The following is a 72,089-nucleotide window of genomic DNA, read 5'->3' as shown; positions in this document are numbered from 1 at the left end:
TTGTGTATTCTGGGTGCTCTACCTTCAGTGCTTCTGCTTGCCTGATAACAGCTCTCCTTGTGCAGATCTTGTCTCAACTTCCAGGCATGTTTAGGAATTGTGCTAGAGGTTACCCTCATCATCTATGGCTCTTCATAAGGCAGATGACAGGTGAGAAGTTAGAACCCTTGTCAGGTCTGTTGATGCCTGTGTGCCCATTATTCAACCTCCTTGTTTGTCCTGGTGACCAAAAGAGAGACAATTCCAATTATTAATTGTCACTAGAACAGAAAAAGAGGGGACATCTTCCAATGGGGACACCTGTTATAGTGACAACTGTCTAAGGAGTAATTTCCCCTCATGTTAGGCAATTTTCTATCACTTCCTGTTGTATTTACAGGTCAATAAGAGAAAAAAAAAATCTCCCCTATGGGATACAGATGCAAAAAGGAACCTGATATGGGTTTTAAAGTGTATATATACCATTTTTTATTTGGGATATAGTAGGGTAACCTTACAGTCTATTGTTAGACAGGACAATTCGGTTGGTTTGAGACTGGTTGGTAAGCAGGGCCGTCTTTAATATTGATTGGACCCCGGGCAAAACATTTTTTGGGGGCCCCCTCCCATGCAATTTCACTCTCCACCTGCTCTGAGACATACAATAAATAGAAGCTGGACTTAAAATAAGTTTACTGTATCAGGTCAGGCAGCAATTGTGATTGGTTGCCAGAGATTACAGAATATCATTACTGCTTACTGACTGGTTGCTAGAAGTTACAGCACACATTACGGCTCACTGATTAGTTGCTAGAGGTTACAGCAAATGATTTCTGCTTGTTAATTAGTTGCTAGAGATTACTGCACAGTATTACTGCTCACTGATTGCTAGAGGTTACAGCACATCATCTTCTCACTACAGGGAAGCATGATATACATATGAATGCCACCTTTATTTACATATCAATGCAGATGGCCACAGCTATTTGCTTAGTAATGCCGCTGATATTTACATATGAATGCCAGTTATTTACATGTAAACACAGGGTCTGCAGGTGAGTCATCTGTACACAACAACAGGGCTAAAACTTCAAGGGACAAGGAAATTTAAACTGGGATAGTTGGAAAGTATGAGGCAGCTGCAACAATGACAGGGCCCAGGGCAGCTTCCCCTTTTGCCCTGCCTTAAAGACGGCCCTGTTGGTAAGTTGAGCTGGGAATTTTCTTTGGTTTTGTTTGCCATCCTTCCATGTGTTACTTACTGTTACTTACCCGTTATAGGTGGGGGCAGTGGCCAATTGTTTGTACTGTTGTAGTGCTTGTGAAAGGATGCACTGGACACCATTGCTGCCAATGTGCTATGTGCTGGGTGCCCAGTGTCTCCTCTGTGCCTTTAAGGAGGGGTGGGCTCCCTCTAGGCTCATCTGCCCTCTATATATCTATTATAACGCATGTGCTTCTGTGTGCAAACTAAACCCCTGTTTTTAACGCGTACTGTTGGACAGGACAATTTGGTTGGTTTGAGGCTGGTTGGTAAGTTGAGCTGGGAGTTTTCTTTGCTTTTGTTTGAAATGCGTCGCCTCTTCCATGAGCTCCTTACTGTGATGGTCAGTTATAGGTGGGGCAGTAGCAAATTGTTTGTTCTATCAGGTTATTGTATGTTATCTATCTGTGTCCTAATGCTGACATTTTTCTTTACTTTCCTTCCTGGAGGTGCACCAGGAAATGAGAGGAAAGTGAGGGAATTCCCGTCTTAGGCAGTTGACACCAGAACAATTGCCCCATTGGAAGAATCTCCTTCATCTCTTGTGACAGCTCTAAGATTTTTGAAGTTCAAGGAAAGAAGATAAAATATATACGGTAAATGTGTCTGATTGCTGCAACTATTTGTAAACGGATGAATTATATGTAAAATGATGTCATAGACCTTTCCTTCTGGATTATAAACTGACACAATACTGTGGAGTCCAAAGAGCATGCTCTTCATATAATAAAAATTAATAGCTTTTTTTTTTTCAAAGTGTTCAACCTGTAAAGATAGATTTCTACCAAATAAGAATCCATTTGATCACAGCTTAATAGAAAAACGATCATTCTTACTCGACATACACAGGCCATCAAATATAAATAGTAATACAAGATCAAACAAAACCTACCCAAGAGTGAGGTTGTATGAGCATAAGCAACTTAAGTATGTGGACGGTTAGCCATAAGTAAATAATCACTGAATTATTACGTGACTAAGGTGGCAACCCATACCAACTTCAGATAATCAAAGGAGAAATAGAAGAGGGATGGAGGAACCCTTAACCCCATGGGTTTGGGGATGGGGATAAGGATTCCAAGAGTCTACCAAAAATTATGCATAAGATGGGTGTACTGCCAGTAAGCAAAATGGAGTCAGCTCAGTAGCAGGTATGTGGTGTCAAAGTGTGGAGTAATATAGTGGACCACCCACAGTTGCCAGATCTTAGTATATTTGGTGATCCTATCATGTAGTATAGCTTCAAGCCTAACATGGATCATTGCTTGAGTGACTGTTCCTAGTCTTAACCAAATTAAGCAGGGGAGATTTCCATGATTTTGCTACGGTTTGCATGGCCGCTGTAGTTATTTGCTATAGTACTTTGAATTGAGACTTCCTAATGTCTGGTGGCTGCTGATCTAACAATGATATAGGTGGATCAGGTGTGAGCATTTTCGAGGACAGGGTTGAAAGGACCTGAAAAATGTCAGTCTGAAATTGGCTTACCATGGAGAAAGACCACCATGCGTGAAAGTGGGTGCCTATTAGACTTGTGCACAACGGAAAATTTTGTTTAGTTTCGGTTCGTTGTCATTCGTAAAATACATCATTTCGTTCTGTTATATTCGTTATGTTACGTTAATATGTTTTCGGATAATTCGTTATTATTCGTAGAGTGTCGAATTCATTCGTTCGTATTCGTTGAAATTCGCTATTTATGTATATATAGACATTCGTGATAATGATTCGTAGTTTGGAAAGTCGTTTGTTTATTGAATCTTTTAACACACACAATGACAACGTCTCTTCTCCTCGGCTCAAATACAATACAACACCCTTCTAACTCAGTTCTCAGGAATGCACTTTGCCAGTAATCCAACCTCCGGCACAAAATTAATTAGCTGATTGGACTATAAGATTTACTTTGAGCTGACCTTTTGTTTCATTAGATCTTTAAATAATTACCAAATTCATTTGAATTAATTCGTTATATTTCTTTCGTATTCGTTGTTATTCGTTATTTTTTTATTCAGATGCATTCGAATGTCCGAAAGATGCAAAATTCGGCCGAATTTCGATTCGTTACGAAACTAATTGCACAAGCCTAGTGCCTATTTAAACGCAGAAAGTGGGGAGTAGAAGGGGACATATTTAGATTCTCTGGCTAGAACAATATACTATATGGAACAAGACCTTATAATTTGCCTCTTGAGCAATTTTTGTATTGGCCCAAATTCTATTCCAATCTTCAGACGGCAAGGTCCGCTTTCCATTTATGTGTGTAAGCAGGAAGAGAGCAACCAGGTTTGTCTAAGCCCTTGTACACACGGTCGGAAAATCTGATGGAAAATGTCCGATCGGACCATGTTGTCAGATAATCCGACAGTGTGTGGGCTCCATCGGACTGTTTCCATCGGAATATCCGACGGATAAAGTTTTAGAGCTTAAAATTTTCTGACAACATGATCCGATCGGACCTTGTCCAATCGTTTGTAGAGAATTCAGATCGGACAAAGTGCCACGCATGCTCGGATCAAAGTACAAGACCAAAGCTATTGGCTACTAGCCTGAACATAGTCCCGTCGTAATGAATGAACGTTATCACGTTCTGAACGATTGGACAACTTTGTCCTACCGTGTGTATGCAACACCAGTTTTGGACAAAATCCGGCGGAAAAAATCCAGCGGATTTTGTTGTCGGAATGTCCGACCGTGTGTACAAGGGCTAAGAGTTATAAATATAGTTTGGAGATTAAGCCGAAACATGTTTAATTTGAAGATAGTTTCAGATTTTGGTAGGCCATAAGTTTCTTGTACAACTGGGAGGGATTTAAAGGCTATAGCAGTAGTTAGCCGGCAAAGTCTAATTAGCTGTGCATTCACCCAAAGCTGGAAAGCTGATGGGGCTAGTAGGCTGGGAAAAGGGTGGGTTTTTGAGATAAGAGAGCAGGGGTACATGGGGAGATATAAGGTTACAGAGATATTTGAGTCTATTCCATAAGGCAAAAGAGTGTTTCATTATTGGATTAGTAAGGTATTGTCTGTCTTTGCATTTCAACCATAGTAGATTAGCCACTGAGAGTGGGTCACACTCAACTGCTTCAATATGTACCCAAAGTAAAGTTCCATGTACTGTGTGGTACTTCTTATGTTGGGCTAGTTGATAATATTTAGCAAAATTGGGTAGACCCAATCCTCCTTGGGGTTTGGAGAATTCCAGCACATGAAATGAAAGGTGAGGTCTAAGCCCTTGTACACACGGTCGGACATTCCGACAACCAAATCCGTGGGATTTTGTCCGAAACTGTTGCATACACACGGTCTGACAAAGTTGTCGGAAAATCCGATTGTTCAGAACGTGATGGCGTTATTTCGTTACGACGGGACTATGTTCATGCTAGTAGCCAATAGCTTTGGTGTAGGAATTTGATCTGAGCATGCGTGGCACTTTGTCCGATTGGAATTCTCTACACATGATTGGAGTATGTCCGATCGGAGCATTTTGTCGGAAAATTTTACCAACAAGTTGGAAAACTTGGTCCGCCAGATACTCCCATGGAAACTGTCCGATGGAGACCACACACAGTCGGAATATCCGTCAAAACGGTCCAATCGGACACATTCCGTCGGAATCTCTGACCATGTGTACAAGGGCTAAGAATTCCTCAAATAATTTGAGTGACATTGCAATATTCGTACATAGCAAGCCTGAATAATGATGGTTAACACTCTAAAGAGGTAAAGAAATTTGGGTAAAATAGACATTTTAACTGCAGTGATTCTTCCGAGCCAAGAAATTGGTAGGGTAGACCATGAAGAGAGAAGGGTAGATGGATGAAACAGCATGGATTAGTAGTTGGCCATAAACAGATCTTCTACTCTGGCAGTTTGATTCCTAAATATCGGAGGTTCCTGGAAGCCCAAGGGAATGGGAATGGAAGCTGTAACTGAGAAATGATGGAGAGGGGCAACAAGATATTTAGGGCTTGAGGTTTTTGAGGGTTGACCCTAAAACCTGAGACTAGGGCGAATCTCTTTAATACACAGAGCAAATTGTGTAGGGAAGTGAGGGGAGGTCATAAAAAGAAGCACATAATCTGCAAATAAACATCATTTGCAGTGCTGCCCTCCAAATTCCACTCCTTAAATGTTGGGGTTGGGGCCGATCAACTGCATTAGGTTCTGTGATGCGGGCAAAGAGGAGAGGGGCCAAACCTGCCTAGTTCCTCTGCATATAGGGAACTCATCTGATCTGTGTCCAGCTTATTTAAAGTAAGCTTTTGGGTTTCTATATAAAGAGGTTTTCTATTGAAGGAAATGGGGGTCCAAAACCCAAAGACACAGAATGTGATAGAGATACGACCAGGATACTAATCTAAAGCCCTTTAATATTTTGAGAGAAAATAGACAGGTGTGTACTGCATGGATAATAAGGGAGGCCCTAGGGATATTATCACTAGCTTGACGTATCTGAATGAAGCCTACTAGGTCTTTATGAATTAGAGAATCAATAATAGGTTTGAGGCGAGTAGCCAGGATTTTGTCAAGTAATTTAACAGCTTATCTATACATTAGGTGTCAACATTTCCACCAGAGAAGGGTTATCCAATGCACAAAGAGGTTGATTTACTAAAGGCAAATAGACTCTTCACTTTACAAGGGAATGTTCCCTAGAGCTTAGTGAATGATGTGAAGCAGTGCAAACTTCCATCATCCAATCAAATTCTTTTTGTAGTTTCTAAATTGTGATTGGACAGTCTTTGCCATTAAGTTCTGGGGCAAATTCCCTTGCAAAGTGAATGGCCTATTTGCTTCTTGTAAATCAGTGGAAAGAATACTCAATACACTTGTGGTCATTGGGAAGAGCTAAAAAGAACAGTGATGTCAGTGGGTACTAATCCGAGAGGCAGAAATTGTTCATTGCTCAAAGAACCCCTATCAACCTTTGGAGGAACCTTAAGGTTCCATGGAACCTCGGTTGGGAAATTCTGGTCTAAGTGGTAATTTCTCCACATTTTGATGGATTTCCTCTGACTTCCTATTGTCTGCAGGCCAGGAAGACAAAACAAATCTACATGTATGGGATACAGATGTAAAAAAAATCTGATGTGGGTTTTAACCACTTCAGGCCTGTAAGGATTTACCCCCTTCCTGACCAAGCCCTCTTTTGCGATACGGCACTGCGTCACTTTAATTGACAATTGCGCGGTCGTGCGCCATTGTACTCAAACAAAATTGACGTCCTTTTTTTCCCCCACAAATAGAGCTTTCTTTTGGTGGTAGTAGATCAACTCTGCAGTGTTAATTTTTTCACTATAAACAAAAAAAGAGCAACAACTTTGAAAAAAAAGCTACATTTTTAACTTTTTGCTATAATAAATATCCCCCAAAAATATATAAAAAAACGAATTTCTTCCACAGTTTAGGCTAATATGTATTCTTCTACATATTTTTGGTAAAAAAAATGCAATAAGCGCATATTGACTGGTTTGCGCAAAAGTTATCGCATCTACAAAAAAAGGGATAGATTTATGGCATTTTTATTATAATTTTTTTTTTTTTTACTAGTAATGGCGTCGATCTGCAATTTTTATCATGACTGCCACATTGCGGCTGACAGATCGGACACTTTTGACACTTTTTTTGGCACCATTAGCATTTATACAGCGATCAGTGCTATAAGAATGCACTGATTACTGTGTAAATGTCAGTGGCAGGGAAGGGGTTAAACACTAGGGACCGAGGAAGGGGTTAAGTCTATTCCTTCAGCGTGTTCTAACTGTAGGGGGGTGGGCTCACTAGAACATGACAGAGATCTCTGCTCCTGATCACTGGGAGCAGTAGATCCCTGTCATGTTGCTAGGCAGAACAGGGAAATGCCTTGTTTACATAGGCATCTCCCCGTTCTGCTTCTCCGTGCCACGATTGTGGACCACCAGAGGACAAACGACCTCCCGCGACAGGTATGTCGTTTTGCTCACCCGTGCCACTTTGCCGACGTATATCGGTGTGAGCCAGTCGGCACGTGTTTAAAGTGTGTGTTTAACCATTTTTTTTAATGTTTGGAATACAGTAGGGTAACCTTACAGTCTCTATCAGGTTATTGTTTGCTATCTGTGTCTCACTGATAACATTTTACTTTACTATCCATTCTGGAGCTGCAACAGGAAATGAGAGGAAAGTGAGGGGAATTCCCGCCTTAGGCAGCTGTCACCAGAGCAATTGCCCCCATTGGATGGCTTACTGTCTTCTTCTCTTGTGACATCTTTAAAGTTCAAGGAAGTAAAATAATAATATATAATAGCTCTGATTTATGCAAATGCAAATAGTTGTTAACGGAAGACTTATATGTAAAATATTGTAATAAAAAAAGTATACTGTACGGCAGCCTTTCTCAACTTTTTCAACACAGAGGAACCCTTGAAATAGTTCTCCGGTCTCGGGGGAACCCCTGCTAAAAATTAGAAATCTACAACTCAGATTATATTAGTGTGATGGTCAGTGAGAGGAATGGTCCTTACACTTGTGGTCATTGGGAAGAATTACCTCCTTAGCCCTTGTACACACGGTCAGAGATTCCGACGGAATGTGTCCGATCCGACCGTTTTGTCGGATATTCCGACTGTGTGTGGTCTACATGGGACTGTTTCCGTCGGAGTATCCGGCGGACCAAGTTTTCCAACTTGTTGGTAAAATTTTCCTACAAAATGCTCCGATCGGACATACTCCGATCATGTGTAGAGAATTCCGATCGGACAAAGTGCCACGCATGCTCAGATCAAATTCCTACACCAAAGCTATTGGCTACTAGCGTGAACGTAGTCCCGTCGTAACGAAATAACGTCATCACGTCGGATTTTCCGACAACTTTGTCCGACCGTGTGTATACAACAGTTTCGGACAAAATCCATCGGACAAAATCTGACGGACAAAATCCGACGGATTTGGTTGTCGGAATCTCCGACCGTGTGTACAAGGGCTTAGAGATAGCTATAAAGGTCAATGGTGTCAGTGGGGACTTATCTGAGAGGCAGAAATTGTCCAATGCTGAAGGAACCCCTAGAAACCTCTGGAGGAACCCAAGGTTTCCACAAATCGCTGCTGTATGGTAAAGCTTTTTACAATACACATTCTATCCTGATTAGAAACAGACACAACACTGTGGAGTTCAAAGAACATTCTCTTTACATAATAAAGACTAATGCTAGCCGTACACTATACAAAAATAAATAAATGTTCAAACTCATTTTTGAGTAACGAACACTTGGTCATGAGAGCAAATTAGAGTGCCATCATATAATGACCAAATTTCGAACAATCAATTGTTCAATGGACAATTTTTGTCTGTTTTGTCACATATGGGCAGTGTGAATAGTTACATTTTTAACAGATGAAAAATACATTAACCTTTCAATCTATTGTTCGTTCGGCAGAAGTTTTCAAACCTGTTCCTTTGATTTTTTTTGGCACTGAAAAGTAAAAAAAAAAGATTTCCTATATGTGTCCATTAACTGGTCAAAAAAGAAACAAATGGTCCAAATGACAGATCTTTTAACACATGTTTTTGTCTCTAGTGCATGGGGACCAATACACTATTCACTTTAACCACTTAAGGACCGAGCCTCTTTCTGAGATTTGTTGTTTACAAGTTAAAAATTGTTGTTTTTTTGCTAGAAAATTAGTTTCTGTCACACCGTATTTGCGCACTTTTTTAGAAAAATACTTTTTTGAATAAAAAAATAAGACAACAGTAAAGTTAGCCCAATTTTTTTTCTATATTGTCAAAGATAATGTTACGCTGAGTAAATTGATAACCAACATGTCACGCTTCAAAATTGCACCCCCGCTTGTGGAATGGCGACAAACTTTTTTCCTTAAAAACCTCCATAGGCGACGTTTAAATAATTCTACAGGTTGCATGTTTTTGAGTTACAGAGGAGGCCTAGGGCTAGAATTATTGCTCTCATTCTACCGATCATGGCAATACCTCACATGTGTGGTCTGAACGCCGTTTTCATATGCGGGTGCTACTCACGTATGCATTCAATTCGGTTCGCATTGTGCGCTATACAAGTATTTCATTCATTCATTCATTCATTCGCTTATTTCTTATTTATTTTACCATTTATTTTTTTATTTTTACACAGTTTTTTAAAAAAATAATAAAAATTGTCACTTGTATTCCTATTACAAGGAATGTAAACATTCCTTGTAATAGAATAAAGCATGACAGGACCTCTTTAATATGAGACCTGGGGTCAAAAAGACCTTACACTAAAATGCAATAAAAAAAAAAAAATTGTCATTTAAAAAAATTATTAAAAAAAAATAAATAAAAAAGAATTGTCATTTAAAAATAAATAAAAAATGGCCTATTTTGACGTCCACCCTGTAATGGTATGGCGATGGGTGGGGGCCATCTTCCCCTCACTCATCTCCATACCCAGCTAGCGACAGCATCTGATCACCTTAAAAAAAAAAAAAAGGGGGGAACAAGGGGAACAAGGGGGACTTTGGGACTTTACATGACGTATGTGGTAGCAAGAGAGTACAAGGTGAACTAATAGGACTTTTATTAATCGTTGCAGTTGGATTTACAAGAGATAAATGCAATGATAAACAAAGTAATAAACAATACATGATAATAGTAATAGTAATAATAATAGTACAACATGATAATAACATGAATATCACAAAGTATCATAATAAAACTCCAAAGTTCGCCGCAGCATCTGATCGCCTCCGCTGCTGCTGACGGCTCTGGTAAGCGGCGGAGGGCACAGGAACACGGCAGGAAGGGGGGGGCCCTCTCCCGCCGCCGATAAAAGTGATCTTGCGGTGAATCTGCCACAGATACCCCTTTTAACTTGTAGCGGACCGCCCGCTGAAGAAGAGGATACCTGGGTTATGGCAGCTAGCTGCTGCCATAACAACGATATCCTCATTCAAATAGCCGGCGTAAAACTGCGGCGGGAGGTCCGTAAGTGGTTAAAAAATGACAAAACGCCCTATAGTCTAAAAACCATGTTAAGAAAAATAGCAGCGGCTAGACTGTGAGATACATACAAAAAATAATAATAAGGGTTTGAAAGAGCTGCGTTAATAAACACGAAACACCAAAAATTGAACTAACACGTGGGACACTCTTAAAAGTACGTGAATTACTATTTCAGGGTGCTAATAAACGAAGTGATAATATAAAGGACTAAACGTGACCACAAACAGTCAATCAAACTAAATGTACAAATTAGATGAATTGATGAATTGAACCAAAGTTTAAAAAAATATATAAAATTTTATCATTTGTGACTCACTTGGGTTTGAGAGTTAATAAGTGAAAGTCTTTGCAAAAATCAACACAATGAAGGTGCAGAAGTAGACTGTGTAAATCACTCATTAAAAGTCAACACAATAAAGGCGCAAGGTGAACTGTATAATATATCTTGATAACAACAAAAAAATAAAGTTTTTGTTAAGATTTTGCACAAGGCTGGTGCACTACTTTAAAGTGCACAACTTTATTGACAGTACCATTGGAGTATTTGAAGTGAATTGGAAGACTTGGATAAGTGAGATTATATTCTTTCAGCACTTGAGCACGTGGTATTTTTTTTTTTTTTAATAATATAATTTATTTTGAAAAGATTTTATTGAGTTTTGACATGCAACAATTGTAAGCGGAAGCATTCATAAAAGGACTGGAACAAAAGTGTAAGGTCGGGGCAACAAAGCCTCTCAGTAACAAAGCAGAAAATGAGCAATCCGTTAGGGCTCATGTATGCTTATGTTATGTAGCTACACAAAAGAGAACGTATGGAAGTAAAACTGCATTCTTCTGTTCCTAGGGTTACAGTAACATAACAGATGAAGGTAAACAGGGTGAACATACCAGAAGAAAATCTAGAGAACCAGACACCAGACATTGTAGACCAGTAAAGGACCTGAGAGTGAATGGCTCATAGTAATGGATCCTCATATTGAGAGTGTCTGAGAAAAGAAAGGGACAATACGGGAGAGAAATAAGACGAGAGAAAAATACTGGAGGAAAGGGTAAGGGGAGAAGGAGAAAGGGAGGTTGAGGGGGGGGAAGGGGGATGGGAAGGCAAAGATGCCCCTCCCCCTCTTCTGGGACTGAAATACGAGAGAGTAGCCATGATCAGGGCAGGACTTACCATTGGGCTTGACTGGGCTCAAGCCCATGGGCCCCACCAAATAGGGGGCCCGGCTGAGATACATAGCTGAGTGTACTCGGCTCCGCTCCACTCACAGCCACACCCAGTCCCGCCCTATGATGGACATAACACAGGGACTGGGCGTGAACGTGAGCCAAGCCGAGTACACTCAGATACTCTCTGCTCCACTCGGGGACTGTGACAGGACCCGAGAGCCACCAAGAGGACCCGAGAGCCACCGAGAGGACCCGAGAGGCACCATTTTTAAACTTGAAGACTGCAATGACAAGGCTGCAAATGACAAGGCTACTCTGACAAGGCTGCAATGAGACTGGACAAGGCTGCAGATGGATGGGCAAGGCTGCCGATGGACACTGATAAGGCTGCATTGATGGGCATTTAAATGTAAGTTTTTTTCCTTAAACTTCCCTCCTAAAAGTTTTTTTCCTTAAAATCCCATCCTAAACTTCGGGTGCATGTTATACGCCGATAAATCCTATAATGTATAGAAGGTAGGGCCCGAAAGTGACTCAAGCCCAGGGGCCCCCACCACCCTAACTCCTGCCCTGGCCATGATAGTTGACAGGAAGGAAGAAAGAGACTCTACTTTAGGTATACAGGTCCAATATGATGTTCAGAATTAGGGAGGATTTTCCATCAGTCTGGTGTATTCCGTAGACTCTTTGAAATGCAACCAGAAGGCCCGTGTGTGTGAATTTGTACGGGGCACCGTGAGCTATGCTAATGAGATCTTCCATCTATGTGGTTTTGGCTGTACATTAAAAGCAGTCTATGCCCCTGTACACACGGTCGGACATTCTGCCAACCAAATCCGTCGGATTTTGTCCGTCGGATTTTGTCCGTCGGATCTTGTCCGAAACTGTTGCATACACACGGTCGGACTAAGTTGTCGAAAAATCCGATCATTCAGAACGTGATGACGTAATTTAGTTACGATGGGACTACATTCAGGCTAGTAGCCAATAGCTTTGATGTAGGAATTTGATCTGAGCATGCGTGGCACTTGGTCCGATCAAAATTCTCTACACATGATTGGAGTATGTCCGATCGAACCAGTTGGTTGGAAAATATTTCCAACATGTTGGAAAATTGGGTCCGACGGAGATTCGGACGGAATCAGTCCGATGCATACCACACACAGTCGGATTATCCGACAACACGGTCTGATAGGACACATTCCGACGGATTCTCCAACCGTGTGTACAAGGGCTTAGAGCACCTGTGCAAGATAAAGGAAAACCCGCGGCTCTGGCTAATCACAGCCCCGGAGCAGCAATACCCGGAAGTAACCTCCCCCCCAAGGAGAGATGTCGGCCGCCGGAGCGGTGAACAAGGACTGATGCGGGGCTTCGATCTAAGGTAAGTTATTCATAATGAGCTAGTATGCTATGCTAGGAAGAATGGTCAAACATTCCCATAGACACCCTCCTAAACCTTGTGGATGGCCTTCCCAGAAGAGTTGAAGCTGTTATAGCTGCAAAGGGCGGGCCAACTCAATATTGAACCATTGTACCCTACGTACTAAGACTGGGATGCCATTAAAGTTCATGTGCGTGTAAAGGCAGGTGTCCCAATACTTCTGGTAATATAGTGTGTCTATATATTGCTACATGTTACCTCATGTACTATGTGATTAAGCTGTAATCCCTTTGATTAATTTCATTTAATAAAGAATAATTGAACAATATTTTTTTTTTTTTAAATGCTTTTATTAAATTTTTAAGTAACACATGCAAACGTTTATACATAGTATTCAATATAATAACATGTATATGTAAATGTATATAATAAAAAGCAAAACAAATAATAAAATTGTTTATAGTCGTTCAAATAAATAACAAAGTTATAAACCTTCAATCAAAGGTGGAGGGAAATAAATAGTAAACAGAGATGGATATCAGGGTAGCAATAATATTGAAACATACAAATATAGAGTTAGGCTCGGTTCACACGGGGGCGGCTTCAAAGTCGCCCTTCTCGGAAGCCTGTGGCTTGCTAACGACTTCTGTAATAGAAATCAATGCAAGCCGCTGCGAACTTGCCTCCAAGTAGTACAGGAACCTTTTTCTAAGTATGGGGGGCGACTTGAGTCACCGTGTGAACGTGTTATCATGTGAACAATAAGAAAATAATAAATTGTCTCTTTGGTTCCAATGTTCCAAATCCGGTGAACTCACACCATGGGTGTTGGCACGGGGTAAGAGCCTGTCCTGGCTCTGAATATGTGCAACTGAAGAGGATAAATCTCAGTCGCCGCACTACTAAGAACACCCAATAGTCAGACGAGTGGAAGCAGCCTCAGTCAAGCTCTGTCCAAGCCACTCACCCCCAGCACGTTTCGTCCAGCAGAGCAGAGCTTGAATAAGGCTTCTTCCACTTGTCTGACTATCGGATGTGCAGAACCCGGGATTCCTCCTCTTCAGTTGCACATATTCAGAGTCCTCACCCCACACCAGCATCCATGGTGTGAGTAGATTTGGAGCACTAGATCTGGAGCAGCAATCCCATATTTTTCCACACTGAGATTGGTGCCCACAGTGGTCACATGACTGGGAGCACAGAGACCGAGTGAGGACATAACAGGGGCTAAAATAAGATACGTAATGAAAGTCTAACCTACACAGCACTACATATGAAAATATTACAATTCAAAGAACAAAAGTAACACAACTTTTACATTAAAACAATTCAAAAAATTATATTTTACACTATATACAGTACAACATTTTTTTTTTTATAAGAATAAATAAGAAGAACAAAACAAACAATTTTCAGTGGGAGTACTGTGATCTCTGGACCTGGAAGCGTTGTACTGACACATTACTTAGCATACATACACTAATATACTGATACATACTATATATCTGATTCTAGGTCCTCTTTTGCAGTTAAAGCGGAGGTCCACCCAATTTGAATTTTCTTTAAAGTCAGCAGCTACAAATACTGCAGCTGCTGACTTTTAAAATAAGGACTCTTACCTGTCCAGGGCGCCCGCATTGTCGGCACCCGAGGCCGAACCATCCCTCAGTCCTCGGATGCTGCCGCCGCCAGCTTTGGTAGGGGTACCAGGAAGTGAAGCCTTTTCGGCTTCACTTCCTGGTTCCCTACTGCGCATGCTCAAGTTGCGTTGCGCAATCTGAATGGTCCTTGCTGTCTCTGGGACCCATGTGTCTCCAAGCAGACAGCGGGGGGTGGGAAGTGGCATAGGTCACTTCAATTACCACGGTGATCTATGCCTGGAAGTGGGTGCAGATACCTGTAGTATACAGGTATCTGCACCCCCTTCCCCCTGAAAGGTGCCAAATGTGACACCGGAGGGGGGGGTTCCGAAAAGCGGAAGTTCAATTTTTGTGTGGACCTCCGCTTTAACTTTACCTACAATACCACACTGTTAGCATTGCACTGACTCCCTCTCTCGTTATTATTATCTCTTTCATTATATTCTATTTTTGACTTGTAATATTGATTGTGGTCAGGGGGGGGGCACCGGGGGGTACTTGGGTATGTTGAAGTACCCCAAAAAATTATTTCATCACCCCCATAGCACCTCCAAAGTCAATCCAAAAAAAATCACTGTGGTTTGTGTAAGGCGGGGGGACTTCTTTTTTTTTATCTTCTGAGGTATACGTTTTGTGTGATGCTGGGGGGTTAATTATTGTACCATGTCTGGGGTTAATTATTGTTCCATGCTGAGGGTTAAATATTGTACCATGTAAGGGTTATTTACTGTGCAGAGCTGGGGGTTAATTACTGTGCAGAGCTGGGGGTTAATTACTGTGCAGAACTGGGGGTTAATTACTGTGTTATGCTGGGAGTTAATTATTGTGACATTTCACTAGCTCTGACATATGCTGTGGGTTATCTTTGCTGGCCCTTTAACTTACTGGGGGGTTTTGCTGGCCCCAACACTTACTGAGGGTTATCATTGTTGGTCCCAACTGGGCTTATTAATAATCTCTTCAGTGCACCTCAAGGCCCTATTTTTCTATTCAAAGAGGGGAAATGTTGCACGCTAAAATCAAAGACCATGAAGAAACACTCTTGTTTGGCCACTTTATGCCACACCCACTTTTGTGTTCACCCAAAAGTGTGCAGAGCAATGTGCTGGCTGCATTAGCTCCCCCTCTTGTACTTACAGCACCACAAAAATTTTTATCTGGAGCCACCCCTGGTTGTGGTGCTTTAAACATGTGTGTAAGGAGTAACTGCTGAATGTCTCTTTAACAACAGAAGAATGATTACCATTACCAGAAGTAAGCCACCTAATATTGGGGCGTAGACAACCACAGGATAAAATTTTTGTTGACCTGTGAGCAAAAAAAGATAAACAAAATTATAATTATTACAGGTATGACCTCTGAATTCATAAAGCTAAATCCAGGCAAACAGCTACCTCTACAGGTACAAATACATATAAGGAATATGCTCTACCTGCAAAGGATTTGTATTTCTGTCCATCTAGTCCTGAGAATTACACAGCTCTGCCAGAGGGCACAGCTAGGTGGGTAAGACTACTTACAGTTTAGGAATACAGTGATTCCTCCAACCCCAGCAGTTTGGCTTGACATTAAAAGAGCAGCGATAAACTGAATGGATCATCTCTCTGCTCTCTGCGTCACTCTGCTCTCTCCTTCAATCAGAGTGTTCATTTGTCAACACAAATTTATGCAAGGTAATCCCTTCAAGGGGACACACAAAAAAAATAAAAACCTGACAAAATGCCTAATGTTTCCACTGTCCACCCAAAAAAGTTTTGCTGCCAAATAAGCCAAAAAATTAGATCAGTAGATCAAACAACAAGAAAGTTCCGTGCCTTTTAACCTTTTCCCACCGAGCGTAGACATATATGCAGGTTTGAAGGAGGGGGTTGTATGAGTTTGTACTGAAAGCATGCTGCTTAGCATGCTCCCAGCACAGAGATCTCACTGAGAGCTCCAGGCCTCCTACTAACAATCAGGAAAAAGGAAGCCTGGTTCCCAATCACCTGATTGCAGTGACAGCCTCTGTTTAGTTATCATAGTGATCAGTCACTTTACAGACCTCCCCTTTGTTTTTCTCCTCTTTGATAGAGAAAAAGATACATAGTATTAATTACATACTAGATACATTATATAATACATTGTATGTATACAAGGTCCATTATATAATACATCATCTATATACAGGATACATTATATAATACAATCTATACATACAGGATACACTATAAAATATATTGTTTACATACAGGATATATTATATAATATATTGTTTACATACAGGATACATTATATAATACATTCTATACATACAGGATACATTATAAAATATATTGTTTACATACAGGATATATTATAGAATATATTGTTTACATACAGGATACATTATATAATACATTCTATACATACAGGATACACTATATAATATATTGTTTACATACAGGATACATTATATAATACTTTGTATACATACAGGATACAATATATAAAACAAATTGTGTCTTTTTCTCCTTACTAGAGGAGAAATGTGTAAAAAAAATGGTATTGTTAAAAAAGAGTTATGCTGCGTACACACGGTCGGAATTTCTGACAAAAAAATTTGGATGTGAGCTTGTAGTCGGAAAATCCGACTGTGTGTATGCTCCATTGGACATTTGCTGTCAGAATTTACGAAAACAAACGTTTGAGAGCTGGTTCTCAAATTTTCCGACAAACAAAAATTCCGAGCTTGTGTACGCAATTCCGGCGCACAAAATTCCACGCAAGCTCGGAATCAAGCAGAAGAGCGCACACTGGCTATCGAAGTTTATTTTTCCCGGCTCGTCGTACGTCTTGTACATCACCACGTCCTTGGCGTTCGGAATTTCCGACAAGATTTGTGCGACCGTGTGTATGCAAGGCAAGTTCGAGGCGACGTCCGTCGGAAATAAATCCGCGGTTTTGCTGTCGGAATGTCCGAGCGTGTGTACGCGGCATTAGAGTTAGGGTCAAGGTTAGAGTCAAGGGTCAAGGTTAGAGTCAAAGGTCAAGGTTAGAGGCAAGGTTAGAGTCAAGGGTCATGATCAGAGTCAAAGGTCAGGATAACATTTTGGGGTGAAAGGTCATGGCCAGTTAATTTTAGCTTGGATTAAAAAAAATATATTTTTTAATTTAGTTTCATTTAATAGGGTCAACGTCAGTAGGGTGGATTTACTAAAGGAAAATAGACGGTGTACTTTGGAAGTGCAGTTGCACTCCGCAAGGGCAGTTGTTCCAGAGTTTAGTAAATGAGTGTAAATGACTTCCATCATCCAATCATGCGCAAGCAAAATGCTGTGTTTTTTCATTATCCTTGCACATGATTGGGTATCCTTTACAAAGTGAAGCCTAACCTCATTTATTAGGCTCTGGAGCAACTGTACTTGCAAAGTGTAACTGCACTTGTTAACTACACAGTCTATTTGCCTTTAGTAAATCTACCCCAGTGGGTTTTAGGTAGGATAAAAAAAAAAAAAGCTAAATGTGCCCTATTGTTTCTGGGCCCTACTATGGGGAGCAGACAACAAATAACATAATGAATATCATAATATCACTGCATTTATTTTGGTTGTCCTTTGGTGGTAAGAGCCGGTTCACACACGGGCGACTCGTCAGGCGACTTAGTCAAGTCTAGTCGGGTCTGTCAAGTCGCGTCCAGTTCTGTGCAATGGAACTGTTCTAATCGGAGCGACTCAAGTCGCTTCGACTTAGAAAAAGGTTCCTGTACGACTTTTGGGGCAACTTGCATTGACTTCTATACAGAAGTTGTTTTGCAAGCCGCCGCTAAAGTCGGATCCCGGTCGCCTGAGGCAGTCGTGCTGCAAGTCGTGCTGCCTCAGTGTGAGCCGGGTTCTAAGTCATGATAATAGCAAAAAAAATATACAGTTACATTAAATATAAATATTTTGCAAGTTTTCCTTGATAATAAAAAAAAACAAGAGATGTTCATTACTATTTACCACCAAATGAAAGCCAAATTTGTTCTAAACCCCCCCCCCCCCCAAAAAAAAAAAAAAAAACAGGTATAATTCACCTGGACACACTTAGTAGCTGCAATATATACCGTTTTATTAGCACATGCCAAAGTTGCAAATCTGGGTTGAGGGATAAGATTTGTTCTACCCTTTTAAAAACCTTGACAAGTTACCAGTTTAGAGTTACACAGGAGGTCTGTTGCTAGAATTATTGTTCTCACTCAGTCTTTTGCGATGATATGTCACAAGTGTGGCGTGATCGGAGTTTACATAAGTGTACGGGACCTATGTGCGAATTTGCATTTGTGTGTGATCATAGGGGGAAGGGGGCCCTTTAAAAAAAAAGTACTTCATTTATTTATTTATTTTTATAATTTTTTTCACACTGTTCTTAAATTATTATTATTTTTTTTACTAACTTTATTGCTAGGAACGAACACCATCCCTTGTCATAACATGGGCTGTGAAAGGTCCTCATTATGGAGTGATCAAGGGTCTATTAGACCCCAGATTTCCCTTCCGCCTTCCAAAGCATCTGATCAAACTGAGATCGGTTTGATCAGATGCTTTTCAAGTCGGTAACAGCTTGTAAAAAGAACATCAACCAGAAGTGATAAAATCCTTGTCGCTTCTGGTTTCTGACATTACAGAGTGGAAGAACAATGGCAGTTCCTCTCGCTCTATGCAGAGCATCAGTTGTGGCCACATCGGTACCGGGTTTCCTAGTGGAAAAGGAGAGCCCGGTAAACAAGGCAAGTGGCAGTGGGGGACCCCTTTTTGCTAGCTATAAAAGTGATCGAACCTGAAAGAGAATTGCCTGCTCTAAAAAACATACCAGGATCATGACTCTAGCTGCAGCCATGATGCTGGTATAACCACCTCCACAGGAGGAGAATATATATATATATATATATATATATATATATATATATATATATATATATATATATATATATACACACACATATATATATATATATATATATATATATATATATATATATATATATATATATATATATATATATATATATATATATATAGTGTTATTGAAGTGGTCTTTAGCAGAAGAAAAACTTTATTCAAAATCGGCACATTATACCATTGCAATAAAAGTATGTGAACCCTTTTGGAATGATATGGATTTCTGCACAAATTGGTCATAAAATGTGTTTATCAAGACATTTTGCTGGAGAACTTAAGGCCATCTGTCCACCAGCTGAAGCCCAACAGAAGACGGGTGTTGCAACAGGACAACAACCCAAAGCATAGAGGTAAATCAACAACAGAATGGCTTAAACAGAAGAAAATACACCTTCTGGAGTGGCCCAGTCAGAGTCCTGACCTCAACCCAATTGAGATGCTGTGGCATGACCTCAAGAAAGCGATTCACACCAGACATCCCAAGAATATTGCTGAACTGAAACAGTTCTGTAAAGAGGAATGGCCAAGAATTACTCCTGGCTGTGGCGCACGTCTGATCTGCAACTACAGCAAACGTTTGGTTGAAGTTATTGCTGCCAAAGGAGGTTCAACCAGCAGTTATTAAATCCAAGGGTTCACATACTTTTTTCCGCCTGCACTGTGAATCTTTGCATGGTGTGTTCAATAAAAACATGGTAACATTTAATTCTTTGTGTGTGTTATTAATTTAAGCAGACTGCGATTGTCTATTGTTGTGACTTAGATGAAGATCAGATCACATTTTATGACCAACTTGTGCAAAAATCCATATCGTTCCAAAAGGGTTCACATACTTTTTTATTGAAACTGTATTTAACAAATGGAAATCTGGAAATTTGTTTCCCTACCTGGGTTCATAGTAGGTGACCCAACTTCTACCTGGTCAACTCTGAACACCCAACGTCCTGGAAAGTTGACATTACTTGTGTGCGTTATGTTGATTATGTCAGCAGTTAAAGATCCTGGGATTTCAAAGCACCCTCCAGCGGATCCACTGTTATATCCGGCCTAGAAAAAAAAATAAGTGCTGTTAATTTATTTCTACACATACTGTCTATATTGGATGGCCTATGAACTTGTTGGACATCCTATTCTTAAGCCATGGGTGTTATAATTTAAGTTGGCCCTCCTTTGTGGCTATAACAGCCTGAACTCTTGCAGGAAGGCTTTGCATTCGATTTTGGAGTATGTCTGTGGCAATTTGTTTCCATTCAGCTCTCAAGTGTCTGGGGTAGTGAGCCTTTGTAGATAGCCAATTTGGAGTTACCCAGGGTGTGGAGTCTAAGCCCCAGCCTGCTTCTTCACCAGAACCCCTGATAGTAGGGATAGGCTTGCAGCCAGCTGGAACTAGGTTGTGGCCCCCAGGTACACCCAAGTGAGGATGCAGAGACCTCTCCTATGTGCATAGTACAAACAGCAGGAGACAGCAGGAAATCCACAAGTCAACCTGAGGTCAGGATGGGCAGCAAAACAAGTACAGAAGGTGAAGGAAGCTGGGGTCAGCATACAGTTAGTAAGGCACATGATATACAAGTAGAAAGTGACCAGGAGCTCAGAGAACTGTGAAGTTGCTCAGGCAGTGTGGACTACACCGAGCACAAATTATATAAGCAAGAAACAAGGAAGTTACATAATTAGTCAGGTTGAAAAAAGACACAAGTCCATCCAGTTCAACCACAAAATAATAATAATAATACCATACAAAAAAAACAAAATGGGGGGGCGTGGCCTGGCCGCTGAGGATGATGGCCGCTTAGTCCACTCGCTCTGCTCCTCCACGCCACAGCCGAGCGAAATAAAGCCGCCGCCCGCCAAGCTTTTACCTCCAATACGGAGGAATCCGCTGTGGGACACCCCCAGACTATGTCCAGGAAGAAGTCCAAGCTTAAGGGCCCCCGCAGACTCCTCGATTTCTATATGAAACCGGCACAGCAGGGGCAGCAAGATGACGCCGGCCACGAGCAGGAGGACACAGACACAGAGCCTGAGCCTCCGCTACACGAGCAGCCAGGGGATGCCTCTGCCCTCTCGATGCAGCCTGACCCCATGGATCAAACCAACAACCAGGCAACATCCCCGGGAGACAGAGGTAAGAGATTGGCTGATTTCCCTAATCAATCGCCTGACAAACAGCCCCCCACCAAGAAACAACATGGCGCTGGGACTTGTAGTCCACCTGCAGCAGAAGCAGTCTCACAGCCCCTTGCTGCGTATCCCACAACTGACAACCCAGCCTCAGAGCACTCTATTAAAGCTATGCTAATGTCCCTGCAAGCAGAGTTGCATAGAGAGCTGAAAATATCTGTAAACCAAATACAGCAGAAAGTTGACTATTTAGAAAAACGCACTGATCACATACAGCAACATCTTTCTGATGCTACTAAAGCACATAACACTATGGTGGACATACAGGACGTCCAAGCGGCCCTTATCAAACGACTTCACCTCAAAATCGCAGATCTTGAAGATCGCTCGCGAAGGAACAATATTAAAATAAGGGGGTCTCCGAATCATTGGCGCCCACGGAAAAAAAAACAAAATGGGCCAGGAAGTGATGGAAGGGAAGGAAATAAAAGCCCACAAAATAGCAGATGGGGGGCCCATAGGTGAGCACAGCCAAGCTACACATGTAAAATGAATCAGATAAGAAAAAGCAAGGAGGTAAGTACACTGCATCCTACCTCGTGACATCAGTCAAAAGAGCACTTTTAGATTTCAAATGCTAACATTTTAGAACACTGTGCTTGGTCAGTGCTCCAATTCACCCCAAAATTATGCCCTGGGGTCAGGGCTTTGTGCGCACCACCCATGTTTCTCCACAACAAACTCATCAAAGCTTGTCTTTATGGAGCTGGCTTTTTTACACAAGGGCACAGTCATGCTGGAACAGAAGAGGTCTTTACCAAGACAGAACCACAAGGCTAGAAGAGCACAATTGTCTACGATGTCTTTATATGGTGTAGCATTTACCCTTCACTAAAAATTCTCAAAGGGAATTACTTGAAGGAGTGTTGCCATTTGGCCATATAGTGTATATACTATATACTGTAGAAATGTAGTGGTGTTTGGCTAAGTTCACCATCAATATACAATTTGATTCTATGAAGTATCCAGAACCATGAGTGCTCCTAATCCTTTACTTATGATAAAAATAAATCTATGAACAACTTATTCTGTAGAATTTCAGAGAAGGTCATGGGACATTGTCAAACTAGTGCAGGACCTTTGAGGAACAAGTTCAGAGACCAGATTCACAACTAATACAGCCACATTCATAGATTAAAGAGGAAGGAAAGGCAGTTGAAAAAATAAAATAAAAAAAAGGAACCTGCAAGGCAAAGGCATAATGAGCTAGTATGCATAGCATGCAAGCGGTCCTCCGTCTTCATGTCCGCCGCTGCCATGTATCCCGGAGTGACTTCTGGGTCTCGTTGCTCCAGCGCTGTGATTCGCCGGAGCAGCGATGACGTCACTCCCGCTCATGCACACGGGAGCCGACACTCGCGGCATATCGCCGCGATCTGCAGCCTGCCCAGTGCGCCTGCGCGCTGCTGTCTACCGTGCATGCGCCGTAGACAGTGGTGGCTGTCTTTTTGTAAATATCTCCTAAACTGTATAGGTTTAGGAGATATTTCTTGGACCTACAGGTAAGCCTTAATCTAGGCTTACCTGTAGGTCAAAGTGGTTTGTAAGGGTTTACAACCACTTTAAATAAATTAATGATGGGAAAATACATACCAAAGCAGGAGGACCTTCATTTTCTTTGCCTGTTGGCCACTGAATATCACCATAATTGAACATGACGAATGTTGAGTTCCCATCTGTGGTCAGAACAGCTTGAAATGTGTTCACCTAAAAATGAAAAACATGGGAGATGTCACTGATTTGTTTTTTTATAGTTGCAGACTGCAAGGCCTCCTATCGTTCTAATTCCCTCTTTACTACCTAGAGAGTCTCTTACAAGACAGTTCAGACCTTCCAGACTTCCTTAGCTACTTACCGACATATCTATCCTTACTGGCTCTTTCTTAAATATTATTTGTAGTTCTAAGCCCTTGTACACACGGTCGGAGATTCCGACAACCAAATCCGTCGGAGTAATTCCAACGGATTAATTCCGGAAGAGGTCCGGAAGTGATGTTGCATACACACGGTTGGACTAAGTTGTCGGAAAATCCGACTGTACATAACGTGATGACATTATTTTGTTACGACGGGACTACGTTCAGGCTAGTAGCCAATAGCTTTGGTCTAGGAATTTGATCTGAACATGCGTGGCACTTTGTCCATCGGAGTAGGCTACACATGATCGGAGTATGTCCGATTTTGTCGGAAATTTTTACCGGCAAGTTAGAAAACTTGGTCCGTCGGATATTCCGACGGAAACAGTCCGATGCAGATCACACACAGTCGGAAGATCAGACAAAACGGTCCGATAGGAAACATTTGGTCGGAATCTCTGACCGTGTGTACAAGGGCTTACACGAGAGCCTTGCAGTTTTAATTTGATGAGTCAGTTGTACAGGTGCTGAAACATTATGGTATGGTCATATATGTCATATTTCTTGCTGTTCCACTACATTTACCATAAAACTATTGTCACAAAAGGCTTGAGTAACCAAAGAAAGAGAGATAAGCGGCTTTCCTCAGCGGGGACATCTGCACTGGCAATCAGGGCATTGATCGTCAGTGTCTTGATGAACCAGTACTGCCTATCCAACAACTACTGCTACTCCTTCAGGCAATGACAGGAGAGCTCTGACAAAAAAGCACCACATCCCAGAAACTATAAACAAAGCAAGGAAGGACACTGGGGTTTTAAAACAAAACCCCGGGACTTTTAAGGTGCTAAACTGTAAAGTTAATTAAGGTCACCTAAGCAATATGTACCAGTAACGGAGTCCCCAGACTAAAGTGCACGCTCACAAAGGTGGACCACAGGAGGTCTAATAAGATGGATACATAAATAGATACATAAATAGATTTCAAATTCCACGAATAGCAAGAATTGAATCAGAGAGATCAAACTCCTGAGGATATAAAATCCTCAGATTTGTACCGATAACAGCATCATAGATGTCCACCAGAACAAATTGTAGATGAAAATCTTTAAATCACAATAGAGTCCACTTGATACAAAAGAGCTGCTGGAGTCCAAAAGTTCCACCCAACAGAATAGCTGTCAGACCGGCCGGGGACTCCGTTACTGGGATTCCATCTGCTGACCACCATTTTTGCTGGTTCAGATCATTGGTTAACATTAGCCAGCGGCAATTTTTGTTCATTCATATACCGTAAATACTCCTGAAGAAGCTGAACAAGCGAAACATGTAGAGTGGTATATTATGGAATGATCAGTTGTTTTATGGTTTTTATGTAAATATTTTTTTTTTTTTTAGTTTGAGCATATTGCTTATATGACCTTGATTAACTTTATAGTTTAGCACCTTAAAAGTCCCGGGGTTTTGTTTAAAAAACCCCAGTGTCCTTTCTTGCTTTGTTTACTGCTACTCCTTCTCTAATAGATAACAACTACTACAAGTAATCGTCTACCACATACTCACTTTATACTAATTACTACTACTACTACAAGGACTCCCTTACTATATACTACTTACTAACTAGTCCTGAAGACTACTACGCATCCCACTTTCCCAATACCAATATAATACTCACCTTCTTTGTTTTGGATGCAGAATATGAAACCTTATCCCATGTTGCCACAAGAGCCCAATCTGGCGAGAAGTGAACTTCTGGGAAATAGCTGGAAATGTCTTCTCCCAACATATTAAGCTCCATATTATCGCTGCTGCGGAAATATATTTCCCCTGAAATTTCATTATTCACATCAGTCCAAAACGGAGCTAAGAATGGCCCCGCCATGGCATTGCATAAATGCAGCGCGCGGTTATTCCCAGGCTCTACTCCAAATGACAAAAGACCAGTCTTGTTCAGCTGTGACAAAAAAAAAATACTTGGGTTATTATTTTTTTTTACAGTGTCACATGGTATAACCATAAATAGTCTGATAATTATTTTTGGTGGTTTGGTTTTCCAAATGGCTCAGGCTGCCTCTTCCTTATATTTGTTCCTCCTGATGCCTGAGTACCCTTAGCTTGACTACCAGTGTCACCAAATATCACCATTCTTAATATCAGTGGTGGATTTCTTTTAGAGCTTTCAAGGCACCTAGGAACTTTCTATCTTACCCAGGCTGTGTCCCAATTGTTCCATTATTTGGCTCAATCATCCTGCCAGGCAAGGCCACCAAAAGCTTCCCAAACCATTCCACACAATTTTGCATCATTTGCTTTTTCTGTACTTTTTTTGGCATTTCAGATTCCCATTGACTTCAATGGAACTTTCCCATTTGGAAATGTTAAAATTTTAAAGACTAATGCCGCGTACTTAGGATCGGAATTCCGGCCAGAAAAAGACCGATGATCCTAATCAATTGATCAATTGATTAGGATACTTGACTGCTTGGAAGTTTCTTCTGGGAAAGTCTGCCTTCAAATTTTGTTTTGATTTGTTTAAATTTGTTATGATTAGTGATTATCGATCTTCTAACATATTGTCTTTTACAGTACCTATAGTGACCACATTATGCAGTGCTTATTGGAAGTCTCCTGAGGAAGCCATTGCAGCATGTACATGTACATCATGAAGCATGAAGCTACTGCTGGTTACTCATATGATGGTTATTGTATGATGATACTGTGATGTTTTTTAGATACTTTGTATTAAAAAAATCTATATATTTTATAAATTTGAGTATTATATTTTCTTGGGCACCCTAAAAATCCCATTCCCCTTCTTCTGCCAATATATTATTATTAGTTAGCTAGTTAGTTATTATTTCAGATTTTCGAAAATGTTATGTTTTCAAATTTTTGGATTTTGCTTCTTATTTTAAGAGTTTTCGAATTTTCATTTGAACTTTTGGATTATCATGTCTAGTCCCTTCCACCAATTATGATCTGCCTGTATTGAGTAGAGAAGTGCAGACACCCAGTGATGACATCACTGGGTCAAAAATAAGGTATGTAATTCAAATGGAAAGGTTTTAATTAAACGTAAAAAGGTTATTAGCATGTTGATGAGGGAGGAACCAGGGATTGCACAAATACGCAGATTAAACTTCAGCTTTAAATAGTATAACTCACATATATAGTAGAATAATTTTTCTCAAACAAATGAACAGCGGCGTTTATTGATGGTGGCACCCCATGATGACTTATTTTGGTGACTTGGTCAGTTGAGTTTCCATGAGGATAGAGACTCCCATCTGGACAGAAAAAAGCAATTCCTTAGTCAGTTCTCTATAACTGTTTAGATAATTATCTATCAATATATGTGCCTGCAATACCCCAATGTAAATCACCCCTCACCAGCAGTATACAAAATAGGGTGAAGCTTCACTTCCCTTGTCTACAAAAAAGAAACAAAAATAATTGATGAGATTTCCTCACGCTTGTTTTCCAAGAGGCGACCGCCTGTCTGGACGTGAGGGGTAATCCCTCTAATGCCCTGTACACAGGACCAGTTTTCCCATCGGAATAAACTCTAAAGCAGTGTTTCTCAACTCCAGTCCTCAAGGCGCCCCAACAGGTCATGTTTTCAGGGTTTTCCTCAGATGAATTGGCTGTGGAAATCACTAAGGCAGTGAAACTGATCAAATCACCTGTGCAAAATAATGGAAATCCTGAAATCATGACCTGTTGGGGCCGCCTTGAGGACTGGAGTTTAGAAACGCTGCTCTAAAGGTTTTTACGACGGAGTTCTGACAAAATTCCGCTGAAACTGTCTTGCGTACACACGATCACATCAAAGTCCGATCCGCAAGAACGCGATGACGTACAGCACGTATGACGGGACTAGAAAAAGGAAGTTCAATAGCCAGTAGCCAATAGCTTCCGTCTCGTACTTGCTTCAGAGCATGCGTCATTTTTGGTCCGTCGAAACAGCATACAGATGAGCGTTTTTCCCGATAGGAATTGGTTCCGTCAGAAATATTTAGAACATGTTCCATTTCTTGGTCCATCAGAATTTTCAACGTAAAAAGTCCGATAGGGTATACGCATGATCGGAAAATATACGATGAAAAGCTCCCGTCTGACTTTTTCTGACGGACATTCCACTCGTGTGTACGCGGCATGAGAAGGACAATCTTTCTAACCCTTCTAGCCAGTAAACTTAGTAAACCAAACACAAAGAAATTCTGTGTGGAGACTGGATTTTGTCTTGAAGGGTAAGCCCTTGTACACACGGTCGGAGATTCCGACGGAATGTTTCCTATCAGACCGTTTTGTCGGATATTCCGACTGTGTGTGGTCTGCATCGGACTGTTTCCGTCGGAGTATCTGACGGACCAACTTTTCCAACTTGCCGGTAAAATTTTCCGACAAAATGCTCCGATCGGACATACTCCGATCATGTGTAGCCTACTCCGACGGACAAAGTGCCACGAATGCTCAGATCAAATTCCTAGACCAAAGCTATTGGCTACTAGCCTGAATGTAGTCCCGTCGTAACGAAATAACGTCATCACGTTATGTACAATCGGATTTTCCGACAACTGAGTGCGACCGTGTGTATGCCACATCACTTCCGGACCTTTTCCAGAATTAATCCGTCGGATTTGGTTGCCGGAATCTCCGACCGTGTGTACGGGGGCTAAGACACAAATCTGATCTTAGAAGAATATAAACATAAATAAATAAAATTAGCATTTAGAAAAGCTAATTTTTTTTCCCACTTATTCAAAGATGATTTATATCTTCAAACCACGTTATTAATAGTTACCATTTTTGTTGGTGGTACTTAATGTTGTGTTTTGCACAGTTGTTGCTGGTGGACTGGTACTTAAACCCGGGCTAGGACTTGTCACTTTTGTTTCAAATGTGTTATGAATAGTTAAGGGGGGATCAGTGGCCTTCGGAGAAGTGAAATATGTTTTTGCAGGCGAAGTTGTTGTCGTTACATCTTAGAAAAAAAAAATTTACGTTTAATTTTTTTACTTATTTTGAAGCTTTATCCATACCCATGAGAAAATATTTAGACAAAGTATGCAAAATGCCACTAGACGTACATCCATTGCTAATCATGTCACCAAGTTATATAAATTATTATCTATTATCATGACCTGCCATCCCTTAGCACAGTGACAATGCCCCCCACCTCGATGTCAATTAACCACCGAACGCTATTTCCATGCTGCACGCCGATCACAAATGACAGATCTCCAGAATTGTGGCTTTTGTAAACATAGTGCAGGGGATCCCTGGTGACATCATTGCCAATCATGTATTCCAGTTATGTAAATCCATCATCAGTTACCATGAACTGCCGTCCTCTAGCACAATGACAACGTTCCTAACTTTGATGTCAACCCACCACCCAATGATGCTTCCCTTCTCCCGTCCCATTAGATAATATTTAGACAAAGAATACAAAATGCCCTCCAATGTAAATCCATTGCCAATCACGTCATCCAATTATGTAAATCCATCATCAATTTCCATGACCTGCCATCCTCTGACACAATAAAGATGTAGCCTTGTCTCGATGTCAACCCACCACCCAAAGATGACCTGCCATCCCTTGGCACAATAACAATGTTGCCTGCCTTGTTGTTAACCCATCACCCAACGGTGTTTCTCTGCTGCACTTCCATCCCAAATGACAGATCTCCGGAACTGCAGTTACGTAAATATGGGGCAGGGGATCCCTGGTGACGTCATTGACCAAACATGGTTTAGAGTATAAATATACAAATTAGTATTTGGAAAACATACATTCTTTTCCACACATTTAAAAATGTTTTATATCTTCAAACTGTATTATCGATAGTTACCATGTACTCTGGTGGTAGTAACTGTGGTATTTTGCACGGTTATTGTTGTTGCACTGGCACTTGAACCCAAACTAGGACTTGTCACTTTTGTATTGTGTGTGGTGTAATTAGTCGAGGGGAGATCAGTCACCTTCTGAGAAGTGAAATACAGCTTTGTAGGAAGAGGTGATGTAGTTGAATCTGGAACAAAAAGAAAAAAAAAATTATTATTATTTGAATACCCATTAGATAATATTTAGACAAAGAATGCAAAATGCCCTCCAATGTAAATCCATTGCCAATCACGCCATCCAATTATGTAAATCCATCATCAATTTCCATGACCTGCCATCCTCTGACACAATAAAGATGTAGCCTTGTTTCGATGTCAACCCACCACCCAAAGATGACCTGCCATCCCTTGGCACAATAACAATGTTGCCTGCCTTGTTGTTAACCCATCACCCAATGGTGTTTGGCCGCGTACACACGCGGGGACTGTCCGCTCAACTTTGTTCGTCAAACAGTTTCAGCGGACAGTCCGCTCAAAATTAGCATGGACGGACATGGCCACACACGACGAACGAACAGTTTGCTGAAACCGTGCGCGATGACGTGAACGGCACGTACGACGGGACTAGAAAACGACGTCCTATACACTGCAATGCAACCTTCGGCGTGTAAATCCTTTCTGAGCATGCGCGGAACTTTGTTTGACGAACAAGCCTACACACGAGGGGACTGTCCGCTCAAACCAAGTTTCAGCGGACAGTTTTTCGGAATTTCCGAAAAACTTTGTTCAGCAGACTGTCCGCTGAAACTGTCCACTGAAAGCCCACACACGAGCGGACTGTCCGCCGAAACACTGTTCAGCGGACAAAGTTGGGCGAACAGTCCCCGCGTGTGTACGCGGCCTTGCTCTGCTGCACTTCCATCCCAAATTACAGATCTTCGGAACTGCAGTTACGTAAATGTGGGGCAGGGGATCCCTGGTGACGTCATTGACCAAACATGGTTTAGAGTATAAACATACAAATTAGTATTTGGAAAACATACATTCTTTTCCACACATTTAAAAATGTTTTATATCTTCAAACTGTATTATCGATAGTTACCATGTACTCTGGTGGTAGTAACTGTGGTATTTTGCACGGTTATTGTTGTTGCACTGGTACTTGAACCCAGACTAGGACTTGTCACTTTTGTATTGTGTGTGGTGTAATTAGTTGAGGAGTGAGAAGTGAAATACAGCTTTGTAGGAAGAGGTGATGTAGTTGAATCTGGAACAAAAAGAAAGAAAAAATTATTATTATTTGAATACCCATTAGATAATATTTAGACAAAAAATACAAAATGCAACCCAATGCATTTACCCAATGTAAATCCATTGCCAATCACGCCATCCAGTTACCTAAATCCATCATCAATTTCCATGACCTGCCATCCTCTGGCACAATAAAGATGTAGCCTGCCTTGATGTCAACCCACCACCCAAAGATGTTTCCTCACCACACTCCCACCACAAATGACAAATCCCCAGAACTGTGGTTATTTAAATAGAGTGCAGGGGATCCCTGGTGACGTCATTGACCAAACATGGTTAAGATTATAAATATACAAATTAGCATTTGGAAAATATATTATTTTGTACACATTCGAAAAATATTTGACTTTGATAAACTTTATTATAGATAGTTACTATGTACTCTGGTGGGAACAACTGTTGTATTTTGCACGGTTTTTGTTGTTGCACCAGAACTTGAACCCCGACTGGGACTTGTCACTTTTGTATTGTGTGTGTGGTGTAATTAGTCGAGTGGAGATCAGTTACATTCTGAGATCTGAAATACGTCTTTGTAGGTATAGGTGATGTAGTTGAATCTGGAACAAAAAGAACCCTTTTTTTTCTATTATTTGAAGCTTTGTTCATACCCATTAGATAATATTTAGACAAAGGATACAAAATGCCCTCCAATGTAAATATATTGCCAGTCATGTAAATCCATCATCAATTACCATGACCTGCCATCTAATTGAACAATGAAGATGTGTCACATCTCGATGTCAACTCACCACCCAACAATGTTTTTCCACCACACTACCAATGCAAATGACAGATCCCCAGAAATGCTGTTATGCAAACACAGTGTAGGGGACCCCTGGTGATGTTTCTGCCAATCAAGATATCCAGTTATGTAAATCTATCATCAATTACCATGACTTGCTGTCCCCTGGCACAATAAGAATGTTGCCCACCTTGTTGTTAACCCATCACCCAACGGTGTTTCTCTGCTGCACTCCCATCCCAAATTACAGATCTCGGGAACTGTAGTTATGTAAATACGGGGCAGGTGAAGTCATTGACCAAACATGGTTTAGAGTATAAATATACAAATTAGTATTTGGAAAACATGCATTCTTTTCCACGCATTCAAAAATGTTTCATATCTTCAAACTGTGAGAAAGTGCCACGCATGCTCAGATCAAATTCCTAGACCAAAGTTATTGGCTACTAGCCTGAACGTAGTCCCGTCCTAACTAAATAACATCATAACGTTACGTACGATCGGATTTTCCGACAACTTTGTCCGACCGTGTGTATGCAACACAATTTTCGGACAAAATCCGTCTGACAAAATCCGATGGATTTTGTTGTCGGAATGTCGGACCGTGTGTACAAGGGCTTAGACTTTTGCACTTTAATAATCCCTTTGTGGATTTCACTTAGTGTTTTTGAGTCATTATTTATATTACCGCTCAGGATCACCTTATATATTTTTACAGTGTAGGGGACCCCTAGTGATGTCATTGCCAATCAAGATATCCAGTTATGTAAATTTATCATTAATTACCATGACCTGCCGTCCCCTGGCACAATAACAATGCTGCCTGCCTTGATGTCAACCCATCTCCCAACGGTGTTTCTCTGCTGCACTCCCATTGCAAATGACAGATCTCCGGAGCTTCAGTAAAGTAAATACAGGGCAGGGAATCCCCGGTGACGTCATTGACCAAACATGGTTTAGAGTATAAATATACAAATTAGTATTTGGAAAACATACATTTTCCGCACGTTCAAAAATGTTTTATATCTTCACAGCAGTGTAGAGTAGTTGAATAAGTATACATAGGTTTAGAAAAATAAATTCTTTATTTAGATAATAAGGTGTAATATTAATGATAGTTAAAATATGAGCTCTGATGGAAAAAATATAATCTAAAATTTAAAAATGTAATATATACAAAATATACAAAATGATATGTCCAGTGTAGACATCTCACATAGTTACCAATGCATTTGAAAAAGGCCCCTCAGCCAAAACTTCCTTAAAAACTGTCAGGTAATCCCACATGCCACCAATGCTAGAACAACCCCCCCGGGGGAAGACGTTGATCCAATAAATGCGGCTTGCAAGGAGTCACACGTACAGGAGCCCCTAGCAAATGCATTGGTAACTATGTGACGCCGTGCACACACGGTCGGAGATTCCTAGCAAATGCATTGGTAACTATGTGACGCCGTGCACACACGGTCGGAGATTCCGACGGAATGTGTCCTATCGGACCGTTTTGTCGGATATTCCGACTGTGTGTGGTCTCCATCGGACTGTTTCCGTCGGAATATCCGACGGACCAAGTTTTGCAACTTGCCAGTAAAATTTTCCGACAAAATGCTCCGATCGGACATACTCCGATCATGTGTAGAGAATTCCGATCGGACAAAGTGCCACGCATGCTCAGATCAAATTCCTAGACCAAAGCTATTGGCTACTAGCCTGAACATAGTCCCGTCATAACAAAATAACGTCATCGCGTTATGTACAATCGGATTTTCTGACAACTTTGTCCGACCGTTTGTATGCAACAGTTTCGGACAAAATCCGTCTGACAAAATCCAATGGATTTGGTTGTCAGAATGTCCAACCGTGTGTACAAGGGCTGAGATGTCTACACTGGACATATCATTTTGTATATTTTGTATATATTATATATATATTTTTTTTAATTGATATGCTAAATATAATCTCTTTTCAGCAAACCTAACCTCTGAAGAAGAACCCAAAGGTATAGGTCGAAACACGTCAGTCATTGTTATACATCAGACATTATGTAATGTTGTGTATAATTTCTATGTTTGCAAATAGTTTGTATTTGGTATGACTTTGCCCCCATCAGAGCTCATATTTTAACTATCATTAATATTATACCTTATTATCTAAATAAAGAATCTATTTTTCTAAACCTATGTATACTCATTCAACTACTCTACACTGCTGCTAAAAAAAAAAAAACCCCTGGGGGACTTTTCCCATTTTTGTTCATTTGGGGTGTGCATTACCTCTCCAAATATGTGTCTTCCCCATGCTATGTTTTATATCTTCAAACTGTATTATCAATAGTTACCATGTCCTCTGGTGGTAGTAGCTGTTGTATTTTGCAAGTTTTTTGTTGTTGCACCGGAACTTGAACCCAGACTAGGGCTTGTCACTTTTGTATCGTGTGGGGTGTAAGTCGTTGAGGGGAGATCAGTCACCTTCTGGGACGTGAAATACGTCTTTGCAGGTGTAGGTGATGTGGTTGAGTCTGGAAGGAAAGGAAAACTTTTTGTTACTTTTGAAGCATTATTCACGCCCGTTAAATATTATTTGGACAAAGGACAAAAAAAGTTGGACGAATACACCAATATCTCTTGCTATCCTCAATGACAGTACCCTATACACCTCCGTGCTCTGTGGCAGAAAAAATATGGCATTAAATATTATTATTTTTATTAGTATTATACAGGATTAAATAGTGATTACATTCTCTTGTTGTTGCACAAAGTTGATAAGAAGTAGGTTTTATTAAAAAAAATAAAAAAAAAAATCTTCCTTATTAGCACCCTACACATTATATTCACCAAACTGGAAAGATTTTGCCTACCTATGTTCATAGTAGGTGACCCAACCTCTACCCGGTCAACTTTGAACACCCAACGTCCTGGTAAGTTGACATTACTTGTGTGCGTTATGTTGATCATTTCAGGAGTTAAAGATCCTGGGATTTCCAAGAACCCTTCAGCAAATCCACTGTTACATCCGGCCTAGAGAAAAATAAAATTATGTTCATTGATTTCTATACCTATACAATGTATTGTATGGCCTTTATGAAACTTGCTGGGCATCCTTTTCCTAAACCATGGGCATTATAATAAAGTTGGCCAGCTATAACAAACTCAACTCTTCTAGGAAGACTTTCCACAAGACTTTGGAGTATGCCGGCGGGAATTTGTACCAATTCAGCCTCGTTTTTTGGCCTCAAGTGCTAAAGCTGGAGAAGACCTAGTTTGGTCGGTTTTCCGATCCATTCCGATACTATGCAGCGGGGTTGAGGTCAAGGCTTTGTGCAAGCCACCCAAGTTCCTCCACAACAAACTCGTCAAAGTTTGTCTTCATGGAGCTGGCTTAGTGCAAGCCACCCAAGGTCCTCCACAATAAACTCATCAAAGCTGGTCTTTATGAAGCTGGCTTTGGGCAAGCCACCCAAGCCCCTCCACAAAAAACTTACCAAAGCTTGTATTTATGGAGCTGCCTTTGTGCAAGCTACCCAAGGTCCTCCACAATAAACTCATCAAAGCTTGTCTTTATGGAGCTGGCTTTGGGCAAGCCACCCAAGGTCCTCCACAATAAACTCATCAAAGCTGGTCTTTATGAAGCTGGCTTTGGGCAAGCCACCCAAGCCTCTCCACAATAAACTCATCAAAGTTTGTCTTCATGGAGCTGGCTTAGTGCAAGCCACCCAAGGTCCTCCACAATAAACTCATCAAAGCTCGTCTTTATGGAGCTGGCTTTGGGCAAGCCACCCAAGGTCCTCCACAATAAACTCTTCAAAGCTCGTCTTTACGGAGCTGGCTTTGGGCAAGCCACCCAAGGTCCTCCACAATAAAATCTTCAAAGCTCGTCTTTATGGAGCTGGCTTTGTGCAAGCCACCCAAGCTCCTCCACAACAAACTCATCAAAGCTCATCTTTACGGAGCTGGACTTTGTGCAAGCCACCCAAGCTCCTCCACAACAAACTCATCAAAGTTTGTCTTCATGGAGCTGGCTTTGCGCAAGCCACCCAAGGTCCTCCACAATAAACTCATCAAAGCTGGTCTTTATGAAGCTGGCTTTGGGCAAGCCACCCAAGCCCCTCCACAAAAAACTTACCAAAGCTCGTCTTTATGGAGCTGCCTTTGTGCAAGCCACCCAAGGTCCTCCACAATAAACTCATCAAAGCTCGTCTTTATGGAGCTGGCTTTGGGCAAGCCACCCAAGGTCCTCCACAATAAACTCATCAAAGTTTGTCTTCATGGAGCTGGCTTAGTGCAAGCCACCCAAGGTCCTCCACAATAAACTCATCAAAGCTCGTCTTTACGGAGCTGGCTTTGTGCAAGCCACCCAAGCTCCTCCACAACAAACTCATCAAAGCTCGTCTTTATGGAGCTGGCTTTGTACTGGACGTGTGTGGTTCGTTTCGTTCCTATTTGAAATTCGGACGAATTTTCCTTTTTTTTTTTTGAAAATTCAGATGTATCTGAATTTCTGAATTACAATAGTACCAAATTTAAATGAATCCAAAATAACAGAAATTTTTTTTAGGATGAAATTCAAATTGGAATCGATTCGAAACGTTTTCTAATACATTTCGAACTCGAATAGTTTTCAAAATCGAAAAGTTTTTGAATTCAAAAAGTTTTCGAATTTGAATAATTTTCCAACTTTCAAAGAGAATGAAATAGAATAGAAAATAAAGGAATAGAATAGAAAAAAAAATAATAGAATACAGCAGAAAAGAAAAACGAACAGAATATAATAGAATAAAACAGAACAGAATAGAATAGAAAATAAAAGAACAGAATAGACTGGAATAGACTAGAAACAATAATAAAAAATAATAAAATAGAAATAATATAATCGTCTTTTGAAATTCGAATTTCAAGTAGAATAAATTTGAATTTGAATGCATAAGAAAATAATAGAATAGAAAAGAATGAAATAGAAAAGAAAAGAAAAGGATTTAATAGAATATACTATAATAGAAAATAATAGAATACAAAAACGAATAGAATAGAATATCATAGACTAGTAAGAATATAGCCATTTCCCAAAATTCGAACAGAATCAATTCAAATTTGAATAGAATAGAAAATAATAAATTAGAATAGAATAGAAAATAGCAGAATAGTATAGAAAAAAACAACAGAATAGTATAGAATAGAATAGAAAGAATATAAGCATCTTCTGATATTTGAATTTCGAATACAATAAATTTGAATTTGAATAGAAAAGAATAGAATAGAATAGAATAGAACATAATAGAAAATAAAATAATAGAATAAAAAATAATAGAATAGAATAAACAAATAAAAACAGAATAGAATTTAAAAAATAGAATAGAATAGAAAGAATATAGCCATTTCCCAAAATTCAAATAGAATCAATTTGAATTTGAATAGAATATAAAACAATACATTAGTGCCTGGTATTGAAGTGGTTAAATATCCAGAACCATGATTGATGATAATAAAAGTTACTCTGTAAAGTTTCATTGATGGTCATGGACATCATCAAACTAGAGCAGGACCTTTGAGGACCAAGATCTGTGCAGAGTAGACTATAATTATCTATGGGGGTACTCATGGGGTACAGGGGGTTGCAGCTAATACAGCCAATAATATTGGAGTGAGTAAATGAATGATGGGAAAGAATGCATACCAAAGCAGGAGGACCTTCATTTCCTTTGCCTGTTGGCCACTGAATATCACCATAATTGAACATGACGAATGTTGAGTTCTCATCTGTGCTCAGAACAGCTTGAAAGGTGTTCACCTAAAAATGAAAAACATGGCGGATGTCTTTACTGATTTGGTTTTTATAGTTGAAGGGTCCAAGGCCTCCTATCATCCTGATTATGTCTTTATGACCTGGTGAGTCGCTTACATGAGAGAAGACATTTTCCACATTTTGTTACATCCAAAAACATAAATATATTTTATTGGGATTTTTTGTGATAGACCAACACAAAGTGGCACAAAATTGTGAAGTGGAAGGAAATGGTTTTCAGCATTTTTTACAAATAAATATGTGAAAAGTGTGTGTGGGGGGGCATTTGTATTCAGCCCCCCTTTACTCTGATACCCCTAACTAAAATCTAGTGGAACCAATTGCCTTCAGAAGTCACCTAATTAGTAAATAGTGTCCACCTGTGTGTAACTTAATCTCAGTATTAATACAGCTGTTCTGTGAAGCCCCCAGAGGTTTGTTAGAGAACCTTAGTGAACAAACACCATGATGAAGGCCAAGGAACACACCGGACAGGTCAGGGATAAAGTTGGGGAGAATATTAAAGCAGGTTGGGTTATGAAAAAATATCCCAAGCCTTGAACATCTCACGGAGCTCTGTTCAATCCATCATCTGAAAATGGAAAGAGTATGGCACAACTGCAAACCTACTAAGACATGGCCATCCACCTAAACTGACCGGGCCGGGCAAGGAGAGCATTCATCAGAGAAGAGCCAAGAGGTCCATGGTAACTCTGGAGGAGCTGCAGAGATCCACAGCTCAGGGGGGAGAATCTGTCCACAGGACAACTATTAGTTATCTCTCCACAAATCTGCCCTTTATGGAAGAGTGACAAGAAGAAAGACATTGGAGAAAGAAAGTCATAAGAATTCCTGTTACCAGTTTGTGAGAAGTCATGTGGGGGACACAGCAAACATGTGGAAGAAGGTGATCTGGTCAGATGAGACCAAAATGTAACTTTTTGGCCTAAAAGCAAAACGCTATGTGTGGGGAAAACTAACACTGCACATCACCCTGAACACGCCATCCCCACTGTGAAACATGGTGGTGGCAGCATCAAGTTGTGGGGATGCTTTTCTTCAGCAGGGACAGGGAAGCTGGTCAGAGTTGATGGGAAGTTGGATGGAGATAAATACAGGGTGATCTTAGAAAAAAACCTGTTATGCCGCGTACGTACAAGCGGATTTTTCGTTGGAAAAATCTTGGATGTTTTTTTCTGACGGAATTCCGCTCAAGCTTGTCTTGCATACACACGGTCACACAAAAGTTCGCTGAACTTTTGACCATCAAGAACGCGGTGATGTACAACACTACGAGGAGCCGAGGAGCTGTCAAATTGTTTCCGAGCCTGCGTCGAAATTTTGCTTGTTGTAATTGGTACAGACGATCAAAATTTCCGTTCGAAACTTTTTTCGACCGAAAAATTGAGAACCTGCTCTCAATCTTTTGCTGGCTGGAATTCCAACAGCAAAAGTCTGATGGAGCGTACACACAGTCGCATTTTCCGACCAAAAGCTCTCATCGGACTTTTGCTGGCCGAATTTCCGATTGTGTGTATGCGGCATAATATTCCTCCTCCTTCTCCTAAACTAGCTACTCGGTAGACTCTAATTACTTCTTCTCGTACAATGTTACCTACTTGTTACCTACTAACTATTGCTACTTATCCTCTACTAGCTGTTGACTACTCATTCACCATCTACTAACTACATACTAACTAGTATTCCTCCAGTTTTCCTCCTCAACTACCTACTCTGTACCTACTTATTGCTACTGTACCTATCTTCTACTCAGAGGGCACTACTACCTACTAACATTTGCTACCTCCCCTCTTCTACCTGCTAACTACTAATACAAACAATCCTCTACCACCTACTCAAAAACTACTGACTATCACTCATCTTGTATTAACTATCTTCTATATAGCTACTACCCATCCACTTTTTCCTTCTCAACTACCCACTCTGTACCTACTATTTACTAGACATGTGTATTCGTTTTCGTCTGAATGCATTTTCGTCCGAATTTCAGCTATTTTCGTTTTCGTTTTGACAAACAATAACGAAAGCACAAAATCCGAAAAACGAAAGATCCGACATAAATAAATGCTTTATTTTCATTTTCATTGTTACAACAGTTCGATATAGAATAGGAGATTCGACGTGACTCTGACAATAACAATCTCTCCATAGAACCTGTGGTCGAATGTACCTAACCTTACCTCTATTAGTCCAAGATTATATAGAGAAAAGATTAGACAGAGAAAAAAGATTTGACAGAGAGAAAAGATTCTGCAAGTTACTCTCCTAAAAAGTGTTTGGGGACCCGGGTCCTGCCCCAGGGGACATGTATCAGGAGCAGTGATTTTAATAATAATTAAAGTGAAACAATAAAAGTGTAATATTCCTTTAAATTTCGTAGGGGGGGGTGTCTATAGTATGCCTGTGAAGGGGCTCATGTTTCTGGTGCTTAGAACTGTCCCTGCACAAAGTGTTATTTATGCAGGAAAAAAGTCCTTTAAAATCACTCGCAGCTATTATGAATTGTCGTCTCCGTAATACAGAGAACACTCATTGAAAGTCATTGATAAAAAAAAATAAAATGGGGGTCCCCCAAATTCAATTACCAGGCTCTTCAGGTCTGGTATGGATATTAAGGGGAACCCTGCCTCAAATTTAAGAAAAAATTTGACGTGGGGTTTCCCCTAAATATCCATAACCAGACCCTTCAGGTCTGGTATGGATATTAAGGGGAACCCCGTGACAAATTTAAAAAAAAATTGACGTGGGGGTCCCCCTAAAAATCCATACCAGACCCTTTATCCGAGCACGCAACCTGGCAGGCCGCAGGAAAAGAGTGGGGGGACGAGAGAGTTGATGAGGACAAGGGCCTCATCCTCACAACCCTGGCCGGTGGTTGTGGGGGTCTGCGGGTGGGGGGCTTATCAGAATCTGGAAGCCCCCTTTAACAAGGGGACCCCCAGATCCTGCCCCCCCCTGTTTGAAATGGTAAGGAGGTACAAAAGTACCCCTACCATTTCACAAAAAAAGTGTAAAAAATAGTTAAATAAGACAAACACACTTTTGAAAAATTCCTTTATTAAAAATAAAAAAAAATAAAAAAAACATTCCAGCGGTGCTAATCCACTCTTGCTATCCTGCGACGGACGGTCAACTCTCCAGCGATGGCTCATCTGAATCAGCGCAGCGAATCCATCCTTCTTCTGTCTCCGCGGAGGAGACACTGCAGGGATTCCGGCGGCCTGACGTTTCTTATATACGGAGGGCGGGGCCACCCGTCACCTGACCCCGCCCCCTCTGACGCAAGGGGAAGCCCGGGGTTCCCTGTGACGTATGGGTGACCCCGCACCCCTCTGATGTAACACAAGCAGGTTTCCGTTACATCAGAGGGGGGCGGGGTCACCCAATACGTCACGGGGAACCCCGGGTTTCCCCTTGCATCAGAGGGGGTGGGGTCAGGTGACGGGTGGCCCCGCCCTTCGTATATAAGAAATGTCAGGCTGCCGGAATCCCTGCAGTGTCTCCTCCATGGAGACAGAAAATGGATGGATTCGCTGCGCTTATTCAGATGAGCCATCGCTGGACCCCGGAGAGATGATCGTCCGTTGCAGGATAGCAAGAGTGGATTAGCACCGCTGGAATCTTTTTTAATTTTTTTTTATTTTTAATAAAGGAATTTTTCAAAAGTGTGTTTGTCTTATGTAACTATTTTTTACATTTTCTTTGTGAAATGGTAGGGGTACTTTTGTACCCCCTTACCATTTCAAACAGGGGGGGCGGGATCTGGGGGTCCACTTGGTAAAGGGGGCTTCCAGATTCTGATAAGCCCCCCGCCCGCAGACCCCCACAACCACCGGCCAGGGTTGTGGGGATGAGGCCCTTGTCCTCATCAACATGGGGACAAGGTGCTTTGAGGGGTCACAGACCCCCAAAGCATCCTCCCAATGTTGAGGGCATGTGGCCTGGTATGGTTCAGGAGGGAGGGGGGGCCACTCTTTCGTCCCCCGTTTTTAAAACTTTTTTTTGCATTGATACATGTCCCCTGGGGCAGGACCCGGGTCCCCAAACACTTTTTAGGACAATAACTTGCAAATTAGTCTTTACAATTAGCACTTTAGATTTTGAACGTTGGAGTCCCATAGACTTTAATAGGGTTCTAAAGTTCACATGAAGTATGCTATATACTAGCTCCGTCGAATCTTCTTTATACATTCAACAGACACCATAAGCCTTCAAAGACAGATTCAATCGTAATTCATGTGGATTTTCGGACGAATGCAATTTTTGAACGAAAAATGAAATAAACAAAAACGAATTTCGGGAGTAACTAAATAAATAAATAAATTAAGTTTTCGGACGAAAACAAAATTCCGAAACGAAATATTTTACTCTGCACATGTCTACTATTTACTACTTCTTCTACTCTAATACCTAGAAACTACCACTGCTTCGTCTCTGTCACCTGCAAACTACCAGCTAGCCAACAACAAATGCAACTAATCTTCCACTTATTCACTACTATTACTAATACTCTATCATTAACTAACTATCTGCTAACTAGCTAGTACTACTCCTTCTGCTTCTCAACTACCTATTCAGTACCTACTTGTTGCTATTTATATCTATACTAAGTTACAGCTAACTACTGCTACTGCTTCTCTACTTAGTAACTGCTAGCTAACAGCTACTACAACTAATCCTCTACCACATACTCACTTTCTACTAAATACCAATACTACTAGGATTCCCTTACCATATGCTACCTGCTAGCTACTTCTAACAATTACTACTCATCCTCTATCAAATAGTAGCTGCCAATTAGCCTCTACTACTCATCTACAACCTATTATTACTACCCACTGCCACCTTTCTACGGCTACTACTTTCAAAAACGTAAAATTGTTTAACCACTTCCTGACCCGCGCATGCCGATGTACGTCGGAAGAATGGCACGGGCAGGCATATTGGCGTACAGGTACGTCCAATCTTTAATGCCACCCTGCCATCACGAGCACACCACTGGTGCACTCGTGTGCTGGTCGGGACCCCCGTGAGTCGGGTCACAGGTCCCATGGACTCGATCGCTGCGGGCATACCCACAATCGTCTCACGGGGCGGCTGAACGAGGAGATGCCATTGTAAACAGCATCTTCCCGTTCTGCCTAGCAACAAGTGACACTGATCTCTGCTTCATGTGATTGGAGCACAGATCAGTGTTCACTAAAAGAAAGCCCAGCCCCCAACAGTTAGTAACACTCCCATAGGAACACTTAACCCCTACACTGCCACCCACTGGTTAACCCCTTCACTGCCAGTGTCATTTACACAGGAATCACTGCATTTGTATAGCGGTTATTGCTGTATAAATGACAATGGTCCCAAAAATGTGTCAAAAATGTCCGATGTGTCCGCCACAATGTCGCAGTCACAATAAAAATCACTGATCGCTGCCATTACTAGTAAAAAAAAAAAATTATTAATAAAAATGCCATAAAACTATCCCCTATTTTGTAAACGCTATAACTTTTGCGCAACCCAATCAATAATCACTTATTGTGATTTTTTTTTACCAAAAATATGTAGAAGAATACGTATCGGCCTAAACTGAGGGAAAAAAATGTTTTTTTTTAATATATTTTTGGGGGATATTTATTATAACAAAAAGTAAAAAATAATGCGTTTTTTTTTTTTTAAATTGTCGCTCTATTTTTGTTTATAGCGCAAAAAATTTAAAACGCAGAGGTGATCAAATACCACCAACAGAAAGCTCTATTTATGGGGAAAAAAAGACGTTGAATCTGTTTGGGAGCCATGTCGCACGACCGCGCAATTGTCAGTTAAAGCGACGCAGTGCCGAATCGCAAAAAGTGGTCTGGTCTTTGGCCAGCAAAATGGTCCGGGGATGAAAGTGGTTAAAGTCAAGTCAAGTCAAACTTTATTGTCATTCTACTACACGTAAGAACATACAGTAGAACGAAATGTATCTCACAGGGCCACGGTGCTACATACAAATTAAACATAATTATAAACAAATATACAGAGAATAAAAACGCCAATATAAGAAAACCTATACACATCTGGGAACTACGTAACTGTTCATATACTATATGTTTCATAGTTACATAGTTAGTAAGGTTGAATAAAGACACCAGACCATCCAGTTCAACCTGTGTGAGTAATAAATAGGGGACTAGGGGATATCACCAAGCACTTCATGGTATGAAGTGGATATCCCTATGTAGTTATTCAAAAAGATAAGAAAAAGAGGGTGCCACCATCCATAATGAATACAACAGATAAAGACTAGACGGGGCTTGAGGACTTTAAAGGCACAAGTATAAACCCAAAAAATGTGATAAAGTAATATTTTTTATAAATTTCTTCAAAAAGTATAGAAAACAATGATTAAAAACCATAGATAGAGATTTTATTCATTCACTGGGGCCTACATCAGCAATAACATCATAGTACAGCATAAATACTTAGTATACAATAGCTAAATGTAACCCATTCATGTAGGAAGATGTACTTCATATTGTAATATATTCCTTCTCTATTTTTAAGAGTTTTACTGTGCCCCAGAAGAAGTGTCATTGGAAGGCGAAACATGTCGGGCACATGTATGGGACGCTATATCACCACATCATTTCAGTGAACACATATTTGAATGTTTATCCTGATGGGGTTACGTTTAGCTACTGTATACTAAGTATTTATGGTGCTGTACTATGATGTTATTGCTGATGTAGGTCCCAGTGAATGAATATAATCTCTATCTATGGTTTTTAATCATTGTTTTCTATACTTTTTGAATAAATTTATAAAAAATATTACTTTATTGCATTTTTTTGGTTTATACTGGTGCCTTTAAAGTCTTCAAGCCCCGTCTAGTCTTTATCTCAACCTGTGTGAGTGTCTACAATTGTCCCTATCCCTTTACATTGCACACTCACATTGGTCCCTCCCCTCAAAGAGCCCACAATCCAAGGTCCCCATTCATATACTAGGGCCAATTTTGGACAGAAGCCAATTAACGTACCTACATGTCTTTGGAGTGTGGGAGGAAGCCGGAGTACCCGGAGGAAACCCACGCAGGCACAGGGAGAGCATGCAAACTCCAGGCAGGTAGTGACGTGGTTGGGGTTTGAACGAGTGACCCTTCTTACTGCTAGGTGAGAGTGCTAACCACTACACCACTGTGCTGCCTGACCGGCCCGATGTTTCTAAAAGTCGTTGTAGCAGCAAGTATTTATAAAAGAGTCTAAACATTGCTTATATTAAAGCGGGAGTCCGCCGGGACTCCGCATTTTTTTTTTTTTAAAGCCAGCAGCTACAAATACTGCAGCTGCTGACTTTTAAAATAGTGACACTTACCTGTCCAGCGCGCCCGCGATGTCGGCACCCAAAGCCGATCTCTAGATCGTCTCTCGGGTGTTGCTGCCGCCATCTTGGGTATGGGAATCAGGAAGTGGAGCCTTTCGGCTTCATTTCCCGGTTCCCTACTACGCATGCGCGAGCCGCGCTGCGCAATAAGGACGGTCCCCGCTGCCTCTGGGATCTGTGTGTTTTCCCAGCAGGCAGCGGGGCACTTGCGGAAAGGGGCAGGCACTTGTGGAAAGGGGCGTAATGTACGCCCCTTTCCGCAGAGAGCTATCCCGGAAGTGGGTGCAGATACCTGTACTGTACAGGTATCTGCACCCCCCTCCCCCCTGAAAGGTGCCAATTGTGGCGCCGGAGGGGGGGAGGGTTCCGATGAGCGGAAGGTCCACTTTAGGGTGGACCTCCGCTTTAATAACAAGTGCGTAGATTCTGAATTTAGTTTCCACAACAGTTCACTTTCACATTACTAATATCATACGCACCTTGTTTGTTCTGGAATCAAAATACGGAACCTTGTCCCATGTTGCCACAAAAACCCATTTTGGCGAGAAGAGAACTGCTGGGAAATATCTGGACATGTCATTTTCTGTCATATTAAGAAGCTCCGAATCCTTGCTGAGACGGTAAAATATGTTCCCCGAAATTTCATTATTCACATCAGTCCAAAACGGAGCCAAGCATGGCCCACTGGTGGCAATGGGTAGATGTTGGGCCGCGCTACTCCCAAGCTCTACATCAAATGACAAAAGACCATTGTTGTTCACCTGTGATAGGAAAATATTTGGGTTATTATTTCTTCTTTACAGCGAATCAAATCTCATTTATTTCCCAAGGAAATAAGAAAGCTAACAAGTATTAACCCCTTCCCGCCGAGCGTACGCAGATCTGCGTACTCGGCTTCCGGGGGGTATACCGGGAAAATGCCCGCACCTGTAGGCATCATCCCACTACCGTTTTTTTTCAGCGGGCGATTGGCTATCCAGCCATAACAACCGATGCGGCTTTTAGCCACTCGGCTGTTATGCCGGAGGAGCGGGAGGGGACACCCCCCCTCCCGCCGCCACCCGCCGCTGTTACCGGTGCTCCCGCTCGATCGGGAGCACCGATTCCACATTCGACGCCTCCGGCTGCTGGGGAGGAACTGGAACGAAGCCGTAATCGGCTTCGTTCCAGTATCCTAATAGTAAACACGTGTTCCAGTATCCTAATAGTAAACACGGAGGCGACGTCATGACGTCACTTCCCGTTTACTCGGCTGCCAATGGCGCCGGTTTTAAAAATATATACGGTATTCAGAATCGCCATTTTCGGCGATCTGAATACATTGAAGTGTAAAGGAGGGGTGGGGGGTCTTTTAGACCCCCGATCCCTCCATAAAGAGTACCCGTCACCACCTATTACTGTCACAAGGGATGTTTACATTTCTTGTGACACCAGTAAAAGTGATACATTTTTTTTTAAAACAATTTAGTCATTTTAAAATAAATAAAATAAATTACAAAAACATTTTTTAAAGCGCCCGCCGTCCCCGCGAGCTCGCGAAGCAAAGAAAACGCATACGGAAGTTGCGCCCGCATATGTAAACGGTGTTCAAATCACACATGCGAGGTGTTGCCGCGATCGGCAGAGCGAGAGCAATAATTTTAGCACTAGACCTCCTCTGTAACGCTAACCTGGTATCCATAAAAAAAATTTAAAGCGTCGCCTATTGAGATTTTTAGGTACCGTACTTTGTCGTCAATCCACGAGTGCGTGCAATTATAAAGTGTGACATGTTTGGTATCTGTTTACTCGGCGTAACACTATCTTTCACATTATGCAAAAAATTGGGCTAATTTTACTGTTTTGTTTTTGTTTTTTAATTCATGAAAGTGTCCCTTTTCCCAAAAAGTTGCCTTTAAAACACCGCTGCGCCAATACCTTGTGACATAAAATATTACAACAGTCGCCGTTTTATTCTCTAGAGTCTCTGCTAAAAAAATATATATAATGTTTGGGGGTTCCAAGTCATTTTCTAGCAAAAAATATGGATTTTAACTTGTAAACACCAAATGCCAAAAATAGGCTTAGTCATGAAAGGTTTAAAAGGAGTTACAAAATGACATGGCATACAATCAGAACACAATACAAGTAATATACTTAGCACGTCCTCGCAGCTGAGCCTCGTGATGAAATGAGAGAAAGCTCTGTTTCAAACATTCCCTTTTGACAAACACACCTCACCCACACCGCATCCCATTGCCTCCCCCCCCTCTGCTTGTGGACGAATCAGTGTCTCTAGGGCGTCTCCTCCCCCAGGCTAAATATCTCTGACTGTCCTGCCATAATTGGCCTCTGGGGGGCAGTGTCTGTCTATGAATTGCAACTACTCCGATTGGGGTCAAATCTTGGGTTTTGATCTCCGGTGCCCCGCCTCTGTCCGTGCGGCATTTAAAACTAGACTACCTGTACGCCAGTATGCCTGCCCGTGCCATTCTGCCGACGTACATCGGCATGCGCTGGACGGGAAGTGGTTAATTGGCTCTCCTGCCTAAATTGGCCCTAGCATGTGTATGTATGAATGTGAGTTAAGCCCCATACACAATATCAGATTGTCTGCTGAGTTTTTCCTTCAGATTTACCAAAACCATGTAGTAGAAGGGCCTGCCTGATTGCATACACATTGAAACCCCTAAGGTTTGACCTCATATTATAAGGTTTTGGTAAATCTGATGGAAAAAATCAGCAGACAATCTGATAGTGTGTATGGGGCTTTAGAGACCGTAGATTGTAAGCACCTTCAAGGCAGGGACTGATGACTGTACGTGTAAAGCACTGCGTAAACCGATGGTGCTACATAAGCACCAGTAATAAATAAATAAAATGTACATATCCTCTATATGTTCCACTAAAGTTGCATAGTTCTTCACATTTACATTACACATTCTTTATATTTTTAAGGCAAAACATAAGACCCCATACACACTATACAACTTTTGTTGTCTGATTTCCTTTAGATTTACCAAAACCATGTAGTGGAAGGGCCTGCCTGATTGGATACAAATTGAAACTCCTAAGGTTTGACCTCATATTATATGGTTTTGGTAAATCTGAAGGAAAAAAAATTGACATGTTTTTATTATTACATTTATAAAAAAATTACATGTTTTTAATTATTTATTATGATCACGATTTAAAAGTAAACTATAAAAAATAGCTATTTAGATAAATATAAAGTATTGCATTTGAATATGGTATATTCCTACTTTCTGCCAGCATGGAGTTTTTTTTTTTTACATTTTACATTTACCGTATATACTCGAGTATAAGCCGACCCAAATATAAGCCGAGGCACCTAATTTTACCACAAAAAAAAAACTGGGAAAACGTATTGACTCGAGTATAAGCCTAGGGTGAAAAATGCGCAGCTACTGTAAGTGAAAACGTCTACTTGATGACGAAACGCGTCTGGAGTGAGGCACGCAGTGACGCCACCATGTTGTTCGTTTAGGAGGACAGGCTCCGTTCGTATATGCCGGCCGGCATTGTTTTTTTATATGCAATCTACTACTACAAAATTGTAAGTGCAACTTTTAATGAATAAATTTGATATGTTTTGAATATACTACACTATGGTACTCCCTCTCTTTCTCTTGAGCAATACATGAAAGCGTACGGACACCCCGGAACGGACGTAGTATGCAGTTGTACCTGGTTCATATTTGTGTTGTGGACATCTGCAAGCTTAAGGGCCCTAGGCTGGCCTTTAATGCTTGCCATCTGGTAAGCACAATTTACATTTACGGTGATTGGGCACTTTTGAAGTTCATGCACGTGCGCTGTGGAGTTCAATAACCAGCGGCTTCGATATTTTCAATTCCCTGTGATTATTCAAGCAATTGTTTCAATTTTATAGCGCACCTTTTCTGATTTTCTTATATTTTGTGTTGTTACACTGTATGCTGCTGCTGTTTGTGACTTCTTTTTACCCTTTGTTGTTCCAGTGCAGTTACACCCCCCTTCTTCTATACTGTAAGTGGAAAAGAGAGTCAACAATGCCCATTTGCAGCCTCACTGTGCCCATTTGCAGCCATAGGTCCCCTGAACTTCAAACCCGGTAGTTAAGGGTTCCTAGATGCCCCCTAGCTGCAGCCAAAATTTGGGGTCTCTGGACCCAAAGGGTCCCGAAATGACATTGCTGCAGATGGACACAGTTGACCGAATTTGGTGCCTCGTATTTCGGGGGGCCACTTGGTGTGAAATTAGCACTACAACACCCCCAAAGGGTCCCGAAATGAAATTGCTGCAGATGGACACAGTTGACCGAATTTGGTGCCTCGTATTTTGGGGGCCACTTGGTGTGAAATTAGCACTACAACATATCTAAAGATGGGGTTCCTAGCACCAAGTGGCTCGACATACGTGGCCCCAAAATCAGTTCGGAAAATGTCAAGCACTTTTCTGCAGCAGAGAATGACATTTTCCGAACCGACTCTGGGGCCATGTCATTCTCTGCTGCAAAATAAAGTGCTTGACTCAAGTATAAGCCGAGGGGGGCATTTTCAGCACAAAAAAATGTGCTAAAAAACTCGGCTTATACTCGAGTATATACAGTACATATTACATTTTAATATTTATTTTCAATTTACATTCACATATTTAGTAATATTTAATAAAAAATGTATAATAAAGTGTACATATTACATGTTTTTATTTATTTACATTTATAAAAAAATTATAGATTTTTTAAAATTATTTATTATGATCACGATTTAAAAAGTAAACCATAAAAAGTTGCTATTTTGACTGCTTGAGGACCGCCTCCTGCACATATATGTCGGCAAAATGCCACGGCTGGGCACAAGCACGTGCCGGTACATAGCTCTTTAAGTGCCCAGCCGTGGGTGCCTGGTCCTGAGCTCCGTGACCGTGGCCGTGGGACCAGCGGACACAATCGCCGCTGGTGTCCCACGATCGGGTCACAGAGCTGAAGAATGAGGAGAGGTCTGTGTAAACAAACCTCTCCCCGTGCTTCCTACTGTGGCTGTCACCGATCGTCTGTTCCCTGTTATGGGGAAAGATGATCAGTGACGTCGCATGCCAGGCCACACCCCCTACAATAGAAAAAAACAAATAACGTCGCACATAACCCCTCCCCGCCCCCTAGTGGTTAACTCCTTCACTGCCAGTGTCATTTACACAGGAATCAGTGCATTTAAATAGCACTGATTGCTGTAAAAATTACAATGGTCCCAAAAATGTGTCAAAAATGTCCGATGTAGTAGTCACAATAAAAATCGCTGATCGCCGCCAATACTAGTAAAAAAGAAAAAAATTATAAAAATGCTATAAAACTATCCCCTATTTCGTAAACGCTAGAACTTTTGCGCAAACCAATCAATAATCGCTAATTGTGATTTTTTTTCACCAAAAATATGTAGAAGAATACGTATCAGCCTAAACTGAGGGAAAAAAATGTTTTTTTATATATTTTTGGGGGATATTTATTATAACAAAAAGTAAAAAATATTTTCTTTTTTTTTCAAAATTGTCGCTCTATTTTTGTTTATAGCGCAAAAAATTAAAACCGCAGAGGTGATCAAATACTACCAAAAGAAAGCTCTATTTGTGGGAAAAGAAGGACGCCAATTTTGTTTGGGAGCCATGTCACACGACCGCGCAATTGTCAGTTAAGGTGACGCAGTGCCGAATCACAAAAAGGGGCCTGGTCCTTTAGCTGCAAATTGGTCCGGGCTTTGTGGGTAAAGTACTGCATTTGAATATGGCGTATTCTTTCTGCCAGCAGGTGGAGGTCAAGCCATAAATCAGACATTGAAAGTGATCTTTTGATCATGATTTCCAACTTTTATTATATCAAAAGATGGGGAATTAAAATCAATTTTCCAAGTTGTATTTTTTTTTTCATTACCTAAATTATTCCCCAAAGCATGTGCAGTTTTTGAAGTATACTATATGGCAAAAATTTTTTTGAATGCCTGAACTTCACACTTTCATGCAAGTTGGACATCCTATTTCTATATTCCTCTAGAGCTATAGCTCTTTGCACATTAATGTCATAGCTTGGAATGAATGAAATTCATTTCCCCTGTAGACATACGCAGCATTACTTACACCATTCCAGCCCGAACCTGAAGAAGACCAAGTTAGGCTCAGTTTCCACTAGTGCGACTTGGGACTGCAAAGTCGCATGACAAGTTGTACCCCATGATTTCCAATGAGTACCGTTCATATCTGTGCGACTTCAAAGTAGTCCCTGCACTACTTTGATCCCACTTTAATGCGACTTGAGGTCCATAGACCTCAATAACACACAGGCACTGCTTCAAGTCGCAACAAAATCGTGGCAAAAATCGGTTGTAAAGCCTCATACACACGATCGGACTTTGTACAAACTTTCCCGTGGATTTTTGTACAAAGGGCGTCGGCCGTGAGCTTGTATTGCATACATACGGCAGGACTTTTTCAGGCAACTTTCACCAAATCACGTGCTTTTTCTGGTCTTTACCGCCACCTTTGGTCAACTTCTGTATTGTTGTCTGATCTTTTTCATTGGTTCTGAGCATGCGTGTTTGTACTTTGTACAAAAGTCCTATGGTTTTCTGTACACACCATCGGACTATGCCCCATCGGACTTTTGTTGCCAGAAAGTTTGTCTGTTCGCACAGCCAACAAAAGTCAGATGAAAACCGAAAAAGTTTGTCTGACGTAGCGTACACACGGTCGGATGTTGCTCCAAAACAGCTAATTTGCATGTTTGTTGTGAAATAGTCCGATCGTGTGTACGGGCCTTAACAGTGGAAACCTAGCCTAAAGATGGCGGTGCTGCTTTAAGTTTGCAAAACTAATTCTGGTTGAAAAACAGTTAACTCGGTTAAAAAAGACATGTGCAATTTGTTTTGTTAGGAATTTGTTTTTTCGGACAAAATTCGGCATTAAAAACTCTTTTGATGAATGCATACGAAAACGAATTTTCAGAAAGAACGAAAAAACCCGAAAGACTGAAAGTCCAAAATAACGAAAATCCGAAAGAACAAAAACCCAAGAGAAGGAAAATCCAAAATAACAAAAATCCAAAAGAATGAAAAATGATTCAACCTTTCAGTTTAACGAAAGGATTACAGTCGGATAATTTTGTTTTTCGTATTTTCTATTATAATTAAATTATTAACTATTACTGTATTATAGTTTTTATTATTATTATTATTATTATTATTATCATTATTATTATTATAGACTATTAAATTATAGGTATTAGAATGTCCTTTCAAATTTGGCTAAAGTAACTGTTATGCTTCGTACACACGATCGGATTGTTGGCCAACAAAACCGTGGATTTTGTCCGAAGGGCGTTGACCCAAACTTGTCTTGCATACACACAGCCACACAATTGTTGGCCAACAATTATGAATGTAGTAATGTACTACGTGAATTTTCAGCTCTTTAGCGCCACACTTTGGGCTCCTTATTGCTAATTTTGTGTTAGTAAAAGCTTGGTGAGTGTTGATTCGCGCTTTTCTTTTTGCACTTATCAGTTCGCACTTTTCAGTTTCTGAACGGCCGTTCGTCAACCAGAAATGTTGCGGAATCGGAGGAGATAACGTGTTATTTATTATTGGTCTTGGAGTTATTGCTTTGACATTATTTTTTTGGTTGAATAATAATGGTATTTGGATTTGGTATATTTTCTATATTTTTGGATGCATAGAATGCACTTTTTGGTTAAGTTCTATTGGCAGATAGCATGTCTAAAGCCCCATACACACTATCAGATTTTCTGCTGAGTTTTTCCTTCAGATTTACCAAAACCATGTAATATGAGGTCAAACCTTAGGAGATGCAATGTGTATGCAATCAGACAGGCCCTTGCACTACATGGTTTTGGTAAATCTGAAGGAAAAACTCAGCAGACAAACTGATAGTGTGTATGGGGCTTTATTGTATTTTCTACATTTTTTTAATGCTCAATAAAAAAAAATTGTGTAGTATAATACTTGGCTGTGTGTTTTACTTCAAATGACAGTTTGGCAGTGGCAGTTACATTTAAAAAATACAATGTAAAATTGACAAGGGACACCAACATAGTTGTATCTTTGATCTTAAAAACTACGGAATAATGGTGTTGTGGTAACTTGCCCAAATAATAAATAAAATAAAAAAAAAAGTATAATAATATTATTCTTGATATCACTAGAGAAAAAAAGCCTTTGAAAAATTAATTTGCAAAAACTCCATCAGTATCACCAGCAAAGCAGCTTCATTATTATCTCATTAAAGGAGAAGAGAATTGTGCGCTGCCTTTCCAGATTTCATAATTTGCCGCGTCACGAATGTCAATTCTCCATTACAAACGCTACTTTACAAGACCGACCGCTTCCGGCTCCTCCTTCCTTCCGAGCATGCGTGTTCGTACTTTGGACTTTTGTCTGATGATCTTGTGTACACACACTCTCAGAAAATCCGACAACACACATTTGTTGGTGGAAAATTTTAAAACCTGCCATCCAACATTTGTCGGCGGAAAGTCCGACAACAATTCTCAGACGGAGCGTACACACGGCACACACACGGCAGGATTTTCCGCCAACAGCCTGTCACCACACATTTCCCGCCGGAAAGTCCGATCGTGCGTATGAGGCTTTAGTGAACGTAATGACTACGAAGGCATCCAAAGTCACAAATTATGCAAAGTAACGAATGATCCGATAAATGGAAAAAAAAAAAAGAAAAAGAATGAAACTAAAACGAAAATAAAGGACGATTTCGGTAGTGCACATGTCTAATTTGCAATAAACAGTTACACTAAATTGTTTTTGCAATATATTGTATGTAATATAAATAAAATAGGCAGATTAAACTTTTACTTCAACTTTAAATGGCACAACTCACATATATAGAAGAATAGGTTTTCCCAAACAAAGGAACAGTGGCGGTTATTGGTGGTGACACCCCATCATCACTTTTTGGGGTAACTTTGTCAGTTGAGGGTCCATATGGATAGAGAAGACCATCTGAACAACAACAACAAAAAATTAACAAAAATAACAAATTCGCAAATCATTTCACTTTAAAGTAGTACTATAGGCAAAACTTTTTATATCATTTTGGATATGGTAAAGATGGGTCTACACGGGCCGAATGTCGGGAGACATTTGCCGGTGTTCTGCCAAAAACTGTCCCCCCATTGGATAGTGTCAGCCCCGTACTGCACAAGCGCTGCGCCTGGACAAGGAGATCCCGAAAGTCTCAGAAGATGAACGGCGCCTGCGCACTGAGTCCAGGTTAAAGCCCCACCATCCAAGTGGACATACGGTAGCACTTAGTAACAGGGCCCCTCGCGAGCTCACTTTGCTCACCACGCTTCACTCGCCACGCTTCGGGCACGGCCTCACTTCGCTCACCACGCTTCGGGCACAGCCTCGCTTCGCTCACCGTGCTTCGGACACGGCCTCGCTTCGCTCACCATGCTTCGGGCACGGCCTCGCTTCACTCCCCACGCTTCGGGCACGGCCTCGATTCGCTCTCCACGCTTCGAGCAGGGCCTCGCTTCGCTCACCACACTTCGGGCACGGCCTCGCTTCGCTCCCCACACTTCGAGCACGGCCTTGCTTCGCTCACTATGCTTCGGGCATGGCCTCGCTTCGCTCAACATTCTTTGGGCATGGCCTCGCCGTGCTTTTTTTTATTTTAACTCTATGTCCACTTGGATGGTGGGGCTTGAACCCGCAGGTGCCGTTCATCTTCGGAGACTTTCGGCGTCTCCTTGTCTTCCATACAGGGCGGACACTATCCGACGGGGGACAGTATAAAAAAAAAAACAGGCTGGCATTTGGCCTGTGTATGTGTCAGTCTGCCCAACAGAAGCCGGCCTGTTGGAAAACCAGCAGCCAACTGCAGAGAGCGCTGATCGGATTGTTCTGGCGGGGGGCATCGCTGTACTAATGTCACATGATTAGTACAGTGGCGTGGACAGGAGCTGTCCGTTTTTGTGTGTACCAGGCTTAAGAGAGGGTTATAACCCCTGTCAGATAGTTTTTTCTCCCCATCTGTGTCCCATTTGGGAGATTTCCCTTCACTTCCTGTCCCATAGACAAACAGGAAGTTGGAGGAAATCCCTCCAAATTATGGGAATATTTTGGGGACCCCCCGGGGCACCAGAGTTAATTTCCCCATTGGATGATTTCTCTTCTATTACTTGTATGGGGACAACCCAAATTTCGGGGATATGGTATTAATAGTAGTAGTGGTAGTCTTAGAAGCAAAAGTATACGTTGTAACAGTAGTATAGTGTTAATAGTAATAGTAATAGAATTTGGAGCAGTATTAGTAGAAGTAGTACTAATAGAAGCAGTACTATAAGTTGTAGCAGTAGTATAGTGGTGGTAATAGTAGTAATAGTATTTAAATAGAAGTATTACTGGTAGAAGCAGTAGTATAAGTTGTAGCAGTAGTATAGGGGTGGTAGTAGTGGTACTGCAGTATTGGTAGAATCAATAATATAGTGATGGCAGTAGCAGTAGTAATAGTTGGAGTAATATTAGTAGAATTTGTATTAATAGAAGCAGTACTATAAGTTGTAGTAGAAGCAGTGTTAGTATAAGCAGTAGTTTAAGTTGTAGCAGTAGTACAGTGGTGGTAGTAGAAGTAATAGAAAGTAGAGTGATATTAGTAGAAGTACTGTAGTATTGGTAGAAGCAATAATATAAATTGTAGCAATAGTATAGTGGTGGTAGTAGTAGTAGTAATAAAAGTTGGAGTAGTATTAGTTGAAGTAGTGTTAGTAGAAGCAGTAGTATAAGTTGTAGCAGTGGTATAGTGAAGGCAGTAGTAGTAATAGAAGTCAGAGTATTATTAGTAGAATTTGTATTAATAGAAGCAGTATTATAAGTTGTAGCACAAGTATAGTGGCGGTAATAGTAGTTGGAGTAGTTTTAATAGAAGTTGTACTGGTAGAAACAGTAGTATAAGTTGTAGTGGTATTATAGTGAAGGTAGTAGCAGTAAGAAAAGCCGGAGTAGTATTAGCAGAAGTAGTATTTTTAGAAGCAGTAGTATAGTGGTGGTAGTAGTAGTAATTGAAGTTGGCATAAACGTAGTAGTGGTTTTATTAGTAGAAGCAATAGTATAAGTTGTAACTGTAGTATAGTGGGGGTAGTAGTAGTAGTAATAGAGGTTTGAGTGATATTAGAAGTAGTATTAGTAAGTAGTAATAGGATTGGCATTAGTAGTGGTAACATCTATGTTCTTGCTCTAGTTTAAGTTCTTGATGATCCGATCTTTGACAGCTCAAAGTGAAGACCAGCTTTTTCCATGTAGGCATCTCTTTCAACATCCAAAAATATTATTACATTTTTTAAAACAACTACTAAAAAGTTACTCTGAAGTTATGCCTCCCCCCCATGGTATCGCAAAATGTATACATAAATAATATACAGCCCATATCGACCATGTTCTCATGACTTAAGCCCTCTACAGGATTATGGAAATGACCATAAGAACATCTCACCGGTGTAAAGGAAAAGGAAGATGATGCAGAGATTCTTCATTTTCCACCTTTCAACATTCCCCACAGACTTCCTTCTCAGATAAATAAGACGACATCAGACGTACTTACTGTAATATCCTATGTCTGTGGGCTTGCCGGTGTTGAACTCTGTTAATGATCACAGTAAATTAATTTCGGAAGCAATAAAATGTGTCAATGTGTTTGCCATGGAGAAAGCAAATCAAATACAAGATGAATATGATCTTGTCCCGTACACAGGTCGAAGTACAGAAGGCCAGAAGGCCACAGCATGAGGAAGTCAGACATTGACGTGTGAGAAGCCGCCTGCTGTTACGGAATGTGAAAACGTATTTTTGACCTTATCATAAGAGGTCATCATGGTTAGCCCTTGTACACACGGTCGGACATTCCGACAACCAAATCCATCGGATTTTGTCTGACGGATTTTGTGCGAAACTGGTGTTGCATACACATGGTCGGACAAAGTTGTCGGAAAATCCGATCATTCAGAATGTGACGACGTTATTTCGTTACGACGGGACTACGTTCAGGCTAGTAGCCAATAGCTTTGGTCTAGAAATTTGATCTGAGCATGCGTGGCACTTTGTCCGATCAGAATTCTCTACAAATGATCGGACAAAGTCCGATCGATCATGTTGTCGGAAAATTTTACCGCCCAGCTCTAAAACTTTGTCGGTCAGTCGGATTATCCGACAACGCGGTCCGATTGGACATTTTCCGTCGGAATGTCCGACCCTGTGTACAAGGGCTTACATGTATCATGGCTCCACAGCAACTTTCCTCCCTTCCACTGTGCAAATGTGGCTTTTTGTTGTTGTTGTTTACTTTTGTTTTATCAAAAACCCTCTGCCCCCCCCCCATGCACGTCACTCGCCTAGGTGAGTAATGTCTACTTTGCCCGAAAACCCTCACGTCACTCGCCTAGGTGAGTAATGTCTACTTTGCCAGAAAACCCTCACATCACTCGCCTAGGTGAGTAATGTCTACTTTGCCCGAAAACCCTCACATCACTCGTCTAGGTGAGTAATGTCTACTTTGCCCGAAAACCCTCACGTCACTCGCCTAGGTGAGTAATGTCTACTTTGCCCGAAAACCCTCACGTCACTCGCCTAGGTGAGTAATGTCTACTTTGCCCGAAAACCCTCACGTCACTCGCCTAGGTGAGTAATGTCTACTTTGCCCGAAAACCCTCACGTCACTCGCCTAGGTGAGTAATGTCTACTTTGCCAGAAAACCCTCACGTCACTCGCCTAGGTGAGTAATGTCTACTTTGCCCGAAAACCCTCACGTCACTCGCCTAGGTGAGTAATGTCTACTTTGCCAGAAAACCCTCACGTCACTCGCCTAGGTGAGTAATGTCTACTTTGCCCGAAAACCCTCACATCACTCGCCTAGGTGAGTAATGTCTACTTTGTCCGAAAACCCTCACGTCACTCGCCTAGGTGAGTAATGTCTACTTTGCCCGAAAACCCTCACGTCACTCGCCTAGGTGAGTAATGTCTACTTTGCCCGAAAACCCTCACATCACTCGTCTAGGTGAGTAATGTCTACTTTGCCCGAAAACCCTCACGTCACTCGCCTAGGTGAGTAATGTCTACTTTGCCCGAAAACCCTCACGTCACTCGCCTAGGTGAGTAATGTCTACTTTGCCCGAAAACCCTCACGTCACTCGCCTAGGTGAGTAATGTCTACTTTGCCAGAAAACCCTCACGTCACTCGCCTAGGTGAGTAATGTCTACTTTGCCCGAAAACCCTCACGTCACTCGCCTACGTGAGTAATGTCTACTTTGCCCGAAAACCCTCACGTCACTCGCCTAGGTGAGTAATGTCTACTTTGCCCGAAAACCCTCACGTCACTCGTCTAGGTGAGTAATGTCTACTTTGCCCGAAAACCCTCACGTCACTCGCCTAGGTGAGTAATGTCTACTTTGCCTGTTATACTCTCTACGATATGTCCATCACATATACCAGAAGACATACAGTACAGTTTTCATACCCCTTACAACTTTCCACATTTTATCATGTTACAACTGTAGCACTAACCCCCGAAGGAGCTGCTGGTTTTATTCGGGCTTACCGTTACCTACCGATTTATTTAGGGGTAACACCAAAAAAAGACACAAGACACAATCATTCAATAGAGGGTTTGAGGATAAGGGGGAGTTCAGGCACCTGGTAATTGCGGGTTAGAGGTATCAGTCAGATCCAGAGGACAACCAGCTCCACAGACTGGATCCAGCAGTCACCGGATAGGCCCCTCTCACTTGACCTAGCAACCGATGATATGCCAAACAAAGTCTCTGCCACAGACTTGTTAATTAAACTTAGTGGTTCTTGAAAGTAGATGTGCAACAAAGTCTCTGCCACAGACTTGTTAATTAAACTTAGAGATTCTTGAGAGTTTTTAGGAAGAACTACCATACAGTACCAGATTCTTTTAGCCGACCCGGCGATACTGTAAGGATATTGATCTGGGATGCGTCCTCAAACTGAGTTTTCAGGCTCCTCCACAGACACCAGCCTTGCGCTCGGTCCTCCACTGGAAAAGTCCTCCCCTTGATCCTTCAGCTTTCCTCGCCTTCTCCCCACAGGCGAGACAGCACAGGACCAACCCTGGATCAGTAGGCCCCAAGACATTCCTGGGCCTACACTCTCAGTTGCAGAGCCTCGGGCCAGCAGGTCCCCAAGGCGCAAGACCATGCGACACAGACCCCTGGCCAGGAGGGCCCTGGGGTTGGGATCACGGACCCCAGAAAACAATGAACCCTGAAAAATGGCGTCAGTACCTTAAATACCCTCTCCCAGAATGCACAGCAGGGAAACCACACCCACTGAACCATTTCTAAACATGAGGCAGTATTCAATACACCCAGCCTTCTGCTGTTCCACACCCACTGACGGTGACAGCGACACCTACGGTCAGATGGGAATCAGTGCAACCCAACTGGACTGGTACAGAAACCAGAACTTTAGAGAAATTAGTCTGAGCCAAACTACAGCTTCAGATAATTAAATAAAATAAATAAATAAATAAATAGCGTCTGCTCATCAGGAGCAGGGCACCACACAACCAAAAAACGTAAATGTATTTTATTGGTATTTTATGTGATAGGCCGACACAAAGTGGCACATAATTGTGAAGTGGAAGGAAAAGGATAAATGATTTTAATTTTTTTTTTTTTTACAAATAAATATGTGAAAAGCGTGGTGTGCATTTGTATTCAGCCCCCCCCCCCCCCCTCCCCAGCTAAAAGGTTTTTCGAGAGAACCTTAGTAAACAAACAGCATCATTAAGGCCAAGGAGCACACCAGACAGGTCCGGGATAAAGTTGTGGAGAAGTATAAAGCTTAAAGATTAAAGATTAGGTTATAAAAGAAATTCCCAAGGTTTGAGAGTCTCACGGAACACTGTTCAATCCATCATCCAAAAATGGAAAGAGTATGGGACAACTGCAAACTTGCCAAGACATGGCGGTCCACCTAAACTGACCGGCCGGGCAAGGAGAGCAAGGAAAGCATTCATCGGAGAAGCAGCCAAGAGGCCCATGGTAACTCTGGAGGAGCTGCAGAGATCCACAGCTCAGGTGGGAGAATCTGCATTGGTGATCAGTGGGAAGAATGTTCCTTACATTGGTGATCAGTGGGAAGAATGTTCCTTACATTGGTGATCAGTGAGAAGAATGCTCCTTACATTGGTGATCAGTGAGAAGAATGTCCCTTACATTGGTGATCAGTGGGAAGAATGTTCCTTACATTGGTGATCAGTGGGAAGAATGTTCCTTACATTGGTGATCAGTGGGAAGAATGTTCCTTACATTGGTGATCAGTGGGAAGAATGTTCCTTACATTGGTGATCAGTGGGAAGAATGTTCCTTACATTGGTGATCAGTGAGAAAAATGTTCCTTACATTGGTGATCAGTGGGAAGAATGTTCCTTACATTGGTGATCAGTGGGAAGAATGTTCCTTACATTGGTGATCAGTGAGAAGAATGCTCCTTACATTGGTGATCAGTGAGAAGAGTGTTCCTTACATTGGTGATCAGTGAGAAGAATGCTCCTTACATTGGTGATCAGTGAGAAGAATGCTCCTTACATTGGTGATCAGTGAGAAGAATGTCCCTTACATTGGTGATCAGTGGGAAGAATGTTCCTTACATTGGTGACCAGTGAGAAGAATGTTCCTTACATTGGTGATCAGTGAGAAGAATGTTCCTTACATTGGTGATCAGTGGGAAGAATGTTCCTTACATTGGTGATCAGTGAGAAGAATGTTCCTTACATTGGTGATCAGTGAGAAGAATGCTCCTTACATTGGTGATCAGTGGGAAGAATGCTCCTTACATTGGTGATCAGCGGGAAGAATGCTCCTTACACGTAACTAAAAAGACCATTAGTGTAGATCATAACTTTCTTAATGGCAGAAAAAGCTTGTTGCCAGGAGATCCCCTTGCCTACTTGTCAGGAACCTTTTGGTTCCATAGGACCCTGGATGAGAAAGGTTGGAAACAAACCCCACTATATCATTTCTTATGAGAGGTAAATTTACTCACCGAAGGATTCTTCTGCCTCACTGCTCGGTTGGCGTGTCTATGATATGATACGCTTCCTCTCCCAATGCTCACATCATTTACGTTTATTATTTTTGCTCTATTGTGTAAGCTGTCAACGTCCATGTAATCAGAAACCAGATTAACTACTTATGTGGAAATGTATGAATGTTCCTTGTATTGGCACCAATATCAGTCGGCTCAGAATTACTATCAATAAAATCTTTTATGGTTTAATACAAGATATTTATCATGTAGGTGCAGCTCAGTGGCTTAGTGATTAATATGATTGACTTTCTGTACTTGAGTCCTTCCTTGGTTTGAATCCCAGCCAGGATACTATTTGCATGGAGTTTGTATGATCTACCTGTACTTGTATGGAGTCCCTCCCATATTCCAAACACATGCCTATTAGGTTCATTGGCTCTAGTGTAGGTATACAAGTGAGCTAGACCTCAGATTGCCGGCGTTCTGCCGAGAACTGTCCCCTCCTATCGGATAGTGTCCACCCTATACTGCGCAGACACATCGCTTGGGCAGTACGGAGGACAAGGAGACGCCAAAAGTCTCCAAAGATGAACGGCGCCTGCGCACTTAATAGTACCTTCTGCCCCGAGTCCAGGTTCCAGCCCCACCATGCAAGTGGAGATACAGTAAATGATGTTAAACAGCACTTAGTAAGAGGGCCCCCTTGGGCTTGCTTCGCTCGTCACGCTTCGGGCTCGGCCTCGCTTCGCGCTGCAATTTTTTATTCTAACTCTATGTCCTCTTGGATGGTGGGGCTTGAACCTGGACTCAGTGCGCAGGCGCCGTTCATCTTCGGAGACCTTCGGCGTCTCCTTGTCCTCTGTACTGCGCAAGCGTAGCACAGGGCGGACACTATCCGATGGGGGACAGCATTCGACAAGACACCAGCTCTGTGAGGGCAGTGTATGTAGATTGGTGGCACAATATAAATATACTTATAATAAATAGAAACATTTGTTTCTATATATCCACTTGCAAGACAAATGGAAGAGATTCTGCACAGTTCTCCATGTGTTAAAATGTTTTTTTTTTTTTTTTTATCTGTTTATTTAGTGATTTAGCCTTATTTTAAAACATCTGACAAGAGTTCCATTTTGCTACAGTTTCCACTTTACAATGATATAAATAATAAAAGACATACATTTATTATGTGAAAAAAATAATACATAACCCAATATTGTGGAAATTAGTATAAAATGTCATATTAGTGGTGGTTTAATTGTTACAGGTAATCTGGTTGAGGTTATTTGGGTTATATAGTGGTACCATTGTTACAGGTAGACATGTGCAGTGCCGCAAAAAATGTGGTAATTTTTCCCCGAATCAATTAATTAATTAATTAATTAATTAATTAATAATAATAATAATAATAAAAAGGTGTTTTATTATTATTATTATTACTTATTATTATTAATTTGTTATCTTCCATTTGTTTAGACGTGGCATTCATTATGTTGGACAATTCATAATTTCAGATAAATTCATATTCGTTACGTATACATTACGTATTCATTACGTTCATAACAGCATTCATTATGTTGGATAATTCGTAATTTCAGATAAATTCATATTTGTTACATTCACTAACAGCCAAATTTGAAAGAAAATTTCAATACTTTAATTTAATTGTTAATAATAGTCATTATTATTAGTTAGTTAATATTTTAGATTTTTGAGTTTTTCATTTTTCATTTTTTTTTGTTCTTATTTTTTCATTCTTTTGAATTTTCGGATTTTCATTCTTATTTTTGAACTTTCAGATTTTTTTATTTTCAAATTCAGGAATTTGCAAATTTCCACATTTTAGAATTTGCAAATTCACGAATTTGCAAATTTCTGAATATCCACATTTTTGAATTTTCTAATTTACGAATTTTCGGAAAAAATTTGTTAAACAAATATTTCCGATTCGAAAAACAAATTCGGAACGGCAAAACAAATTGCACATGTCTAGTTACAGGTGAAGGTTTTTGCCTGAGCTTTTTTTCTCAGAGAATAGTTGCACAAACTCCCCCCCCTTCCACATCACCCCTTGTCTCCACCCCCCGCCCACCTCTGAGCACTGTTGGTTCCACCCCCCAACCCATCTCCCACTACCACCCCTTTTAGAAAATACAGAACCATGTATCATTTTGAGCTGTGTGAAGTTGGCACCCCATGTTTGTAAAATCTGAATAAAAATATACCATTCGTTTGTGCCACGTTTGTGTTAATTTGTGCCGCAAAAATGAGCGTTTCTGCCAGTTTGGTTTCTGAGATATTAAACATTCAATGAAATGCAAGCCCCGCCTACTTTGCACCCCATGTGGCTGAATTTTTAAAACAAACACACCATTCATTTGTGCCACGTTTGTGCTGGTTTGTGCTGCAAAATGAAGCATTTCTGCCGCTTTGGTTTAAATCGCTTTCCTAACACTGACCCGCCTCTCAGCCAATCAGGTGCTCGGGTCTGGTTACCAGTCACCCGATTGGCTGAAACAACAGGTGCTGTGATTGGATGCCTGATAGAAAGGGACGGAGAAATCGAGGAGCGTGAAGGACGCCACTGTGACCTGCTGCGAGACCCGACTCCAAGGCGATGCACACTGACAGAATTTGATGGGGCACAGTAGCGGCTATTGATGAGTACACTAGCAGCAATTGATGGGGTACAGTAGTGGCAATTGATGGGCACACTGGCAGCAATTGATGTGCACACTGGCAGCAATTGATGGGGCACATGGGCAGAAATTGATGGGCACACTGGCAGCAATTGATGGGACACAGTAGTGGCAATTGCTGGGCACAGTGTCAGCAATTGACGGGCACACTGGCAGCAATTGATGGGTAGAGTAGCTACGTTTGATGGCACAGTGGCGGCAATATATGGGTACAGTGGCTGCATTTGATGGGCACAGTAGCTGCGCTTGATGGGCACAGTGGCTGTGCTTGATGGGCACAGTGGCTGCAATTGATGTTTTTTTTTCAGTTTGTTTGAGCCCCCCCAAAAATGTTGAGCACCAGCCACCACTGATTGTACGTGATGTTTTACTTCACATGCATAGTTTTGCCACCCCCCGCAGGGATCCCCCCCTTCCCGATCCACTCCCTTCAGGGGTGTGCCCCCCCTTCCCGATTCTCTAACGCTGACTGTAAGAACAGATGTGAAGGAATAGACCCGGGGGGCGGGCATAGCTGGCTCTGCCTCTAGGCAGCTGCCAGGGCGCATCGATTAGGTTGGCGGCTCCCCTGCGCCCCATATGGAGGGGCTGCCACTAGTACACACTTTGTCACACTCATGTCTGAGGTTTACAACTGCTTTAACCACTTAGCAACCGGCCCATAGCCGAATGATGGCTACAGGGCATTTGCTTAACTCTGGGAGAGCGTACTATGACCTCCTCCCAGAATTCCGCTCTTGCACGCCCCCTGGGGCACCCGAGAACTTCCGTGATGACCCGGTGGATCTCCAGTTCCTCCCTCCCCTCTCCGTCCAGTGTGAGCGGAGAGGGGAGAGATTGGTGGCATCCATACCCTGCATACCCATCCATACCCTGCATACTCAGCCATACTCTGCATACCCATCCATACTCTGCATACACATCCATACTCTGAATACCCATCCATACTCTGCATACTCTGCATACCCATCCATACACTGCATACCCATCCATACACTGCATACCCATCCACACTCTGCATACCCATCCATACTCAGCATACTCATCCATCCATCCAAACTCACCCATCCATACTCAGCATACTCATCCATCCATCCAAACTCACCCATCCATACTCAGCATACTCAGCATACTCATCCATCCATCCTCATCCATACTCAGCATACTCATCCATCCATCCATACTCAGCATACTCATCCATCCATCCTCAGCAATATTAATCCATTCATCCATCCATGCTCAGCCATCCCATTCACCCCCATTCATAATTAGCTGTACCCAGCCATACTCAGCCGTAGCCAGCCATACTCATCCATAGCCAGCCATACTCAGCCATACCCAGCCATACGCAGCCGTACACAGCCATACCCAGCCGTACTCAGCCATACCCAGCCATACTCAATCGTACTCAGTCATACCCAGCCATAATAAACCGTACTCAGTCATACCCATCCATACTCAGCCGTACGCAACCGTACACAGCCATACTCAGCCATACCCAGCCTTCCTCAGCCATACCCAGCCATACTCAATCGTGCTCAGTCATACCCAACCATACTCAGCCATACCCAGCCATCCCGTCTATACTCAGCCATACTCAGCCGTACCCAGCCATACTCATTAATGCTCAGCCATCCCCATCCATGGCTCATCCATCCCCATTCATGCTCATCCATGCCACATCCGTGCCACTACAGTGCCTCACAAAAGTGTAATAGGTAGTCAAATTAGATTTGAAACGTATGTCCCTAGAACACCTGATAGTTCTCCCTGCATGTTGGTTCTCTGTATGTGGCCACGCTGTGGAAAAGTCTCACACATGTGGTATCATCATACTGAGGAGGAGTAGGAGAATCTATTTTGGGGTGTCATTTTTTGGTATGTACATGTTAAGTGTTAGAAATATTGTGTAAATGGACAACCTTGTGTAAAAAAAAAATGCGCTTTCATTTTTTTTACACATTTTCCAAAAACTTGTAGAAAAAAAAATGACATGTTCAAAAGACTCGATATGCCTCATAAATTATACATTGGGTTGTTTTCTTTCCAAAATGGGGTCATTTGTTGGGGTGTTTCCATTGTTCTGGTTCTCCAGGGCCTTCAAAATTGTAAGAGGTAGTCAAGAAATGATATGTGTAATTTATGCTCCAAGAATGCCTGATGGCGCTCCCTGCATGTTGGGCCTCTCTATGTGGCCACGCTATGTAAAAGTCTCACACATGTGGTATCGCCATACTCAGGAGCAGTAGTGGAATGTGTTTTGGGGTGTAATTTGTGGTATGCATATGCTGTGTGTGAGAAATAACCTGCTAATATAACAATTTTGTGAAAAAAAGAAAAGAAAATCTTGATATTGCAAAGAATTGTGGGAAAAAATGACAACTTCAAAAAACTCACCATGCCTCTTACTAAATACCTTGGAATGTCTAGTTTCCAAAAAGGGGTCATTTGGGGGGTATTTTTACTTTCTTGGCTTGTTAGGGTCTCAAGAAATGATATTAGGCCGTCAGTTCTTCAGGCGTGATCAATTTTCAGAGACTGGCACCATAGCTTGTGGACTCTATAACTTTCACAAAGACCAAATAATATCCACCGATTTTGGTTATTTTTACCAAAGATATGTAGTGGTATAAATTTTGGCCAAAATATACGAAGAAAAATTACTAATTTGCAAAATTTTATAACAGAAACTAACAAAATGAATGGCCTCACAACAATGTGGCTAAGGTGTTGGGGTAAGATTCTAAATGCAATTACTGATTGTGTAATTTTGTGTTCCCCCCCCCCCCCTTTGTCCTTCATACTTATTTAATTGTTATATATATTTTCTAGATGTATTTCCTGAAGAAGCTGAAAAGTGAAACTAGTTGAAATACTTCATATCCCGCATTGATCCTTGATTGTGAATGGATTTTATGCTTTAATAAATTTTTTATGTTTTTTTATATACATGTCTTTTTGTTATTTTGTTCTATATCTTCTATGTGCACCGTGATAGTCCCATAGCTCACACAGTTTCCTGGTATGTCTGGTTGGGGACCAGACTATCCAAATTTCTTTCCCATAACAGAAACTAAGAAAAATAATTTTTTTACATAATTTTTTGGACTTTTTTTTTTTATAGTGCAAAAAATAAAAAGCCCAGCTGTGATTATATACCACCAAAAGAAAGCTCTATTTGTGTGGAAAAAAAGGACAAAAATTTCAAATAGGTACAGTGTTGTATGACTGAGTAAGTGTCATTCAAAATATGAGAGCACCAAAAGCTGAAAATTGGTCTGGTTATTAAGGGGGTTTAAGTGCCTCAGTGGGCAAGTGGTTAATGTATATGCAATGAAGGCACTATTTAATAGATCTTTATAAAATCTCTCCTTATCTTATCACATGACAGTTGCGTTTGCATCAATGTCCTGGCCAGATTTAAGAATCTCGTATTATTTGCAGAAACCGGATTGACCACTTCCACAGAACTCCTTCAGATTCTTCAGACTGAATCATTGTTTGCTCTTACGGTGAGTTGAAGCGAAACTCCAGCCAAATATTCCAAGATAAGAAATAACAGCCTATTGAAAGATAAAGTAACTAAACCAGTTTTTGTTTCAATATTTCGGCTCCAGGGATTTTTCACTGCGGTACCTTTTTTTTTTTTCTGCCACTAGATGTCAGTCTGGTGACCATCATCATTTAAAGAGGAAGTAAACCCTGATGGGTTTACTTCCTCTTTGATTCCCTGCAAAGGTAAAGCATAATGGACTACTATGCATTGCATAGCAGTCCATTATGTGTCACTTACCTGACACAGGAGGCAGTGAAGTCACCGCTGTCCCCTGTAGTTCCGAGCGTCCATCTTCTTGGTGGGTCTCAATGCGCTGGCGCTGTGCTTCGCCGGAGCAGCGATGACGTCACTCCCACGCATGCGCACGGGAGCCGACACTCGGGGCATATCGCCACGATCTGCAGCCTGCTCAGTGCGCCTGTGCGCCGTGTTCTCCTGCATCTTCTCTCCTTGGGCCCCCTTTCATTTAACTGCCTCTTTTCTTGAACCTTTAGTTGACTGGGCTGTTTTTTTTTTTTTTTCCATACTTGGGCTTCTAGTGTTCCCTTCTTTAGTTGTTAAATATTTCTGGATTGAGCTTGCGTTTGTACTCGAGTTTAAGCTCTCTCTGGGGGGTTTTGGGTTCTGTTACTTTTTGGGATCGGCCTTTCATTTTTTCTTTTGGGTTTGCGCCCCTCTAGCTTACTCCTCTTGCCTCCCCAAATAGTTGTCTCTCAGGGATGTGTAATATATCTCCTCCTTCCTCTCCCCCTTTCCTTATTTTTTTTTTTTTGTTTGCAAAAAAAACCTCCCTTCCTTGAGACCCAGCTGTCTCTTTAACCACTTGCCGACCAGCGCACAACGATGTATGTCGACAGAATGGCACGGGCAGGCAAATGGGCGTACATGTACGTCCCTTTAAATTTGCCGCCCTGCCATCGGGGGCGTGCCGCCGGCGGCCCGCTCCCGCGCTGGTCGGGACCTCTGTGAGTCCGGTCGGGGGACCCGCGGACTCGATCGCCGCGGGCATCCCCGCGATCATCTCACGGAGCGGCCAAATGAAGAAATGCCGTTGTAAACAGCATTTCTCCATTCTGCCTAGCAACTAGTGACGCTGATCTCTGCTCCATGTGATTGGAGCAGAGATCAGTGTTCACTAAATGAAAGCTCAACCCCCCACAGTTAGTAACACGCCCCTAGGAACACTTAAAGCGGGCGTCCGCCGGGAGTCCACGTTTTTTTTTTTTTTAAAAGCCAGCAGCTACAAATACTGCAGCTGCTGACTTTTAAAATAGTGACACTTAGCTGTCCAGTGCTCCCGCGATGTCGGCACCCGAAGCCGATCTCTCAATCGTCTCTCGGGTGCTGCCGCCGCCATCTTGGGTATGGGAATCAGGAAGTGGAGCCTTTCGGCTTCATTTCCCGGTTCCCTACTGCGCATGCGCGAGTCGCACTACGCAATAAGGATGGACCCGCTGCCTCTGGGATCTGTGTGTTTCCCAGCAGGCAGCGGGGGACTTTCGGAAAGGGGCGTAATCTACGCCCCTTTCCGCAGAGAGCTATTCCGGAAGTGGGTGCACATACCTGTACTGTACAGGTACCTGCACCCTCCTCCCCCCTGAAAGGTGCCAATTGTGGCGCCGGAGGGGGGGAGGGTTCCGATGAGCGGAAGGTCCACTTTAGGGCGGACCTCCGCTTTAACCCCTACACTGCCACCCACTGGTTAACCCCTTCACTGCCAGTGTCATTTACACAGGAATCACTGCATTTATATAGCAGTGATTACTGTATAAATGACAATGGTCCCAAAAATGTGTCAAAAATGTCCGATGGATCCCCCACAATGTCACAGTCACAATAAAAATCGCTGATCGCCGCCATTACTAGTAAAAAAATAATAATAAAAAATTATTAATAAAAATGCTATAAAGCTATCCCTATTTTGTAAACGCTATAACTTTTGCGCAAACCAATCAATAATCGCTTATTGCGATTTTTTTTACCAAAAATATGTAGAAGAACACGTATCGGCCAAAACTGAGGGAAATTTTTTTTTTTATATATTTTTGGGGGATATTTATTATAACAAAAAGTAAAAAATAATGCGTTTTTTTCAAAATTGTCGCTCTATTTTTGTTTATAGTGCAAAAAATAAAAACCGCAGGGGTGATCAAATACCACCAAAAGAAAGCTCTATTTGTGGGAAAAAAAGGACGTAAATTTTGTTTGGGAGCCACGTTGCACAACCGCGCAATTGACAGTTAAAGCGACGCAGTGCCGAATCGCAAACAGTGGTCTGGTCTTTGACCAGCAAATTGGTCCGGTCTGTAAGTGGTTAATAATCAAGGGGATCTGTCCCCTTATGTTTATGCAGGGATAGTAAGATGCGTATGGCAAAAACCCGGTGCTTATCTCATACAATGGACATCTTTAAACCGTCTCTTTTAGATCTATTAATATATATTTAATGATGGTACATCAGGTGCATTAAAGGAACCTTTTCCAGTCGATCAATTGACAATCCATTGTCCACTCTTTTCACTTCCGCCTTTTAACACAGATACATAACACAGGTACTTTAGGAAAGATAGCAAGGATATAAACCTTCTTTTCTCCTGGGTATAATTTAATGACAGTCCCTTTTTTTACCCCACAGGTTCTGTGACTTTATCCATTCATATCTTATGCATTTAATGTATGTACATTGTCTCTGCTTTCATTAAGTAACTTTAAGAAGCATTCCTTTACCTTCACTGTCTGTGTCACTGCAGCTCCTTCTGTCTCCCTCTTGGGCATCCCATGGGTTAATGGATGGTCCTCGCAGTCTGTCACAAGCTGGCAGAGGTTATAGAACCACCCCTGGAGAAGGGGGAGGTAGGGTGAGGCAGAGAATGAGGGATAGAGAGAGGGGCGGCAGGTCTCACAGCTGGGGATAGAGGGTAGAGGGCTAGTCACCTGTTGTCCTGTCGGCTTCCTTTCCTCCTTCCCATACCCTCCCATACCCTCCTACTCTCATCAGCCTCCACTGGTCACTGTTATAGACGAGTACTGCTCCGTACAACTTCTCTCATCCGGGAGGGGGGCTGCTCTCCCCAGCCTGCTATCACCAGCCTACTCTCACCGGCTTCCGTCGGCCAATGCTTTTGCGGATCCTGCACTGTGATGCTTCTCTCGTCCGGAGGGGGGGCGCTCTCACCAGCCTCCACCACTCACCATCCTGGCCGAAGGCAACGCCGTGCGGGGGGGGGGATAGGTTGTCCTAGTGGGGGGCCTCCGCGCCGCGTCCCCGGCCGTCCATCCAGCTCATCCACCGCCGCGGACCTATCTGCCAATGTAAAACTGTTTATTTAGACTTGCAAAAAATGTAGAAAAAAAAGTTTCTGTTATCCCCAGCGTGTGTACCTACGCTGGGGATAACAGAAACCAGCTTGCCTGTGATAATTATTACTAGAGTGCAGCGATAGATTGCAATACTGTGGCACTCCATCCAGACATTTGACTAAAGGATAACTTCAATATTTTTGATATCCTATTATGTATGAGCAGGCATGTACTGGCCATCGGGACTACTGGGAGTTTCCCGGTGGGCCGATGGCTCAGTGGGCCACTCTGATATAAGGGAGCTGGTGATGGGACACTCTGATGTAAGGGGGCTGGTGATGGGACACTCTGGTGTAAGGGGGCTGCTGATGGGACACTCTGATGTACAGTGGTGTGAAAAAGTGTTTGCCCCCTTCCTCATTTCCTGTTCCTTTGCATGTTTGTCACACTTAAGTGTTTCGGAACATCAAACCAATTTAAACAATAGTCAAGGACAACACAAGTAAACACAAAATGCAATTTGTAAATGAAGGTGTTTATTATTAAAGGTGAAAAAAAATCCAAACCATCATGGCCCTGTGTGAAAAAGTGATTGCCCCCCTTGTTAAAACATACTATAACTGTGGTTGTCCACACCTGAGTTCAATTTCTCTAGCCACACCCAGGCCTGATTATTGCCACACCTGTTCACAATCAAGGCATCACTTAAATAGGAGCTGCTTGACACAGTAAGGTCCACCAGAAGATCCTTAAAAGCTACACATCATGCCGAGACCCAAAGAAATTCAGGAACAATTGAGAAAGAAAGTAATTGAGATCTATCAGTCTGGAAAGGGTTATAAAGCCATTTCCAAAGCTTTGGGAATCCAGCAAACCACAGTGAGAGCCATTATCCACAAATGGCGAAGACATGGAACAGTGGTGAACCTTCCCAGGAGTGGCCGGTCGCCCAAAATTACCCCAAGAGCGCAGCGACGACTCATCCAAGAGGTCACAAAAGACCCCACAACAACGTCCAAGGAACTGCAGGCCTCACTTGCCTCAGTTAAGGTCAGCGTTCATGCCTCCACCATCAGGAAAAGACTGGGCAAAAATGGCCTGCATGGCAGAGTTCCAAGGAGAAAACCACTGCTGAGCAAAAAGAACATCAAAGCTCGTCTCAATTTCTCCACAACACATCTTGATGATCCCCAAGACTTTTGGGACAACATTCTGTGGACCGATGAGACAAAAGTGGAACTCTTTGGAAGGTGTGTGTCCAAGTATATCTGGCGTAGAAGGAACACTGCATTTCATAAAAAGAACATTATACCAACAGTAAAATATGGTGGTGGTAGTGTGATGGTCTGGGGCTGTTTTGCTGCTTCAGGACCTGGAAGACTTCCCGTGATAAAAGGAACTATGAATTCTGCTGTCTACCAAGAGATCCTGAAGGAGAATGTCCGACCATCTGTTTGTGTACTCAAGCTGAAACGAACTTGGGTTCTGCAGCAGGACAATGATCCTAAACACACCAGCAAGTCCACCACCGAATGGCTGAAGAAAAACAAAATGAAGACTTTGGAGTGGCCTAGCCAAAGTCCTGACCTGAATCCTATTGAGATGTTGTGGTATGACCTTAAAAAGGCCGTTCATGCTCGAAAACCCTCTAATGTAACTGAATTAGGACAATTCTGCAAAGATGAGTGGGCCAAAATTCCTCCAGGATGCTGTAAAAGCCTCATTGCACGTTATCGCAAACGCTTGGTTGCAGTTGTTGCTGCTAAGGGTGGCCCAACCAGTTATTAGGTTTAGGGGGCAATCACTTTTTAACACAGGGCCATGATGGTTTGGATTTTTTTTCACCTTTGATAATAAACACCTTCATTTACAAATTGCATTTTGTGTTTACTTGTGTTGTCCTTGACTATTGTTTAAATTGGTTTGATGTTCTGAAACACTTAAGTGTGACAAACATGCAAAGGAACAGGAAATGAGGAAGGGGGCAAATGCTTTTTCCCACCACTGTAAGGGAGCTGGTGATGGGACTCTCTGATGTAAGGGGACTGGTGATGGGACACTCTGA

At 41.7% G+C, this 72,089-nt stretch overlaps 1 protein-coding gene across 2 annotated transcripts; it reads right to left on the bottom strand.

Annotated features, from left to right (window-relative positions):
- Nucleotides 1–14,333: 14,333 nt before the first annotated feature.
- On the bottom strand, nt 14,334–69,717 carry LOC143933541 (uncharacterized). 2 transcript variants are annotated; one of them, XM_077456456.1, is made up of 15 exons: nt 69,452–69,717; nt 55,913–56,059; nt 53,297–53,418; nt 44,893–45,174; nt 36,923–37,036; nt 34,110–34,269; nt 33,591–33,770; nt 30,302–30,466; nt 29,208–29,387; nt 28,157–28,336; nt 26,518–26,639; nt 25,028–25,306; nt 23,090–23,203; nt 20,200–20,359; nt 14,334–15,725 (listed from the first exon to the last, which is right to left on the bottom strand). In XM_077456456.1, exons 2-15 carry the CDS (start codon nt 55,950–55,952, stop codon nt 15,601–15,603), a joined length of 2,223 nt encoding a protein of 740 aa, XP_077312582.1. In that variant the 5' UTR covers nt 55,953–56,059; nt 69,452–69,717; the 3' UTR covers nt 14,334–15,600. The 2 variants fall into 2 exon arrangements, with proteins under 2 accessions (XP_077312582.1, XP_077312583.1); XM_077456457.1 differs by lacking the exon at nt 69,452–69,717 and having other exon boundaries at nt 55,913–56,460.
- Nucleotides 69,718–72,089: the final 2,372 nt, after the last annotated feature.

Source organism: Lithobates pipiens, unplaced genomic scaffold (assembly GCF_037356315.1).
Source record: "Lithobates pipiens isolate NorthernLeopardFrog02 unplaced genomic scaffold, aLitPip1_a1.2 Scaffold_27, whole genome shotgun sequence".
Taxonomy (NCBI): domain Eukaryota; kingdom Metazoa; phylum Chordata; class Amphibia; order Anura; family Ranidae; genus Lithobates; species Lithobates pipiens.
Note: the sequence above shows the minus strand (reverse complement) of the source record. Positions and strands in the feature narration are given on the sequence as shown.

Coding starts and splice junctions, on each gene's coding strand:
- LOC143933541 (XM_077456456.1), bottom strand. CDS start 55,952: ATGAAGAATCTCTGCATCATCTTCCTTTTCCTTTACACCG. Junction 34,270..36,922: donor ATGAAGGTCCTCCTGCTTTG/GTATGCATTCTT, acceptor ATTTTTCTCTAG/GCCGGATGTAACAGTGGATT. Junction 30,467..33,590: donor TACTACCACCAGAGGACATG/GTAACTATTGAT, acceptor TTTTTGTTCCAG/ATTCAACTACATCACCTCTT.